Source organism: Pollicipes pollicipes, unplaced genomic scaffold (genome assembly GCF_011947565.3).
Source record: "Pollicipes pollicipes isolate AB1234 unplaced genomic scaffold, Ppol_2.1 Scaffold_4881;HRSCAF=5763_pilon_pilon_pilon, whole genome shotgun sequence".
NCBI lineage: Eukaryota > Metazoa > Arthropoda > Thecostraca > Pollicipedomorpha > Pollicipedidae > Pollicipes > Pollicipes pollicipes.
Window position 1 is genome coordinate 5,188,998 of NW_023596576.1, and position 71,860 is coordinate 5,260,857.

Genomic DNA, 71,860 nt, shown 5'->3' on the forward strand with positions numbered 1-71,860 from the left:
CACGGTTTTCTTCAAACCTACTGGCATGATGAGTGCCGCTCCATGAATCAGCAGATTATAAAGCAGCCAGCGTACGATTTTAATGACAGAACTATCCAGGGACAAAGCCCACATTGCTTCGCACGTCATTCATGCAAAGCATCACATAGATAACAATTAATTCAGCAATGAGTCTATTTTTGTCATCATGATACAGAATTCTGTGGCCTAGTTATAATGGGCGGCTTTATTACCCCTCATTTACCCATTCAGAATTGATGTCGGAGGTGGAACTATTGGTGGTTACAATTGCTCAAGAACGTTCCCACGTTGCGGCACGACTGTCGACGCACCGTTTGTTTTACTGGGCGATATATTATCCGCACCTCTTGGCTCGCTTGAGGTAACCATCGAGGCGGTCTGACACTGCGTGCTTCAACGACGTGCTGGTGTACCCAAAAGCCAGACTGCGATACTTTAATGTTTTAGTAGCAGTCTGGACTGTTCGTGCATGCATATATAGCACAAGCGCAAACGCAAGGGGTGGGTGATAGCAACGCATTGCGGTGATTTGTATGTAATAGACATGCGACCAGTGAATTAACTATCGTAACCAATGTCCTTAAGTGATGAGCTTCAATCATTTGTCAGGGTTGAGAAAGCATACAGTGAAATTTCTTTGTATTACTGGCATTGCCTGAAATTCCCTTCAGTAGTTAATAAGCATCAGCTATGGCGATACCGGTGCATGCATTTAACGAGTACTGAAATGAAGGACTATATTTTCTAATGCTTGAGTTTTACTTTAAATGATTCGTCCATGCCGTCACCATTCTGATGCTACATGGGAAAGTCCATTTACTCAGCAACGTGAGCTCCACAACATTTGCTTCCTGAGCCATCTCGCCGTGCACTGCTTTCTCTGTGCCGCGCGCTCCAAAGCCAACACGGCAGCACCTGAGCGCATCACTCGAGCCACCTGAGCGCACCACTCGGACCACCTATGCGCATCACTCGGACCACCTGAGCGCACCACTCGGACCACCTGAGCGCACCACTCGGACCAGCTGAGCGCACCGTTCGGACCAGCTGAGCGCACCACTCGGACCAGATGAGCGCACCACTCGAACCAGCTGGGTGCACCACTCGCACCACCTGAGCGCACCACTCGGACCACCTATGCGCATCACTCGGACCACCTGAGCGCACCACTCGGACCAGCTGAGCGCACCACTCGGACCACCTGAGCGCACCACTCGGACCAGCTGAGCGCACCATTCGGACCAGCTGAGCGCACCACTCGGACCAGATGAGCGCACCACTCGGACCAGCTGGGTGCACCACTCGGACCAGCTGAGCGCACCACTCGGACCAGCTGAGCGCACCACTCGGACCAGCTGAGCGCACCACTCGGACCAGCTGAGTGCACCACTCGGACCCGCACGCGGCGACTCGGTAATCACACCCTCAGTGCCAGGCCCGCTCCCAGCCGGGCCGTCTGCGGCGCCGGCGGCTCTTCTCACAGCGCTCCATCCCAAGCGGCGGCAGTCGGCCGCGCTCGGCGCGGCCCGGTGGCGCCGCCGTCAGCGGCACGGGCGCCGGGACGAGGCCATCCCGGCGCGGCGCCGCGTCGGCGGTCGGGCGCGACGCAGCCAGCGGCGCGGCCGCCTGGTCCCACCATTGTCCCGCTCCCAGACGTGATTAACGCCGTCCACCGGCCGCAAACGGTCGACCGAACGGCCGCCGCGCCCACGGCGGAGCGTGCCGCGCGGCAGATGGCCGTGACGTCATGACGGGCCGCGTGTGACGTCACACCGCCTGACGTCAGACACACGGACGTATCAGACTGGTCGGGCGTCAGCTCAGTGTCACATCACGAGGCGTGATAGAGAGATCACGGTTGGGGTCACGGCCAGGGTGGTGATTTAAAACCCTACCAATATGGTTTGTCCATCAGACCATCTGCCGCCGAAGAGGAAACTGACCATCACAAATGCTATTTGTGATAGTCGCAAATCAAATACCACCAAGAGGCGAGCGGAAGTGACCGGCTTTTCCACGGAAACGCGGAATGTGTCGGATATCGTTGTGTATTATGAACAAATATGGGCGAGAAAATGAAAAGCGCAATAAACATATTGTCTTTCAATGCGAATAAATACAACACTGGAACTTCAGTGTACCATTCAATTGTGAAGCTAACACGACTACAACCAACGGGTCAGTCTTTGGACCATCTTGATCAACAACCATGAACGGTCACCACCAAGCTTAACCAATAGCGGTTCAGATCCTAGCCGTTGCATCTGTAAGTCGGTCTCGTCAAACCATAGACAGCGTACTGCCTCCTTGCCTCACGAAATCCCGAATCCGACGCGCGATACGACCAAAAAAAGTGTCGTCGTCGTCGTTTGGACACCCGAAACACGTGCGCGCGCACCCACGCACACGCGTACAAACACACATCGCCTTACGTCAACCACGACATATCAAAAGAGACAGCTGAAGAGCACACTCAGTGGCTGAAGCAGCGTTACATCCAGTGACGTTCACTCAGCCTTCAGGGCGGAGCCGACCGCACCAAAAACACACGCGGCCCCCGCTGATGCTGTTCGACCCAGCACACTCCCATGCACTGGACCACATGGTTCACTGGCAGCACTCGGGCTCATCTTCATAAATCTAACCACCACGTTCTTGTGTGAACAACCAACTGTTCAGTCGGCCCTCAGTCGCAGCACCATAAGGCTGCGGGGTGCGGAGCGCGGCACCGACCCGCGCGCTCAGGCGAAAGCGACGTGGCGACCCGACACCAGGTCAGGCCACGGCGGTCGGTGAGACTGACGGTCAGCAGGGCCGCCAGATTGACGCGTCTCCGGCGCCAGGCCTGCTCTGGAAGCGCTCCTCCATCTCCTGCTGCTGCTGCTGCTGCTGCTGCTGCTGTTCCTGCTGCTGCTGCTGCTGGTGATGGTGCGGGGTCAACCAGTCGGACAGACCGCTGAACTGCTCGCTCTGGCGCTCCTCCGCCGGCCCCTGGCTCGGGAACAGCGACGGGTACAGCGCCAGCGGCGTGCTGAGGTACGTCGCCGCCGGCCCCGCCGCCGCCGACGCCACGAACGCCGCCGGCTGGTACCCGGCTTCCGAGCGCGCCAGCGGCGGGTAGCCGTCGGCGCGAGGCGGCGACGAGTCGCAGCCGGGCTGCGGGCGCCCCAGCGGCAGGTAGCCGTCCGACCGCGGCGGGGAGGGCGCCGCCACGCCGTCGGCGGCGCGCCCCAGCAGCGCCGAGTAGGCGTCCGCGTGCGGCGGCGTGGGCGCGCCGCAGCCGGCGGCGCCGCGCCCCAGCAGCGCGTAGCCGCCGGAGCGGGGCGGCGAGCCGGCGCCGCAGACGGCCGGCTCCGGCGCTTCCGGGTCCGAGCGGTACCCCGGCGGCGGCGTGTACTCCGTGTCGGAGCGGTACCCGGGCGGGGTGTACTCGGACGGGCCGGAGGCAAGGCTGGTCAGCGGCGGCGGCTGGAGACTCGGCTCCGGCAGCACTGCAACCGAGCACACAGCCGCCATTAGTGACAAGGTCTCCTCAGCCAACAACAGTCACCAGCAGCTAGGGTCTATCTCAGCCATCAGAGGAAACAAATGCGTAAAAGTGTGAAGTCCATCTCGGCCAACATCAGTCGCGGGCGGGGTCACCGGGCCAGAGTTCCCTTGGCCAACGGCAGCCACGCCCCTGGAAAGGCCGGGGGCGTTCCGCCCGGCGCCGCGCCACTGGGTGGTGCACTGGTGATCTGATCTGGTCGACGCAGCGAGCACGGAGTCTCGTGAGGGCATGCAGAGATAATGCTAACCGCGGGCAATCGCAGCCCAAGGTGTCGCAAGCCTACTTGAGGGACCCACGTGTATGAGTTCGAAAGCTGCTCAGCACGTCGTGAAGACAAACGAGAATGCTGCAATTAACAAGTGGGCACCGGGGGTGGTTGAATACTCGTATCTACGTTTTATAAGTTTTAACGATTTAAGAGAGCTCTCAAAATAATTTGCCATATAAGCGTCATGATTCTGTGATATTACAAGGTGATCCGCGACTAGGCAGCGGCCTCTTTGTTTTCGGTAGCCGTAAAGTGCCCATCAGTCAATGTTTTTTAATCTTGATTGTGGCAAAACTCATCGCAAAAACGCTTCTCCCGTAATCATTGCTCGTTACCTCCCCCGCGTTCCCCAACGCTCCGACAATGCGCAACGCAATACATAACTCGTCAATAAATAATTGACCCCAGACATGCATAAATAATTCATCATCTCCTTCAATTTTGTTTATGAGGAGGCATCTCGCCGAGTACAAGACTCGTGTCACTTTGAACTCAGATGACATTGCAAAACACGACTTCTGAGGCTTGCCAAATCTGCATACGGCGATTAAGCTGCACCACCTGAATCCTCAGTGAAAAAGTATTCAGCACCTCACGGCATGTGATCATGATGGTGCATGTTGGGAGAGACCTTATATACATGCATACACTTTGCATGCACCACATAATTAGCACTAGCCCTACAATGGCCTAGCATGAACATTACTTGACTGTTTTTCATATGCCTGACCCGAGTTCACCTGATCCGTTATGATTAAACCGAGCATGATTTCGTTTCGAAGACTTCGAGCAAGCTCCATGACGCGAAACCGTAACTCACGCATTTCTATTTGTGCGGTATGAATGTTCGGTGATATACGACCGTACATCGGTACCGCACAAACACGGTAGATATGTGTTTCCCGTTAGGCCTTATACTGTACATGATGTATGCTTCCTTCGACTCTTCCCATCCACCAGTGTCACGCATCAGCATCTCAAGGAAAGCCAGCGTGTTTCCGGCCCACAAGGCCGCACGGCGCGATCTGAAAATGGCGTAAAAGCTTACACCATTTCCAGATCGCACCGCCAACCATAGCCGCATTGTTTTGCGTCGTAAATTTTACTTTAAGTGTACCGATTCGAGCCGCAAGCGACCGTATTTGGTTGATCTTGTCGCGTCAAGTGAACTGAGCACCCACGGCAGCCGCGTCAGCCGACGTGAGGTGTTGTGAACTGAGCACCCACGGCAGCCGCGTCAGCCGACGTGAGGTGTTGTGAACTGAGCACCCACGGCAGCCGCGTCAGCCGACGTGAGGTGTTGTGAACTGAGCACCCGTGGCAGCCGCGTCAGCCGAGTGAGGTGTTGTGAACTGAGCACCCGTGGCAGCCGCGTCAGCCGACGTGAGGTGTTGTGAACTGGGCACCCGTGGCAGCCGCGTCAGCCGACGTGAGGTGTTGTGAACTGAGCACCCACGGCAGCCGCGTCAGCCGACGTGAGGTGTTGTGAACTGAACACCCACGGCAGCCGCGTCAGCCGACGTGAGGTGTTGTGAACTGAGCACCCATGGCTGCCGCACTTGTCGATAGATATTCTAACAAAGAACTAGGAGCCGAGCGCCGCTGGCTGCTCAGACGACGGCAGTGCCCCAGTAACCTGTCACGCCATTTCCTGGCCTATCTGCAGCCGGCGGGGGGGGGGGGGGGAGGGAGACGTCTCCCCGGCGTTCTTGGAGGCGGCGCGGATGCTGAGCACTGAAGTATCGGCACCAGAGACGGACATTCCACAGCCGCAACTTCCCGCGAATCGAAGCGACGCCGGTACTGACTCAGCGAAATTTCCGCGCGTTTTGTCGCATCGACTTGTAATTACTGCAATCATCTTTACAAAAGCCCGCCGTGCACAGGGCGCCCCTTGCGATCCATGGCCGGAGACGGCGCGGGGCGGCCGGACTACCGGCGGCCCGCCGTGCGGCACCCTCTGGCTCACCTGCCGGAAGGCGGCCGGGCTGCCGGCGGCCCGCCGTGCGGCACCCTCTGGCTCACCTGCTGGAAGGTGCGGACTGCTGTCGGTCTGCAGCAGAGCCTGCTGGCCGGGGCTGTGGTAGGAGAAGCCGCCGCCCTGCAGTGACGCCATGTTGCCCGGCACGCTGCCTGTGGAAGCCAAGATAGCGTCAGCGACGTGGCAGTCGCGCCCAATGGCCTGCTTCTTCGTCAAGGACTTGGCCGGTAAATACTCGCCCCCCCCGACGAGAAAGCCAATCAGGAAGTGTAAAGGTGTCAAAAGCTAAAAAGCATTCTTAAAGACACAAAGTGCAAACGGCGTTTTAAACACATTTTGAACACGCTGAGAAAAATTTTACTGCTTACGTAAGAGAACATTTTGCTTCATGCCACAAAAAATAAAAGCACTGATCAACCCAAAATAATTTAAGATGCTAATGCGAGCAACGCTTAGACTTACTAGGCAGGTAAGCGTACGGAGAAGGTGTGTAACCACCCCAATGGCTTGATTCCTGCAACAGCTGTCCGGCATCTGCGACAAAAGAGGCGTGGTTAAAGAAAAGTCACTAATACACAGCTCTTAGCTTCAGTCACGGAACAGCGCAAGGAATCGTTGGGGGCATTTATGGCACAAAAACACCTGCTCTCCTGTTCAGCGTGTTTAACGCATTCAAGCTGAGGCAGCCCGTATATTCAGCTCCTCGCACTCTGCCTCAGTGCCCTTGGGTGTCGTGTTCTTCAGCTCGCCTGCCCGCCTTCCAGTTCTCCGGCCAAGTCGTGTTTCTCAGCCTTGCCTGCCCGCCTTCCCAGTTCCCGGCGTTGTGTTCTCAGCTATTGGCCTGCACGTTGCACCCAGCCGCCCGGCGTCGTGTTCTCAGTTGCCCTGCACGCCTTCCCAAGTTCCCGGCGTCGTGTTCTCAGCTTGCCTGCCCGCCCTCCCCAGTTCCCGGCGTCGTGTTCCTCAGCTTGCCTGCAACGTTGCCCCAAGCGCCCGGCGTTCGTGTTCTCAGTTTGCCTGCACGCCTTCCCAGTTCCCGGGCGTCGTTGTTAAGCTCAGCTTGCCTGCCACGCCTCCCAGTTCCCGGCGTCGTGTTTCTCAGCTTGCCTGACGTTGCCCCAGGCGCCGGCGTCGTGTTCTCACAGTTTGCCTGCACGCCGCCCCCGTGCCGGCGTCGTGTTCCAGTCTGCCTGCACGCTGCCCCCGTGCCCGGCGTCGTGTTCTCAGTTAGCCTGCCACGCTGCCCCCGTGCCCGGGCGTCGTCGTGTTCTCAGTTAGCCTGCACGCTGCCCCCACATGTGCCCCAGTGCCCGAGCCTCGTTCCGGCCGACGATGTCCGGTATTTCCGGTGTCTGCCGAGCCAGGCCCGTTGGGCGCCGGCTGCCCGAGCCCACCGAGCCCGCGCCTCACGCTGCAGGTGGGAACTCAGGGCGGTGCGCGCCGGGCGCGGCGGTGTATCTCGCCATATCGCGGCATTTCCTGCAGAAGCCAGCCGGCTGCGGGAAACACCCGTGCATCACAAGAGCCAGGCTCGCCGCGCTGCCGCCGCCGCCGCCCGCGCCGGAACCGGTCGGCCCTGAGCCGAGCCGGCCAGAGCTCGACGGCGAGGCGGGGGTGCGCCGCGAGAGCGCGCTCCGCGTCCAACGCCACAGCCCGCGCCGCGCCCGACGGCCGACTCCGCCTTGGACGTGCGTGTCGCTCGAGGGAAGGCCTCCGCTGCAGCCGGAAGCGAGCCCACTGGGACGCCCTGCGGATGCTGCAGGAGCGCCGCTGCGACGTCGCGCCGCGTGTCGGCGGCTGCCACTGCCGGCGAGATTCCGCGCCGTCCGCTCGCAGCACGTGGTCCGGAAACGCCGGACCCGCGGAGGCCCGAGCCATGCAGCCGAGACCGGTCGGACTGCGGCGTCACCCCTGACGAGATGACCGACTGATGACTCACGGCCTTGACTGACCGATGGCGATTGGTCGGCACGTAACCGATGAACCGGTGCGGCTACTCCCGCTGACACTCCCAGCGCGTCACGACGAAGATGAGCCGGGGTATCACGGCTATTGGCGGACGATGCTTACCAGCCTTGGGCGCGAGCAAATCAAGACCTGTCGTCGTTGATCACTTCCGTTTGGAAGATTTGAGGTAGTAGACAGCCATGGAAAATTCCAGATTGTCTCTACGTTGTCAAACCCCTCCCCGTTTCGTAATGCTCCATGACATAAACAACAAGCTTTTGAAACCCACCGTGACAACTTCAAAGCGAGCAGGCAAGCGATCCCCAGTTTAAGCATCTTACTCGACTCGCATCTCTCAGGCGTAAGCGAACGATTGTGACATCGTGTTTCCGGAACGTCCCGCCAACGCGCGTGACGCGGGTGGCCCGGAGGACGTCCGGGTGGGCCGACATCCGCCCCCTCCTAGCGCCCTTCAACAGAAGTCCGCGCTGCGTGGACAGCACCGAACCGGTCCAGACGGCAGCGCATCTGACCCGCTACCGGCGCCGAGGGCCGCGCCACGTGGACGACTAGGCAGGGGCATCCGCTGTCTGCCACCTTCAGCGACAGACAGCGTATTCAGTAGTTGAGGTTCGGTGGTTCAGGGGTTAAAAGACATGGAGCGCATAGGCCCAATCCTAACAACCGCTGGGTGGCCAGACCATCGATGTAGCAGATGAGCTGGGACGGCGCAGCCATGACGCTCCTTCCCGCGCAAAAGCTCCAAGAAGTACGTTTGTTACTGATGAATTTCTCAAGTCGCATCCCAGAGCCATCTGACATTGACTGCTCGACGTAAACACGACCAGAGCGCTCCGACAAAACACTAGCGAGTGCCCAACCTCGAACACACATTTTCATGCTATCTTGTCACGAAAATCGCTGTCAATGTCTGCATGACATTTACCTGACGGCGTGACCTATAATGGACGGCCGTGTCAACATTGTTGCTACGGGCGTAACCTTTTAAGGTCACCTTGGTGCCAGAGGAAAACACCAAATACTACTCTAGGATAGATAAGGGGCGGGAGCTGGCAGTTCTTTGTGTGTTGCAACCAGAGGCGTCATTTCGGCCGCCAAAATTATGGCCACAATTTTTACACATGCTTCTAATGAAATGCAACCCTTACCAAGCTGCGGCCATATGGAGGAACATAAAAACTCCCACATACGTCGTGTAAATATGCGAGCTAGTAAATACGCTGGCGAACAGGAATCACATCCTGCTATTGTATAACACGTTGTGCGAGGTGTTTCCCTGGGTGTGTGCAGCCTTTCAGCCCGGGACCGATCCGCTGACCCGACGCAGCGAGGTGGAAAAAGCCGACGTCCGTCCGGGGAAGCCAGCTATCTGTCCGTGCCGAGGACGCTCGGCGCCTGGGTTCCGGACTGCCGACGCGGCCCACGCCGGGCCGTGACGGCAGAAAAAAACCCACACCGGACGAGCAGCGCCGCCGAGCGCGGGCTTCCGGCGGCCGGCCCGGCTCCGGACCTGGCGGCTGGCCTGGGTCCGGCTCCCCGGCCCGGCTGCGGACCTGGCGGCTGGTCTAGGTCCGGCTCCGGACCTGGCGGCTGGTCTGGGTCCGGCTCCGGACCTGGCGGCTGGCCTGGGTCCGTCTCACCGGCCCGGCTCCGGACCTGGCGGCTGACCTGGGTCCGGCTCACCGGCCCGGCTTCAGACCTGGCGGCTGGCCTGGGTCCGGTTCCGCGATGTGGCCAGATATCAGTGTCGTCGGATGTCGGGAGCTGAAGGCAGCAGTTGGTGGATGTTGGTGCCCCGTAAGTGGCTGTCTGAGGCTGTTGGGAGGCTGGCAATGAATGCGGGCAGCCAATGGGGTTCGTGCCATATATGTCTCCAACTCGAAGTTCTATAGAGGACAAGTATTTACACCCAACCCGGCGCATCTCGAGGGCATACGAAAGACGTCACAGTCGCTGTGATCAATCTTACACGGTTCTCTTTTCGTTTTGGATATGACATTTGTCTTTTCTGCAGCTTCATGTTCGATCGGCTCTCCGAGTCTCATCCTGTGCACAAACAGCCGAAGCCCTCGCCTGATGAGTATAACTTGCTTCGGGCGCCGGCCCCATGAACGGCCCCGATGCATACAAACTCGAAAACTACCTGTCATCTGCCGTCTGCTACCGGAATCTTGAGACGATTACATTAGCATTACCACACAAAGCGGCCTACACCGGGCACATTCCACCGCTACCGTGGCCAGCGCGTGGCTGGTTTGTAACCGTTACAGGCTTCCGTTCATACACCACGCGTTGTTCACACACCATTGGCGACGCTGTGCAGCACGCCTGCGCACGCTGCGTTTGTCGCGTGGGCATCAGGAAGCCGTGGCAATGATGCCAAGGCGATGACGTCTTGACATGATATTAGAGCTGTCTCACACAATTCCCAATTTTGAAACACCATGCACTTTTTTATCAGGTAAACCAAACGCTCGGCCTTCCATATTCCGACTCATTCCTCGTAAGCGTCCGACACGAAGGATCGAACAGATCCTGTCCATGTATGGTCCCAGACGCCACGGATTCGGCGTGCTCGTACCAGCGGAGCAGCGCACGACTCAGATCTGCCGGTGTCGACCTGGATGGCTGAGGTTGCCGGCCGGCGGCACTCACGTCGAGCTGCAGACCTTGACGCAACGCGCCACCGGGACGCTGCACCGCTCGCGCGGAGCCCAGCAGCTGGTCGGCGCAGCGGCTCGTACGCCGAGCCATGACAACGGCCCGGCGCGCTGCACCGCGTCCAGCGCTGAACTCTCGTCGGCACGGACCGCAGACGAATTCCGCGCAGTCTCCGATCCCCGTCGTGGAGCGTCAGAGTGCTCTGTAACGGGGCGCTGCGCGCGCCACCGAGAGCGGCGCCCGGCACCAGCGGCCAACGAGAGCGGAGCCCGGCACCAGCGGCGGCCACCCGAACACAATCTCTGGCCAGTGTGGAACAATTATAAGAATTCAGGTCTAAAATGACTTACGCCGTGATCCAGTGTACATATGCGTAGTTGGACACGTGGGCAAATCGTAAAGAGCTACATCGCTGCGGAAGTTATGCACACACATATCGGGGCAATAAAGTGAGGAGCGGAAGCCGTATGAGATATGAGCTAGTGGTGGCGGGTGGCTGTCAAGCCCCGGCCGGATTGCACCGGTGCCGCCGCCCACCCCTCCCCCCGTGGAGGATATCACCGTCACCCACCGGCACTTCATGCCTTCCGTTCCACCGGCACGGCCCAACCGGGCGCATTCCAAGCGCGCAAAAGCGCGGGACGCAGCGCACGCCGACATGTCAGTTACACTGGACATGTCTTATTAGTACCGCCTGTTAGGCGACGGGCGTCGATAAAACAGCCGCGTTTTTCCGTAATGAGAGTCTTTAATCCGTCGCAGAGCTGCAATAGTTCCGTAATTAGTGCGTGCTCAGGAAGTGCGGGGTCGTTATTGGGGATTGACCCCACGGGTAGACGGGCGCACCAATCCGTGTGTGATGTCTTTGTACTGGACGACCGTTAGATGTGCCCGGAGTGTCTTATTTTCTTTGGTGAGCCCGTGTGGGACAGAAAAGTAGGGAAGATCAGGAGCGGGCAGTTGCTCTCATATTTGGCCAAACTGAGCCTCAACCAATTCGGAATGCCTGGAAAGACAAAAACTGGGTTTTCTCGAAACCCTGAGGGCTTTTGTCACCTCTAAGCGACGGGACTGGACAGAAGGGGTAGCTAGTGCGGCAACCAATTGACGAAAAAGACAGCAACCAGCAACAACTGTAACCAGAGACAAAAGGTATTGACGCAGATGACGGCTATTAACAACAGGCACGAATATCAGCGTGAGCCAGAGAACTCAACGGAAAGATCCGGCCGGTTTGGAGAGCGACAACAATGACTCCGCCGTATCGCCCCAGACCGAATGTGATCGGCAGCTGTCCATCTGTCAGCAAGCCATAGCGGAACAGAAAGAGTCATCCAGTTACGGAAGTCAACAAGTCACGCAGAGTAGAAGCACTGACATGGTAGCTTTAACCATGCAATACCACACTATGTTCTTCTGCAGTACAACTCCGACGAGGTCTGGCTATGAGGCACGCCGGGTTGTGTGACCACACCTGCCTGTGTCAACATGCCAGGCCTAGACTGCACTATCGCAACTGAGAACAACAGTCCTGCTGTGCAACCATCGGTACCATTTTTCAAAACGAAACTATTTCATATCCGTGGAATAGGTTCAAAACGAAATGTTTCGGGAGGATTCAAAGCGGGTTGGTGCAAACTGAAATACATTTTTGCTGCGCGGCTGCCTTGCAAGCAAAGCCCCTCTAGAATCTGTCTGAGATGTCTCACGGAACACGTACACATTACAACGAGCCATATCCTTTTTATACTGCCGACATTCCGTAAAGCCGATCTCCTGGCAGGAAAATCCTGTCTCATCCCGGGCTTCGTGCAACGAAAGTTCAGAGATGACCATGCGGATTTTTTTGCGGGTTCAGCTCACCCCAGCATAGCAACTATGCATAGTTAAGTTCGAATTTAAGCATTCCTGAAGACGGGTGTCCACCCCTACCCGGCCACGAGCGGCCCGAAAGCTGGACGAAGTCACGGTCCGTCACCCTCGCAAGGGCCGGTTGCAGCCGTCGGCGGGCCAATGATGGGAATTGGGACGCGCCGCCACTCGGCTGAGGAACCGCAGGGGCAACAGCGGCGGCTCAGAGCTGTCAGCTGTAGCCGCTCGGAGCTGTCAACTGTGGCGACCCAGGTATGTCAACATGGACCGCTCGGGACATCAAGAGTAACAGATCGGGCCATCAAGAGTAACAGATCGGGCCATCAGGAGTAACAGATCGGGCCATCAAGAGCCACGACTGAGATCGTCAATAACACCGCGTCAGAGCAAGCCACGGCAGCGAATCAGCCGCATGGACAAGACCGCATGCCATCAATCGCAGTGGCAGGCGCGGGCCTCCAGCGACGTGTCTCAGGACTGCCGGCTCTACTGAGGGAGAACTTCGAGTGCCGATCGCTTAGAACAGTGAGCACAGCGCACGGTTAATCTGAAAGCCACATATGGAATTGCGGCGAAAGCATCAGTAATAGGCATCGCGTTCTGTTGCCAGAAATGGATAAGCTTCGCAACCAAAACTAGTCACAAAAATTGATGTGTAAATATTGTAAACTGCATATGTGTGTAGATACCAAATAACTCGCAACAAATATGTGCTTTGTCAAGCCACTACGCACCTGGGGAATCCCCAGATACAGATCCCATGGCGGGCGTCTGCAGCCTGCAAGATAAGCAGCACAGGCAGCGCGGAAACTTTCAAGGACGTGGTTATTACATAATGTGCAGCTTATCCACGTATGAAACGCTGCCACATGGCACATTATATAATTTGTACAAGATTCCCAACTGGTACGACTCTAAATTTTCAATGTGTTAGTAAGTTGCTCAGTGCATTTGCAAGGAACATTATTCACATAAATGAGGCAGTAGTAATAGCCTTATTCCCCGGAGAAAAACGAGGAGACTGGAGGTATAAGTGGGTTGATATTTCGGCAACATGCTTTTATCGAAACAATATCAACCAACCTATATCTCCTTTCTCCCGTTTTTTGTTCTCCGAGGAATAAGGCTATTACTACTGGCTTTCAATATGTTTTTGATTGGTTCCCTTTCTACAGGGGTTTGAGGGCGCGACGACATGCAATGTCGTTTTGTTGCTTTTCGAGAGGCCACCAAACTACGGAGGGTCCAGCATATAACCATACTCCTCTGAGCACTGCTACTGAAAAATTACAACCTACAACTTTACTGGTAAATTGGATAATCTGTTAACTATTAACTACTCCTGGCAACAACATCCCACCGGTCCGAAATCCCGTGGGCGTTTGCAACTAACTTAAAAAACAAGGCACGGTAGAGGCTCATTGGAGTCAGTCAAAATGTAAGGAAATCAACTGATGCGTACGAATCATTTCATTGTTTAGTGTAACCACTACCGCCTAACACGCTACTCACAAAATCCAAAATGAACGGGTGGAGATGGCTGGGTTGCCAAAAAAAAAACATGACAAAGGTGGCACAAAGTCCTGTCCCAGCCTCAAGCTACCAGAACGTGGCAACCAGTAACGACCTTCGGATGGTTTATGCATAGTTAACAGTCAACTATCTCTGGGGAGTGACGAGTACATCCCTATTACGAACAGAGCCGTAAGCCGAGTATTCATGCACCATGGAACATTTTCAGCTCGAAAGGCCCGGTCCTGCAGTCACGCTTTCTATAAGCTAATAGATTCGCAGCCATCAGTCGCAAATTTCCCGCAGCTTTGGACGGCGTGTAGGCAGCGGACTGAAAATTTGGGTGCTTTGCCGTTTTAAGGCGTGTGAATGCATGAATTCAGGCGTGTTTACATACAAGTCTCCCGTTTCGACCAATGTGGGAAACGTTGAATTTTCCGTTTGATAAAATCAATAGAACAGCGTCAAAATCAAGGTCATGACTAAACAATGCAAGGAGTGCAGCGAAAAGGAATTACCATGGCTTAACTGAGCAGAGATAAAGCAATGGCATGGACGCAAGTGTGCACCACTTTATGCAGCTGATCACATTTACTCAGCGCAGTTCTTGAACCCGCTGGTTTTAAGCAATCTTTCGAGGGGACTGACCTGCAAAAACATCATTTTAGAATAAAAAACAAACAATTACGACATTATCATCATAACACATCTTTTGCTCGCTTTGGGAGGAAGCTTTCTTTAGTTACGCTGCGATCATTCTAAAAGTCTTAGCCTCGACACGGGCCCAGTGGGAAACGGGAAGGTACCACATAGTGTTGTTTTCATCTGGAGGAGTTTAGATTTTAAGAAGGGCAGGGCTATGAACTGCACCGAATGACCTTCCAAGGTGGGGATTTCAGCTCAAAACCCCACGCAAATGTTGAACACTTCCTTGACGACGTGTTGTATCCATAGCGCCACATCGCGCCACAACGCCACGGACAAAGCAGTACAGAAGAGGTGGCTTTCCGGTGCTCACGATTGGTTAGAGTTGGAAAGTTACTTTGTAGAATTAAAATATTTTGCTTGTTCGAGAGAAATACAAAATTAAAATAGAAGAAACCTGACTTGAAAAGAGCGCCAACTCAAGTTTTCCAGGCCCAAACACCACCAGGTACTGGAATCTAAAGCAATGCATTCAGGGTAATTTTGCTAAGGGTTAATAAACAATGATTGGCGAAAGCAGCACCCAAATAGCTTCCTTGGTTGATTCCCTCAATGACACAAATATAAATCGCTGCACAAGAGCCACACTCGCAGTGAACTGAACACCCAGAACGTTAAGGCTGAACGAGAGTCGCGGGTCGAAACGTGAAGTCTTCTGCATCATGGAGAAATTGAGCCGAATCTCTTCTTGTGAAAGACGACTGTCGTAAGTCTGCTCTGCTCGGATCTCATATTTCCTAATTACCCTCAAAGTGAACCATAACCTTTTATTTTCATGACATACGAATGCCAACAATCCCTTGGTATGATCAATTTGTGGCCTCCAAAATCTCCAGTTCCAAAGTCACCCTGCCCCATAGTTTGAATTTTGCCATAGACTGCGCGACAGTCATCCTTATCTTTGTCACCAGCTGGTTGGGCCGTTGCCAAATGGCGCGTCTCATTCGATCTGGCTACACAGTTCTGCCCCTTTCTGGGACTCAGCTTCGACTCCGCCGCCCGCCGCCGCTCTCGAGTGCTCAGTGATAATCCGCCGGCCACGGAACGGCAGATTACCTGTGTTCGTCCAGACGTTGATGCCAAAACACAACAAAGACGCCAGACCGCTGTCACAATGCGATAACTAGACTTTCCCTTCACCTCACCCTGCCAGGCGCTTCCTCAAGGCTCGTCTCCGGCAGCACAGCGCACACCAAGCGGGGCCCGTTCGGCGGCGGCGACCGGCGTCGCCCGCGGGCACGCCCCGGCCGGCCGGTCCACTGACCTGACAGCGGGCTGACCCCGGCGGCGCCCTTCAGCGCCAGGCCATCCGCCTTGCGGCGCAGGTGGTCCAGGTCGCGCAGCGGGTCCGTGAACCTGCCGTCCGCGTAGGGCCGCTGCCCGAAGCCGTACGCGCGGTACTGGTGCTGACCTGCCGGGCGGAGGCGACCCGTTCAGTGTCGCAGCCCGACGCGGGTCCCTCCAAAAGCTGCATCACGCTCACACAGGTGCCCCTTCAAAAGCTGCATCACGCCCATACATGTGCCCCTCCAAAAGCTGCATCACGACCATACAGATGCCCCTCCAAAAGCGATGCATAGGAAAATGCCGGCAAAGGTGACTTGACATGCCAGGAACCACGACGCTTTCACAGAACTCTTCGGCCGGAAGACTAAGTAAGTTATCAGAACTCACGGCACTTTCCAGAAAATGTGATTTGTACGAGCTGGCCGGCCGACGACCATTGCTAGGTTCACTGCACGATTTCAATTATCATTTTCTGCTAGTTGTTAAAATTCCACGCGCGGGTATAGTCTGCACTTACTGGTGCTGGATGACCTTGCATGAACCGTCACCGCCTGAATTTTCTCAGTCGTGGCGTCAGCGTGCGGTTGGAATTCTGGCACTCAGATTACCAAATGTAACACTGACCGAAAATCTCCGTAAAAGCATGACATTGCAGGTTTCTGCTTCCTAATCATGGGTCAGATAAGTAGCCATTCCTGTCAATAACAAATTCAAAAGAACGTTCGCTGGATGGTCGCATCAGTGCACTGACAGACGGCGTTGATACCCCGTAAGCGCTGTACAGCTAAACCCAACATACAAGTCAAAAGCATTTCCCGTCTGCTAAGTCCTCTCGTCCCATCCCCAGACCCAACCACCGGGGAACAGGATTTTCCGACCACCGGGGCTAAGATTATGATGACTCATTTGCGCATATACCTGTGGGAAAGTGAGCGTGCCGGAGTACGCTTACCCCTCCCCCTTCTAACCTCGTACACGGGATTTTCCGACCGCCAAAGTAACTGGTTAGTGCTGCTTACTGGCTCAGCAGGCCGTCCAGCGTCCCTCGATCTTTCTGAAAGGGCGCACGCTTTTGGACAAAGCGGTTGTCCTTTCGAAATCACTACTTGCGTGGCAGTCACCACACTCGCCACTGCACCGCTTGTATCGCAGACATTATGCATGTTTCAAATCCGGGTAGACTCAAGACGCCGTACACTTTGCATTCTCAGATAAACACAAAGATGCCTAATTGCTACCGTTCACACGAGCTCCAAAGCGTGCACGTACTTCGGAGAACAGTTTGCTAGTTCCGTTTCTCGCGCTAAAAAGCGATTGCGACAGCTTTCTTCGACGACACGTAGGTTGTCTCATGAAGAGCCGTATCAGAAATCGATATCAGAATCAGGTTAGGACACGCCACTGGTGACTACTCCGGCGGTATGCTCGTGCGCCGGCCAGATCCAATGAAGTCATCGTGCATGCGGTAGCGGATACCAGCGAGTCACAGATCGTGCGCTGGCCGGATCTTACGAGTCATAGATCGTGCGTTGGCCGGATCTTGCGAGCCACAGATCGTGCGTTGGCGGGGTCCAGACAAGTCATCTTTCATCAGCGGGCTTTACGCGGCCGCAGCCTGACTCAGGGGCGTCGACGGCACAGGAGGACGGCACTGGCGGCACCCGCCGAGCCCCATCCGTAGGAGATGCCGCACATGAGGAGCCGCCGCGGTGGGACTGAGGGACTTTACCGGGCAGGGGAGCACCAACCCAGCCCCTCCCAACGGCTGCACCACATGAGAAGACAGCACCAGCGGTCAGAGTAGCAGCAACGGCTGCAACGGTGTGAAGGTGCTCCTCGGGCCGACATCACCGCCTACCGAGGTACACAGTCTGACAATAATCTGTCACTTCCACAGCGTCGGAGAAGTCAGCGGGGTCTACCGGCCGGCAAGCCGAAGCACCGAAAAACCATTGTCAAAAAGTCATTGTCATGCAGTACTCGCCGGCTTGATTTGAAACGAACTGCCTGAAGCCAGCCTCCATTATAGACAGCTACCATACATGGGTATGGAGCACAGTTAGCTAAGATATTCACCTGGAATGAAAGCCGAGAATCAAAGAGGGCATGCAGTGAAGCCAGATGACAGAAACTGAGTGGATGTGAGTAAACACTGGTGGCATAGTGCCCCTTATCCGACGTTAGGTAAATCATTTAGTCAGCTGGAAGCGACGGCATTGTGCGGCTTATTCCCCCCAACCGTACTCCCTCAGGTTGGCTTCGATCTCATCTGGAGGCCCCGGGGGCATCTGCAGCTCATCTGAGGGCCCTGGCCGCACAAATGTGATGACAGCGAGAGTACGTCCATGCCGTGGTTGATCGGGACAGAACAACTGCTTCTCTGCTGCGCTCTCAGTGTGGATTCGAAGTAGTTTCTTTGTTATGCGATTGCAGCTGAGAGCGAGGGCGTTTAACACGCGCATAGCTATGGCTCGCCATGGCCAAAGGAGAAGCTTCCGCAGGTATGCAGTGTCCGCGCATATAGAACCGCTCATGAGCCCTCAACGGAGCGCGAAATTAAAATCCTAACGTGTAAAGAAACCTGCCTTAGATCCTGAAGACGAAGTTTCATCCCTTTAAGGATGCCAGGATTTGTGTCGGTGAAAGGCGGAGCGAAAGAGGGCCTCTAATCTGGACCCTGCACATTGCACCCCTCCCTACCCGCCGAGCCCGGCTTGCAGGAGCCGTCCAACCGATGCACGAGATACTGGTTTTCAGGAGGCAATTGCTAAAAGATCTTAACTTTCCCGTCAAGGTCCAAAAGCAACAGCTACAAGCCAGTGCACTGACCTTCGCTATTGCCTGTCTGAAGCTGAACAGTTCTTTGTCCCTCCACAGCCAAGCCTTACACGCCTCTTTCGGCCGACAACATAGTTGTGTCACGATTGAGCGCTGTCATCCATCTTAATGCGAAAAACGACGATAAATTTGCAGAGTTACGTGACACCGGTGCGGACGCTGCGTTCCAGGTGCGCAGTAAGCCGGCGCACACTCGCAGGTGAAATTCTCATCCGCGTCCCGATAAGGAAGGCTTATGCAGCGCCGAGGTTCACTGGACACGGGGCCTGCGAACTGTCAGGGCCCCCGGGTTCATGGGCCGGCAAAGCTCGGCCCGGGTGCCCCCCAGTCGGCAAACAAAGAAAGGTGACCGGGCGCACTCCGCAGAAATGACGACACCGAAAGCCGCCGATTTTTCAGCGCCGCAGGAGAAGACAAAAAGTTCAGGTAAGCCTCGGCCTGCTTGATGGTAACATCATGTGAAAGATCCATCCGCTGTCAGATGACAGTTGACAGCGGAGAATGGCGGTCCGTGCAGCGTGCTGATGGACATTCAATGCAGCCATATACCCGATGGATGTACGATGCAAAGCCTTCTAGGCACACATGCCCGTCCCGACAGTGGGAGGGAGGCATCCAGTTGCAGGCTAACAGAAAGGAGCGGCGTGAACTATACACGGAAGTTTCTCCTGTAGCATTTCAGTACAATGCCAGTACTTCAGAAGTCACAGCTTCGCTGCGCCCTATTTAAGTCTCGAAACAGACTCTACGTTTATTGTTTAAGACCGCACGGACACAAATACCTTATATAAAAGTATGCTCATATATTCCCGGCACAGCTAAAACTTGGCGGCAGACACCACCTGTCATGAGTGAATGATTGTCATAACCTATAGGGTGATGGAACAATGGAGGCACTTCGCACTATTGTGTGCAGGTGAATTAGTGCTGAAGTCGGCATTATGTTGTCTGCACAACGCGGCGCGTGACTGCCTCTTACAATGCGTATGTGCACTGCAATGCATATGCATGTGTCTTAGGTATACAGGTGAAAGAGTGCCGCAGTCATCAGCTTCGTGTCTACTTAACGCTACTGATGTCAATTTACCGTCACAGTGACATCCTCTTAGAGGTTGACATTGGAGACAATAGTGAAACCTGGGTTAGCGTTCACATCCCGCATACCGAAGGCATCGACCCCCGCGCCGACAAACCTCCGCCGTTACCGCCCAGGCATAAAGTCAAACGCGTGAGCACGCCGGCACGTTAATGGCGTCATTTTCGGCGAAGTGCTGGCGGCTCGCCATCCGGTCTGCAGCAGCAGCAGCAGCGGCGGCAGCGCCGGGCAGCGGCCCGTAGGTCACTGTCGGCGCCGCGCCGGCCCGCCGCGTGGGCGGGACGCGCCCGTCACCGACAGGGCGTCCTTGCCGGACCGGCGCCAGTCTCGTCGGCTCGATGGAGGCGAGCTCCTCGAAACAGGCAGGACGGCAGGAAAATACCGGTGACTCGCCGGCATCGGGAGCGCGGCGCGCCTCATCGCCCGAGGCCGCGTCTGCAGCGATTGCGGCGATGCGATGCGACGCCGCCGCATGACCGTGACGCATCCTACACCAACACCGGTCGCTCGCGGGGTCGATGACGTCATTGGGGTCGGTGGAGTCATCTGGCGCCGGTGACGCGCGGACCGGTTCGAGCCGCGCCGGACGCGGCGTCGCCGCCGGCGGACAGCCGGGATATCCGTCCGGCGTCCGGTCGTCGGCGCTGATAAAACAGACGGCCGCACGGCGGCGGGCTCTCCCGCACTCGTTCGCTCGAAGAAAGGGGCGTCGCAGCGATCAGACTTCTGTCGTCAGACCTATCGGTGACGTCGTCACCGAACAAATCTAAGATTATGTTCCAAGGCGTGAGAGAAGCGTTCAGTCATGTGTACAGACAAACCACATGTAGGATTACCTCAGTGACCATCCGTAAATCTGCCTAAAGCTCGCCGGACCATCATCCTTCAAAGGTTTGTGAACCTGCGAAGATGCACATGCCTTGGTAGTTTCCAGGCCACTCAGTTCCCCGCGTTCACGTGCCAGTCATAAATCTCCGCAAACATCATGCACATGTGAAGTGCCTTGCATGCGCTATGGTCCGCATGTTTATTTGTCATGTTCAGGACAAGCAGACATGTCGCGCTGCGTATCCGGACGACGTCCTGACCAGCCCGACTGACGTTGCTGGGCACAGGGGTTGAATCATTCTTGACATGTTCTTGACCGCATGCTTTCGATGAACATATCAGCACGAGGGCATTGGAAAGGCAAAGTGGTTTGGAGAGGTATTCCCCTGAGATGGCTTGAAACGCAACGCACATACTTACCCTTGTAATACGGTGATCAAAGCCATTTCAGGCATTTCAGACAGCCGGTGCCAGTACTACAACCGGTACCTCCATACCAACATTTCTGCAACCAGTATCCCAGCTGTACAGCCGAAACCCCAGCTGTACATCCAGTACCCCAGCTGTACAGCCAGTACCCCAGCTGTACACCCGGTACTCCAGCCGTACGGCCGGTACCCCAGCTGTACAGCTGGTACTCCAGCTGTACAGCCGGTATCCCAGCTGTACAGCCGGTACTCCAGATGTACAGCCGGTACTCAAGCTGTACAGCCGGTACCCCAGCTGTACAGCCGGTACCCCAGTTGTCTGGCCCGACGAGAGTTGCGCCGCCAGGCACGTGCCGCCGTCCGCCCTTGGCGTGGCGCTGCGTCGCTGGGACGCGCCCCCAGCCCGCCACGCCCGGCGCTCGGTAACAGTCGGAAGCGACGGAGCGTGGCCGGCGGCCGACACGACCAACCGGTGGGAGGGGGAGGGGGAGGCGGTGACGGTCCGGGCCGAGCCAGCGCGGCGGGGTGACGGGCTCGGTACTGGCTGGTCAAGTCAGCAAGACGGCTGTTGCAGTCTGCAGCAAGGTGGGGCTTCTGCGTTGTCTTGTTATGTTTATGTCTGGTTCAGCTACCGACGGGCATTTGAAAGCAACAAATACCACACATCCCGGCCACACAGGATATTACATGACAGCTGACAGACCAGATTTTTTGCGCAGTTCTGACAGCACCACATTTAGCGTTGCCTAGTGATGACGGTTGCCGTTACCACGTTTCGGCGACATTATGCCTTTGCCGTAAACTGATGATGCTTAAATAAGATGGTTGCCTACATATCTGCCCCAAAGAAAATATTGATATGTGATACGAGCCAGCTATCTGGGCCTGTTAGTTGTAACCGCTTTCCATGTTTGATTCGGTAGGGAAAGTATGGTTGATTCGTGCTCCCACACATGACGCTGTTGGAAAGGCGGGACTGGGAAAACCCCGCATAGCATCACTTACATGCTCGCGTCCCACAGAATTCGAAGACTGTTCACTTGGGAACGGGGCATACCTTCATGCAAGCGCACGTAGATGCATCTTAACGTGTGGCTGCCGCAGGGAACCAACCGCTTATTGCTGACAGCAACGCCAGATGTGAGCGTCGGTGAGAGGCAGTTTCGCATGCATGCAGTCTCATACAGGTAGTTTTAGTGGGCGGAACGGACCAATACGCAGCACGACTGTATGCACGCCATTTTTCGCACAGTCTTTTGGTTCTAGTGAAGTGACGTCCGAGCTTCCAATTTGACCCGAGTGAAACTAAACTTTTTAGAACTATTGCATCACAAACAACGAACTTCTGAGAAAAGGGACATAACACCTTATTTCTTAACTGGGTGTTGGCGCGTCAACTTCCTGCGTGTACATCTGGAAGATATTTTTGACCAGCCCTATCTCTTCAAAGAGCGAGCCGGCTCACGCGGTTCTACCGCAAACGCCGGCACCGATTACGCTTCGGTCCGTCGCGACTTTCGGTGCGACTCGCCATACTTTTATCGTGCGCCATCTGGTGTGTATAACAGTTCCTGTCGTGTGTAATTTGGTGGAGGCGATGAGGCTTTTTGTGAACGCTCGTTTATTTTCCCACACTGCCGCCACAAACGCATATGAAAGGGACGTCAGGAGCGCTGGTGCGAGACAAGATGTAGCCCGACGCAGCAATGTGGTCGCCACTCAATGCACGGTACCCAGCGTGAAGTAAATTCAAAGTCGACGGAGTGTCGCGGATAGTCTGTCGGCACGCTTCAGGGCCCGCTACAGCTTCTCTCGCGCTGTCATCACCGGAAGCAAAACAAATTTTCGAAGCGGGCACGGGTGACAGATGCCACCACTCAACCACAAAGCAGACAGGGGTCGTGAATTCAATGCATCTCGGACATAAAGTGTACATGATCTCCTTCCGGGACCCGCACCGGGCGCTCCAAACTCACGGAGGTGCCGCAGTCGCGAGTGCCTGCTGTGAACTGGAGTGATTTCGGGCTCCTCGTCGCTGAGACAGCGCGCCATTTCGGCGCTATGAGCGTCCGCAGACGGCGCCACTACCGCCAATTTAATTTAGTTGGACCGCTTCAAAACAGGGCAGGCTATTATGCTCTGAATTCACACTACAGTTATACGCTTTGCTGTGACGTAGTGCGACTCCAACACCAGAACCACTCATTCAAGTTGGGTGAAAATTGTTCGGCCCCAGAACCACTCCCCGTCCGGCCGGCAATTCTCATGCCGTTTCGTACCGCTGCAACGATTTCAAGAGAACGAAATGCATGTGGTCATGCGACGGCGGCCATAAATCACACCTTTATAGAGCAAAATTTTCGTAATTCGCCTGGCATGTGGGCAACACACGCGTTGTTTCATACATTGTCTTTTGCCGCTAAATAATGGTCATAGACACACTGAGGTATCCTGACCAAGCAATAACAAGCTCAAATTTACAAATAAGTGCCCGGCAGCAATGATAGGGCTAGGCTGCTTGTAATGTACAATTCTTGGAATCCATTCTTACTACGAAATAAATCATCCTCAGCCCAAGAAAGGAATGGGATGATCTGCTCCAGCCAACGCAGGAGTTTGGCAAAGTTGCAGCGATTGCCGTCCGCCCATGAACTAAATCAGGGCGCATTGCAGATTCATTGAGAGCGGACCTCCACCCTTTAGCACGCGATGTGCTCTCCTTAAACTCCACCAAAGCGTGCTTCATTGCGCCGATAGCTGGTAATCAGTAAGAGAAGGCAATTGTAGCTCACGTTCACATGGACGAGTGTGTAAATACAGCACATGAAACCTAACTGCAGCACTTAAATACACATTTCGTACAAGTATACAACTTTCCCTTCAACCGGTAAAGCAGTATCCACGATCTTCTAAATTCACACTGGACTTCTGACGCTTTCTTATGTTGCGCGTAGCCTTCGAGACCTAAGGATGCTGTTTAATTTACGAGCAAAACAAATACTGACAGATACTATGGCTGCCGGAAGTCTTTTGGTACAGCACGGCACGTTCACTCTGGTTGAAACATGCGCTTTCATACTTATTCTATTGCTGGATGCCTGCGTGACGTAATACCGTGACGTGCAACACAAACATGCTCGCCTACTTCCTTCACAACTATTCTTTCATCATCCTGCGACGAGAATGCCTCGACGAGGAGGGTACGTCACGCTTCAGCGTGCACCCCGCACCCCCGGGCTGACGTAACAGACGGAAGGCGATGACACACGCGGGATCTGCCGTGCCAGTGTTTCCAGAGTCGGGAGCCCACCGGAGGCCGATGGGTGCGCTTCAGATGGACTCCAGATGCGTCAGCCTCCGACAGCGTCAGCAGTGACGCCCACCGAGCGGGCTCGGGGAGCCGGCAGCGGCGCCGGCGACTGCACCGGGGCCAGCCCGACCCCGGCGACTGCGCCGGCGCCGGGTGCTAGCACCCGTCCGGTTCGGCGGCCCCGACAGGAACGACTCGCCAGCCGTCGGCCGTCAGCAGGGGGGCGACTCACTGGCCGTCGGCCGTCAGCAGGGGAACGACTCACTGGCGCCCGGTGCCATACCATGCCGACCAATGGAAACGCGCTGCTAGCGCAGCGAATGGGAAGACGAAATACGGAAAGGTTGCAGCGGAGCCAGCTGTGCTGACATCTAGCGCTGGCAAAGAGCATAATTGCAGGGAAGGATGACATGTCTACATAGCTCCAAAATGTGTCGGGTACCACTTTATCAGCGACACATTTAAAGATATTGGGCTTACAGAAAGGCTTTTTCAAGTGAATGGAATTGACAGTCGCGTTACACACCCCTGAACATTTGATACTCTTCTTTGAGCCAGCTGTTTGTTCTCTTACTGTGCCAGTTCTGGAGGGGTCAACTTAAGCGTATAAGAGCCTTATGGGAGGCGAGTGATGACGCAGTAGTGGTGGTACTTCCATAATGACGGAAAGTCGGTGCATACAGTTGCTGCCGAAGGAACCACGCAATATTCCCAGTGTTTCAGTTGTCCAGAACTGGCTAGAGTTGGAAACTGCGCTTGAAATTAACGCTCCGTTGTTTCTACGGCATTCGAATTAATGGGAAGAGTTTGGTAGACGCGATCACTCCACCGTCGTGAGGAGCCCGACAGGCGGTACTCACGAGTTTTGCTTCTTGGCTCCCGTGGTCCGTCGACCGTCACCTTCATGCACTTGTTGTAGGACACAATCTGTGGCGGCGTGGTCGATATCTGAATTGTTAGGTTAAAGCTCTTCCCTGAAAACAAAAGGTCTTATTAGCACATCCGGGACCTTTCACCATCCGGGAAAGAGGCGTGGTGCGAAGAAGCCTCGCCGCGTTTTCTGACTCGTGAACACCCTGGATCCGGCTCAGGCCGCTGCCACTGACCGAGATACGACACCACGTCGTGCGGCCAGCCGGATCTGCACCAGCGCTAGATGCTATGGAGCCGAACACGGCCTCCGCAGCATGCAGGGCGAGCTGTGTCGCTCATAGGATCGATCGCGCTGCAGACACGCTAAGAAACACACGTACGCACAAGAGGAAATGCTACACACTGAAAAGCATGTGATGCTACACAAACGAATCCACAGGTCAGGTCAAAAGCGTCATCCGAGATGACGCTTTTGTGGTCAGTGCTCTGAAGGGGTGTGCAGTAAGACCGTGACGTCATCTCGTCATGTCCAGATGCTCTCGTTTTAACGAACACGGTCGAGCAATCGCTCACAGCTTTAAGGATTGCACATGGCACAAGTGTGGAGGAACCTCAGGAAAACCATGGAAATTGACAGATCGGACAATGGAGAGCGATTTATTGCACTGGTCTGGCTCTTTCGGGAGCCAAGCCTAATATGCTGACAATGTGCACGAATCTATTTGTTAAAGATGGTGCACATGGGTTAAGCTACACGGATTTACAGGTCTTCGAGCACGACTCTGTCGTTAGATATTGAGCGAATGGGGCTGCGACAAGCCGAGCTGGCCATACTTGAACGATGATCGAAATTTTCAATTTAAACCACCCAGCCTGGCCTGGCAATACCTTTTCCCTTTCCAGACGCATATACGTATACATTTGTAGCCACTGATTGCAGATTCATGCAGCTTTTAGCAACATGAAGCACAAGTCTGTAAAATCTGCGTCCTGCAAACTGCTAGGCATTGGAAAGTTAGCTGTACGATCGGGTAGCCTTGTCCCGCAACATTGAAACATCCCACGATTCCCCCTACCCCACTCCATTAACATGGAAAAGCCGAAGATTACAAATTGGACAAGTCCTTGTGGACACGGATCGAAACCAGGTGCAGATCTCGCCGACCCAACCTTAAAGCGATTCGAGATTGACTGGTTCTGATAGAGGAGAAAACAGTCCATCATATTTCCGAAGCGTTAGGCAATGTGTAGACGGTCCTGAGCTCCTGCGCGCAAGCCATGAATCTGCCCGTTTCGGGGACTTTTTAAGGATAAGTCTCAGATCTCGGAAACGTAGGCAGATAACAACGTGAAATCCGTTACACGGTGTACACGGATGCACCGACTGCAACATGCCAAGGATCTCATAACCATCCGACGCTCAGATGTTTCAAAAATCGGCCGGCAAGAGAATAATGCCACGTTTTTGGAGACGGATTTCAAACACCAGACACTGCGGCATGCGTCGAAATGTTTGAACATTGAAATATACACGGGTGTTGCCCTGTTTATTGTGACCAACTTATATCCAAAGTATTTGTTTCATCCGTAATACTTCAGTCAACCTTGCGAAAACCGCAAATTATTGCAAATTCATACATATCGTAGACTAATATTGCCAGAGCCGATCGGAATCATGGCCGACCGACTTGATGTAATGTTGTTCGTGAATTGGAGCGCAAATTTGTGACAATGGGCCTTCGCCAGCTAAGCTTTCATGAACGGTACTCTTTCCAACGTATTGAACGAATCTAGAGATGTCGGTTGTCGAAGATGTCTTACTCTATTACCTTACGTCTTCCCGTCATCTGTATCAACAACTCAACTTTGTAAAAGCGTTTACCTACGCCGGATTTTGGCTTACGAGCCCTGCCAGCGCCCATGGCTAAACGAACCGCGGAGTTCGGGTTGGGGCCAAGACGTCGAAGTTCGACGCTACTTAACGCTAGACCCATGCCACGCTAGATGCATGGGAACCAAAAAGACCCTGAGCTCCGCCGCCCCACAGTGGAAGGAATCTTCGACGCCTGCTGCATCAATCTCCCGACACGAGGTACTCGAGCTGCCCCACAGAGTGCTGAGCTCAGAGCATCATCACGTCGGACGATTTACGTCTCATGCCGATATGAAAGGTCACTGGATTACAAGTTAAATACACCTGCACCAATGCCTAGCTTGGCCACGGAGTAGAAAGGGCGCCGTGGTACTCCCACTACAAATGCATGCACACTTGCTATAATCCGATAGGGGTTCACCGCTTTGGCGGTGAAAGATAGGGCATGGGAATCTAGCATATGGTAACCACCAGACATACACAACACGCAACAGTGCCTTGCTTCCAAGCCGTCGACTACCTGGCACTGGTGGTCGCTGTGCAGTTCGCCGCCGGCTGCCTCTCATCGCTGGCGACGGCTGCACGGGGCCCACTCGTCCACTCACCTCTGCCACTGCGCCCGATGAACCTGAGATCGTTGAACTTGGCCACCTGGTTCTTGATGAGCGCCATATTGTTGCGCAGCTCGCCGCACGGGTTCTCGTCGTTGCCGACGCGCAGGGTAACGGCCGTGCCGTCGGCCACCTCGCCCAGCGCCACCACCTTGAACGCCACCGGCAGCGCCTTGTTGGAGCGCCAGTGGGCGGGCAGGCCGGTGCAGACGAAGCACGGCGAGCCGGTGGCGACCAGCTCCGGGCCGTGCTCGCCGGCGGCCTGCCGCTGCGAGCGCTCGGCCAGCAGCTGCTCGGCGGCCGCCCAGGCGGGCCGGCCGCTGAAGCCGGCCGTCAGCGCGTCCGCCGGCAGGTGCATCGGCGCTCGCCGGGCGTCCGCCTCCTGAGGGGACGTGGCGGCTGCCGGCGGTGGCCGCGGTCCGACGGCGCCTGGCCGCACGGCGGCGCGCTGCAGCAGCGTGTCTGCCGGCGCGCAGAGCGGCTCGGCCGACAGGCGCGGCTCCTGCGGCACCGCTGCTCGCTGCTGACCGCCTCAGGTGCCGCTCCGAGCGACCCCCGCCCCGCGAAGAGGGCGGCCTGCCGCTGACCCCTGAGGCGCCTCCTGGTCCCTGGCGCGCCGAGAGAGACGGTCGCCGCGGCCAGACGCGTGACCCTGAGCTCTGTCGTCCGGTGTCGCGGCTGCTGCGGTTCCCACCACGCCGGTCAGTCCCCGCTTACACCGTTCCGCACGGGCCGAGCGAGGCTCCTCCGCACGCGCCCCACCGCAAGCCTGCAACTGACCGCGGGATGCCCTGCACCCACCGCCACCGCCCGACGAGTAATCCCAGCGCAGAGCGACCGGCCGCCCGTCGGCTGCACCGCGCATGCGCCGTGGCTGGGTTCGACTGCGGGAGCCCCGCGCAGTGGGCGAGCGGGGGTTTCCGAACTACGAATGTGGTTTACGCACTGTCCGAGTAACTCGGTAATTGGCAACGGCAGATATGAATGGCGCCACCGCGGCCGCTGAGGTGTCGGTCATTACGCGGTTGAGGATGACAGAAGTTCAGCCATGCATGCTCCAATAGCTGAACGTCGATCGCGTCCAGCGCCCTGAATTTCCACGGGACTGAGCAAACGTGGCGACAAATCAGAGCGAACGAATGGAACGGTTACATGGCAGACGTGATGTAACGCCAGGCTGTTAGTTTTGTCAAATTATCTACGACTAAATAAGTTGTGGATAGTCAGGTTCCTACCGCCGCCAACTTTTGCACCACGGCGTTTACAGGTAATTATTTCCCTCGATCCTATGTTGCAACGGTGCGATGCCCTTAATTCCAGCAATCTGGAATTTGGCTACCATTCTGGAAACTGTCAAATAAAGCCGAGCCCGAAAACTCTGAATTCTCCTAGAGCCTGCTGAAAAAGCGAGCAAGAGGGTTCATACTGGTTAGTTTTCCGACGGCTTTTCTAAAAACTGGATGTTCAAAAGAACACTCCGTTATTTGCATGCCGCATGCAGTATCTAATCCGTCGCTGGCCCCTGTTTACATCGGTTAGAGCAGCTAAAGTGCCTTACGCTGACTCGCAGCAATCAGAAGTCAGGATTTACGGTGACTTTGATAGACATTTGATTGCCGGCAGTTGCAACAGCCCCTTCCCCGCCGGAACCACTCGCTGCGGGTCATTGTTCGATTACCGACTCATTAAACCCGACCAGCCGGGCGCCAAAGCTGCAGCCCATGATCCAGTCTGGAGGCACGTCACTGGGCTGTGTAACGTTGGCCGGCGGGCCCGGCCGGACTCCGCGCACCACGCCACCGAAAAGCCGGGCCAGCACGGACAGAGTCGGTCGTAAGCCGCCAGCAGCCACCGGCGCGTTCGACGCGTGCCTTCAGCGCCCATCGTCAGTACATTTCCGACCCTCCCCCGGCGCGACCAGCTTCTGGTGAGCGCATGTTGTCCATTTTCCTGCATCCGCAACGGAAATCGGTGGCGTCCTGGCGCCCTGAGTCACCGGCCCGTCCTGCTATCGCCACTGACATCAGTGTGTGCGCCGGCCTGGCAGGGCCAGTCCACCCGCACGCGGTACTCCAGGAGCGCCGACCCCCCCCCCCCCGCCGGGCGTCAGGGCACAACGGCACGACCGCGCCTTCCGCCCCGGCACGGCAGATAACGCCGACATCCTTCCTCTGTTGTTACACGCACTGCCGCATCTGTGTCAAAACGATGGCATCGGTCTGGTCAGCCGCGTCACGAGGCTGGAAGACTTGAGTCATGAAACGGAGAAGGCTCTTTGTTCTGGAGTTTGATATCCCACTGCCCTTCAAGTTAGTATCATGACGCACCGTGTCGGCTCACTTAGAGAGTGCCAGTTTATCTGACAAGTCTCGGGTTTACCAGTCAACTATAAATAGCTGGTCGCCGGCGTCTAAAAAATCGCCAGGGCAGTAGCCAATAAGGACATTTCCGAGGATCTTCTGTACTCTGCATCCTCAGACTTGGCATTGGCACCCTTCCCTAACTATCGAGGAGGCTGACCCAGCCGACATGCTGGAAGTTACTGACATCGTCCTTCGAACGAAGAGAAGTTTCATGACACATGCAGCCACACTGGGGTAATGTATGAACTAGGTTTGGTGGCGGGGTTGAGAGACAATACGTTATGTGCCGGTTCCTTGAGCTTTAAGCTTCCTATCGATGGTGGTTACATCGTTCCACGCTGGCTGCTGATATCCTTCCAACCACACGCATTTCGTCATACCAAATGCATATGTTTCGCACCAGATGATTGCCTTTCCATGCGTCTGCAATTTGCCCGCCAATGGGCGATCCGCTTTTACCCTACACAACCTTCCATCAATACCAGAAATGTTACGCACGCAGCACTTGTTTCGAGTTTAAACGGAGTTTGTGCAACATCTTTGGCTCCTAAAGACGCTTCTAATGTTGTAACATTCACATCTACTCCCCAAACCTTCTCTCAGAGTTCAGAGCTGCATGTGTTTGTTTCTTGACTTTGGCTTCCTGGAGTCATCGGGAACCTCCTTTCCAGTGACCCCTTTCGGTGACCCATTTCCCAACTCTGGTTGCGGCATCCGCGCTAATGTTTTTCGCGCGATGTTGTTCCATGCTGTTGTCTCTAAGAATAAGCTTTTTCCGATAATGTGACGTCATTTTCTTGCTCTTTATTTACCACCACTAAAGTCCCATCTAATAATGCACTGGTTGACGGACTAACAACGTCGAACCTGATCATCTACGATTCGGGAGGCCATGGAGAATCCTTGATCAGCAGTACGAAGTTCCCCAGGTCCTTCACACATAACAACATGGCGAATTTCCACCGGCGATCGCCGATCTTGACCAGGAAATGGCTGAACGGATGGTCGTTAAGCCACAGAGGCTGACGGCTGCTCTCAGTGGTGTGGCAGCCTCAGGAGCTGTCGGTACGCCGCACGTATGGAGAGCTGCCCTGATGTTAGTTCAGCTGCATGCGTTGGGTGCCCGTCCAATATCTTTTATCCTACCCTTGTTTCAGTGGAGAAGGCTTCAAAGGAAGACGCGTCCTGTAACTTGCCTTCAGGTGGGGGACTCTTCCCCAGAACACTGCGATAACTAACAAAAATCGTACCTACACGCCAATACACTAATGGACTAGAAAGTGAAGTCGCTCTTCTCAACGAAAGCCTGGCACTGCCTGACCTATTGTAACATGCTAACTACGGAGAAGGGGGGGGGGGGGGGGTTCCCCACCAGTGACCATCAAGTCCCTTTTCCTCAGCAAACATCACAATCCGTCCCCTAGCGAAAGCGTTACTTTGCCGGCAGCTCACGTCCGACCAGGCCTGTGGCTTTATAACACGCCTCGCGCGGAAACTATGAGAAGAATACAGCTATTTTGACGGAACAGCTTTTCCTAGTTGAAAGAACGGTATGTGTGTAATTGCAAATCTGCTACGCAACACAGCTATCAAGTCCCTTTGGCTGACTTTCATTGACGGAAAATGAGTGCAAAGATTACGGCCAGGATGTGGGCAATAAGTACTATTCCAGCTCATCATAATTCTGCTGGATTCTACCATGCATGATTCAGTTGCATGGAATGCTGCGATCGCAAGCGAGATAAAGTAGATTATACAGAGTACCGGAAATCTGGCGAATCCGATTGGCGGGACCATCTAAAAGGTGTGTGCCACAATGCTCAAACTCAAAATGCCACTGAACTTCAAGCTCAAGACAAAGTGCTGACACGCTCAAAAACCACCTGTCCGTCCTATAATCGCTAAGAACTGTTATGGTGTGTGAGTCCTTATGTTGAAAAAGTAAGCTTGCAACAATGCCAGAAGGTGCAGGTTAAATGATTTCGTCAAGCGAGCTTGGGTAACAATGAGGAAACTCCACGCCTCGAAACCGTGTTCAAAGTCACGAGAGAGCAAAGTTCAATCGAACCCACCAAAAACAGCATTTCAAAACTAAGCGCGTAAAGCAAAGCAGCTACTCCAAATCTGCACAGACGCTGTTATCAAACATATTCCAAGATGAGCTCTCACATCCTAACACAGGATAGACGGTTCTACGCCACAAACTACACTACGACTACGATTGAAAGAAACATGGGTGTCTAAGCCGGAAGTTTACATCGACCCATACCGAGCATACGGCTAGGAAATTACTTACCACAAACTGAACATGGCACGAACAACACGAACATCTCACCCAAGCGGGCCCTCACGCCCTCATACCTATTTCGCATGGCTGTGCTTAGAGCTGCCGGAAACACAGGTGGCTAAGCCGAAGGTTTTCGATGACCGAGAATAAAAAATTGAAAGAAGCTCACCAACGAGCGCCAGTGTTCATCATAGCGAAAGCATTACGAGTTGTGTGGAAATAAACGTCAACAAATCACATTTGCCTCCACCCTTGACCCGTAGCGGAGTCCCTCGCTGTACTTGTTCAGGGCTTTGGTCGGCTGCTGTTGGGTTGCCCCGTGGAGTCTTAAGCTCGGCGTGGATCCCACTCCTCAGCCACAAAGTGAGGTTACGATTGCCGTCCACTCAGTACACGACAACTGCGGAGGTCCACCGACTGCTGGTACATCATGCGACGATCTTCACGACGACGCGCCAGCTGTTGCTTCCATCCAAAACTGTGGAGAGGTTTTGGAGAGCCCATGGATGCTATGTCACACACACTTCTGTGAGCTCTCATTAAAATGAGGTGGCCGACGACTGAAGGCAATGCGAAATCTCCGCATACACTTCAATGTGAAGATAATCTATAGATGCTGAGCAGGCAGTTAAGATATTATGAGAATGGAATTGGGTCTAAACATGATTGGATTGCTATGGCTTTCTCTAACACCTTTAGAGATAACTTTAGCAGGCTACTGTACGGTACTCCCTGCAGATTCCTACCGCCAGATCGCGCCTGCAGTTTTGGTTACCGCAGCGGCGCAGCTCCAGGTCCGAAAAAGCAAAGGCTGGCGACCAAGTAAGAGCCCAGTTCTGTAAGCACACTGAACACCTCATGTAAGCTGGAGGGAAAGGCGGCGTGGAATTTGCCGTTGATTTATTGATCACTTGATCAACCGGCATCAAGACTGCTCCATAAAGGCCATGTACAAAGGAGGATGCCCCTCAGCACATACTTCACTACAGCTAGCAGCTCTGCTACAACGTAACAGCTATGCTTTGCAAATCACTATTCCCGGCTTACTGGCAGACATGTGATTGGTTACAGCTAAATCAAACCCGATTCCGGAGTCAATTCCTTTCTGGACTAAAACCGATTCGGAAGTTTAAAGATACCCAATTTGCAGACGGATTCGTTGACGCTCCCTGGGGTGTTTCGGTGGTTGGCTTGCTAGAGTGCAAGGTGAGGTAGTTAACTGACACATGCCAACGTGAAGTGCAAAATGGATATTTTTGAGCTATTTGCTCAGCTAGTGAGGTACCGTAGGTTGATATGAGAGGATAAAGCTCTCAAGTTCCAAAAACGTAGTGTCATTCTATGACTTTAGAAGGCTGGAAAACTTCACACTACGCTCTGCGTTTTCGGGTTATTGTAGTCCTCTCAGCCGTATTATCAGGCACGCACCGGGATAATCATCCTTAGATAGTGTTCTTGAATTCAGTCATTAATCAAGCAATTGTTCATTGGCCGTTAAACCATAGATCATATCACAATTTATATACGTACATGATAGTAGCTGTGCGCAGTTCCATCCATTACCAATAAATTACTTTTGTTTTGCTATCACTATTATCAGCACCATCAGTTGCATGCCATCCACTGCCTAGGCGGTAGGCAGCTGCGTTGACGAAGCTTCACAAAGTCAAAATGTTTAAAGGTGACGATTTGAGTTGCTTCCGGCTCAAGCCTGGCTCAAATCCTGCCAAGCGGGCGCTGCGTGATGTTATGCCCGTCATTCATACCCCCAGTGCGTGACGTCAGCTACTTACTCGGCCGGGTCCATGCTCGATGCGTTCATGACAAATTGTCGCGATGCTGTTTAGTGCTGCCGTATTGAGCTATCACCTCAGGTGACATAATTTTGTTCGCGTCTGTGAACATGTCACGATTTATGTCACGCAACGCTCGTGCCTGCTCACGATGTTTTCTCCGTGTCGACACCAACGCGTTAAACCGTGCTCATTTGCGGCTGAGTGAAGCGCTGCCCTGGCTTTCCCTCCGTCACGCTCAAGTGGGGCAGTTTAGCGAGTATCTTTGTACCCATCACCGGTGCCCATGCTCCCATCAGGACTGCTGTGATCCGGACCCCTAGCGCCCCTGCGGCACCTGGCATAAGTAAAGCCTTGTTGGCTCGCCGCCGTGGGACGCTAGCTGCGTTTAGACACGGGTCAACCGAGCACCGTGACGCCAACCGAACGGCGCATTTCGCCTTCAGGCGGGACGGTCCTGATGAGGTGGAGCGGCGCACCGGTGAGGAGGGGCGGGATTTGGTGCGGCGACTTGACTTATTAGGCTAATCGTCGGCAGTGCACACGCCACCGTAAGTTGTTTGACGTTGCAGTCGATAAACTCAACAGATGTTTATCGGCGTGTGTTCCCGTGGAGCTGACAAGGTGAAAAACATGGGAGCAGCGCCGAACAAGGCCTGCTGTCTGCCACATGTCTCATTATCACTGCGCGATATCTCATGGTCATGTGCAGGTCATATCTCATTATCACTGACGCCATTATCACTGCCCGAGCTGCGAGACATCATCTCCACTCAGCGCACACTCGATTACCAGAACCCAATAAGAACGCTGATCGGTGAGGTCACGCTCTCTCGGAGGCAGCGAGAATCAGCACCTGCTTAGAAATAGTTTTGATAATGATTCGTGCACGTTGAAGTAATCATGCGATTACCAAACCGGCGCTCACTCCCTGAACGAAACACTGTTTCCTCGAAACCCGCTGCAAAGTCTCAACGAACTCGACCAACGGGATCTGTCCGTATTGGTACAAGGACGCAAATTCCAATGCGGAAACGTCAGGTCTTGCACAGAGGGCAAGCTTAGTTAGCTTCCAGTTCCAGCGGTCCAGTTCCAGCCTGCAGGCTACCAAAATGTCAATAAATCATATCCATAACCTTCTTCTAGTTTGTTTCCTGATATTCCCTGTGGTCCGTGCCAAAGAACACAATGGCCCCATGTGGTCCGCGTCTGTGATCGGCGCATGCCCATGCAGTCGCGTCTGTGATCAGCGCATGCCCATGCAGTCCGCGTCTGTGATCAGCGCAGGTACCTGCGGTCCGTGTCCGTGATCAGTGCAGGTCCATGTGATCTGTGTCCGCGATCACTGCAGGTCCATGTGATCCGTGTCTGTAATCAGCGCATGCCCACGTGGTCCGTGTCTGTGATCAGCGCATGCCCATGTGGAACATGTCTGTGATCGGTGCAGGTCCATGCGATCCGTGTCTGGGATCAGTGCGGTACATGTGGTCCGTGTCCGTCATCACTGCAGGTCCATGTGATCCGTGTCTGTGATCAGTGTAGTACATGTGGTCCGTGTCTGATCAGCGCATACCCATGTGGTCCGTGTCCGCGATCACTGCAGGTCCATGTGATCCGCGTCTGTGATCAGTGCAGGTACATGTGGTGCGTGTCTGTGATCAGTGCAGGTCCATGTGACACGTGCCTGTGCTCAGTATAGATCCATGTGGTGCATAGTGCGTATAATCAGTGCAGGTCCATGTGGCACGTGCCTGTGATTAGGGCATATTTACGTGGCGTCTGTGTCTGTGCTCAGTGCAGGCCCGTGTAATCCATGTTTGTTACTATTTCCTGTGGTCGGTATTAGTGGTCATTGCATGGCCATGGGGTCGGTAACTGTGGCCAGGCCTGGTTTCTCCGATCGGCTCGTATGACCGCTGGAGACGGGTGCGGTCCGCGCCTATGGTCAGAACAGGGTACTTCAGTCCCCCCTGGGCTGACTATGAGATGGGTACGGTCCGCGCCTATGGTCAGAACAGGGAACATCAGTCGCCCCTGGGCTGACTATGGTGGATTGGCCCGCGGATGAGCTGGATGAGATGCCACGGTCATCTGATAAGCTGGATGAGATGCCACAGTCCTCTGATAAGCTGGGTGAGATGCCACGGTCATCTGATAAGCTGGATGAGATGCCACAGTCCTCTGATAAGCTGGATGAGATGCCACGGTCCTCTGATAAGCTGGATAAGATGCCACGGTCCTCTGTCAACGCGTGGACGACGTACACACCTCTGCCTGATCCACCTGCTGATGTCCCCCGCGGTTCAGACACAGGCTCAATGTACATTGCTGCAAATCACTGCAGTCCGGTCATCAGCGCCGGAGTGAAACTAATGCGGGGCAAGCCACAGTTGACGGGGGGGGGGGGCGCAGTCACTGCAGCACACTGTCGCCCGGCGCCCAGCGGCCCCCAGCGCCTGGGCGGCACAGTCCCTCCGGCTCCCACCCGGCTCCCAGCGCCGGGGCGGCACAGTCCCTGTCGCCCGGCGCCCAGTGGCCCCCAGCGCCGGGGCGGTACAGTCCCTGGCGCCCGGCGCCCAGCGGCCCCCAGCGCCGGGGCGGTACAGTCCCTGTCGCCCGGCTCCCAGCGGCCCCCAGCGCCGGGGCGGCACAGTCTCTGTCGCCCGGCTCCCAGCGCCGAGGCGGCACAGTCCCTGTCGCCCGGCTCCCAGCGCCGGGGTGGCACAGTCCCCGTCACCCGGCTCCCAGCGCCGGGAGGTACGGTCCCTGCCGCTCGGCTGGTACCGTTGGAGAGGCACAGTCACTGTCGCTCGACTGGTACCGCCGGGGCGGTACAGTCACTGTCGCCCGGCTGGTACCACCGGGGCAGTACAGTCACTATCGCTCGGCTGGTACCACCGGGGCGGCACAGTCACTGCGGCCGGTTGGTACCACCGGGGCAGTACGTCACTGTCGTACAGGCTGGGTACCAGCCACTACTGCGGCGGCTGATACCACCGGCGGGGGCTGGTACCACCGGGGCGGCACAGTCACTGCGGCGGTACAGTCACTATCGCTGGTACCGCCGGGGCGGTACAGTCACTGTCGCCCGGCTGGTACCACCGGGGCAGTACAGTCACTGTCGTCCGGCTGGTACAGCCACTATCGCCCGGTTGGTACCACCGGGGTGGCACAGTCACTGCGGCCGGCTGATACCACCGGGGCAGTACAGTCACTATCGCTCGGCTGGTACCACCGGGGCAGTACAGTCACTGCGGCCGGCTGGTACCACCGGGGCAGTACAGTCACTGCGGCCGGCTGGTACCACCGGGGCAGTACAGTCACTGCGGCCGGCTGGTACCACCGGGGCGGCACAGTCACTGCGGCCGGCTGGTACCACCGGGGCAGTACAGTCACTGCGGCCGGCTGGTACCACCGGGGCAGTACAGTCACTGCGGCCGGCTGGTACCACCGGGGCAGTACAGTCACTGCGGCCGGCTGGTACCACCGGGGCAGTACAGTCACTAGCGGCCGGCTGGTACCACCGGGGCGGCACAGTCACTGCCGCTCGGCTGGTACCACCGGGGCAGTACAGTCACTGCGGCCGGCTGGTACCACCGGGGCGGCACAGTCACTGCCGCTCGGCTGGTACCACCGGGGCGGCACAGTCACTGCAGCCGGCTGGTACCACCGGTGGCGGCACAGTCACTGCCGCTCCGGCTGGTACCACCGGGGCAGTACAGTCACTGCGGCCGGCTGGTACCACCGGGGCGGCACAGTCACTGCCGCTCGGCTGGTACCACCGGGGCGGCACAGTCACTGCGGCCGGCTGGTACCACCGGGGCGGCACAGTCCACTGCGGCCGGCTGAGTACCACCGGGCGGCACAGTCACTGCGGCCGGCTGGTACCACCGGGGCGGCACAGTCACTGCGGCCGGCTGGTACCACCGGGGCGGCCCAGTCACTGCGGCCGGCTGGTACCACCGGGGCGGCACAGTCACTGCCGCTCGGCTGGTACCCACCGGGGCGGCACAGTCACTGCCGCCGGCTGGTACCACCGGGGCGGCACAGTCACTGCGGCCGGCTGGTACCACCGGGGCGGCACAGTCACTGCGGCCGGCTGGTACCACCGGGGCGGCACAGTCACTGCCGCTCGGCTGGTACCACCGGGGCGGCACAGTCACTGCGGCCGGCTGGTACCACCGGGGCGGCACAGTCACTGCGGCCGTGACCTGACGGTCCGATTCGTGGCACCGCGTGCATGACCAGTAATCCCCCGTCCGTAATCCCAGCCGCAGAGCGGCCAATCTCGCCGCAGTCCAGGGCCGTGACCTGCCCCCCCCCCCCCTCCCCTCCATGGAGGGACACCCGACTGGAGACGGCGCCCCCCTCACGGCGACCACGGCCAGAGTGGCGGGACCGGACCTCCGCCCGTCGGCACTGTGTCACTGCGACATACCAGCAGATTTTTGTGTTGCTGACGGGGTGTCTTTTGCAGAAAGGCTTTCTCTAGAGAGTCATTGATGTGTTTAATCGCGGTAAGGGTCAAAGAAGATTATGCCAAGGAATGTCAATGTACGTTTACAAAGAATGTGCTGTAATGTGCGGTCTCATCGGTGTGCCACCCAGAAATAGCAGGTGCGGAAAATCCATCTCATACTCTGCAGTCTCCAACTCGCGGTCCTGAAACGCCTTTGTTCGAATTCAGCTTCCGGATGCTTTTAACATTTCGGCATAGGATGGCATTCGATGTTAGCTTCCTGACACAGCAAACACGCAGTGTAAGTTGCCCATGAAGGAAATTTTCAGCTATGTTATTTTGGTGTCATCTTCCCTCGTATTCAGTTATTTTTTTCATTCTGGGGGAAGAAAGAAAAAGCATGATGGAATTAACAGAGAGCTATTCGTTATGAAGCCATGAATGACCCCACGTCGTTTTTATGAAGAATGGTGAGAACGAACATGCATAAAGGTCCAACATTTGTTCGGTAATATAATATAGTCAACATTATTCCTTTGTCGAAAACGTGCATCTTTAAAGATATACAGTTGACCTTTTCGGCAGGAATTATCCGACTTTCCAAATACTCTGACTTCGTCGGAAGAAGTCGTCTGCTAGTCTGTCTGCTACGACTTTTTGTGTTTTAAAAAAGCTTTGAAACTACTTAAATCATGGCGCTAGCATTTTGCACTACTGAGATCGTACCGGGTAAAACATTTGAAATCTAAAGACACTGGCCCATATGTCACGAGTAATTATCTCCTTGTCAAGGTCATGTTGATCGCCTCTCGCGTTCAGGTGTTCAGTAGCGTACGTTCGTTGAAAAAAGTATCGCAAGCGATATCTTGTAGCTGTTTGATGCAAGCCATAATATCTCATGATTCGACTCTGTTGATGTAATCAGGTCAGGTAAACCAAGAATAAGCTAGATCAAAACAGAAGAAGCACTTGTGGGTATCATTTTTCACCTTTCATGGCCTTACTAGACGCACATTGGAGCACATTTATTGTAACACGATGCATACTTGAGGAAACCAACTCTGTAGGCACTTCACAAGATGCCTCTAGTGACGCATGTGCAATGTGAAGTCGTCACATTTTGTATCAACTCAGTCTTATATGGGATGATCAGAAGATTTCATCGACACCTCCAAGCCTGTGACTCACAGCTCAACTTGTCGGCCAAGGTGAGATCGCCATTTTAAAGATCGCAGTTCACAGTGATCACAGTTCACAGCGAGCTCACAGTCGCGCCTTTTCTAAGACTTCAAATCTTGTTGCCTCGGAGCTTGACGCACGGGAACGTGTGCGACTTACCTCGCGCCGCCGTTTCGAAAGTCGTCCAAACATGTATGAGGTAATACAAACGTCGCGTGAATGCCACCACGTCATTCGCCGTATAGTTCTCATAGTCGAGAAAAGTATAACCACCAAAACGCTAGCACCTGGGTAAAGTCAGCACGAAGTGTCGCAACGATGGCAGGCACCTGGCTAAGAGCCAGTTCAAGCTCCCGATGGCCTGCATAGATCACGAAGCACGTTCTGTGATGGATAACACAAACACTTCGAACAGGTCTGCTAGTTATGACGGACATGAGACTGAGAATGGAATATCTTAAAGAAAATGTTTTACATTTGAAGATATCGAATAGCATCAGATGTGATGGAACAAACTCACTTATGACTGTTGATATACTTTTGAGCATAAAGGACTTCTCTAGACAACACAATGTTTCTTTTCAGTAAATATGCTCCTCGATGCGTCATTGTTTGGTTACGTCATCATGGCTTGCACAACATTGATTGAGAGCCAATTATAGGCCAATGTATCTGGAAATCGTGTCTACGAACACCAGATATGAATGACTCGGCCATCACATTTTTCTTCGCCTTGATCGCTGTATGGCTTGTAGAATGGCAGGATTTAAATGACATTATGACGCCATGAATACCCGGTGACCTTGAAACACTCTCCATCCCCCAAATAGTCCACAATAGTTTGCCATCTTTGCGCATGTCGCTCAGAAATTAGGAGAGTTTAGATCTTAAGAAGGGCAGAACTGTGAACGGCACCGAATGACCTTAAAAATGGCTATTTCAGTTCGGAACCTCATAGAAATGTTAAGCACTCTCTTACATAGTATGATCGTGGCTAAGAATGCAAATGTAGGTAAAGCACACGCTATAAAAACATGCATGAGAACAACATGAAACAGGGCTGAAACACACGCACATGCCGCCATTAACAAACAATTAAAGAACTAGGCCACTAGTGCCATCTTGCGGCGCGTAGAGATACCGTAAATGAACCATGCCGTGGGGACATCTTGTATGGCGATAACATTCTGCTGTCACTAAGCTGACATAAAGCTTAAAGGAAATTTTTCACATTTGAAGATAGGGAAGCAAGCATCATATACAACAAAACAAGCTCATTTATAAGTATTGGAATACACTTAAGTGGAACATGCTGCTCTAAACAATATATTCCTCTTCTAAGTAAATATGATCCTCAATGCGTCTTTGCTTGATTACGTTATCGTACCTTGCACAACATTGCTTGGGAGCCAAATGATCCGTTATATATGTAAATCGTGCTTACAAACGTCACATGTGAACGACTCGACACTTGCCTTTATCACTGCATGGCCAGCGGAATGGCGGGATTAGTTGACGTTTCAATGGCGTCATGGATGCCTAGATGACCTTGAAGTAGACTGCACGAAAAAGTTTGCATATCTTCGCGGGCGTGTAGCTCAGGAATTAAAAGAGTATAGATCTTAAGAAGGGCAGAGCTGTAAACTGCACCGAATGATCTCCAAGGTAACTATTTCCGTTCAAAACCCCATACAAATGTGGAACACTCTCTTCAAGTTGACCCCCTGTAAGCTTGCCGTGCAAAATCGATTACATTAGCATGATAAAGTCTGCAAATGCAACCCCCACAGACAAAAAATAAGGTTAAAACCAGCTTCACTACAAAACGCAACAAGCTACGTTTTCGTGACGTGACTTGGCTTAATATTGAAACTATAGCCTGCGTTAACCCCACGGCACACCCTAGAACTCATGGACGGTACCTGTACAAAGCATGGCTGGCTATGGAATGGACACGAACGTCAAAATCAACAGATAGTCATTGAACGTTGTGAGACAGCTGTAAGATGACCGAGGAAAACCCGAACTCACCTTTTCTGACGCAAGGTGTGAGAACTATTGGTTGACAGTCGTGGAAAGTATTCGCCTTACCAGGTCTGTTCGGTCCTGTCTTATGACAAAACACAACAATCATGTAAATGTATTTTACCCTCCCCTACCCAGGTCAACGACCAGTTAACATCATTCCCTACATGGAAAATTAGGTTCACAAATTCCCTCCCATGGTCCCGAATGGGGAACATTGTCCTTTCCCGTGGTTTTTGCTCGCTGCTCCCAAACCGTTTTCCGCGACGTCACAAGGCTTTGTTACCTTTAAAAGCCTTTTTTAAACGTGATAGGTTGGCAATTGTGTTATTAGGCGACGTTCTGTGTGTGAACCGCGACTTGTGGAAGGTTTTATGTCACACTTCGTTGCATCCTTTGATAAGCGTACACCCTTAATTAATTATTATTGTCAAGTGTATCTTGCAAATGCACGAATGCCGGAGTAATTTGTAAGAATATTCTGCAAAGCGGGTTTTCCGGTCGCCTAATTGGGGTCTCGACAAAAGCTACGGAAACGGCGGAAACCCATATTATCTACCCCACCCATATTATATATATATATATATATATATATATATATATATATCGTTATATCTCGTTAGCTAGCTAGTTCTTGAGCTTTAAACGCGCGTCATCTGAATTGACTATTTGCGCCCAAGTTTATATCTCAAGTACACATGGACAAAAATAAATAAAACAAAGAGCATGCAAGTGTTGTTGTTGCTTTCTTCCCTTTTGGTGTTCCCTGGAATGACCGAAGATCAATCATTTCGGTTCTCAGCATCGTGTATTGTGGTATCCAAAAGTCCCACACATTCTTGACATAAATATATTTGCTCCATCAATGGTAATTGCTTAACTTAGGCTCAAAAGGCATTAAAATGCTGCAAGTCCATAACTAAACATCTCCTCGAGGCAACTTGAATGCAATTTTTGTTATAAGAAGCGGACGAGCAGTTCTCCAGGTCTCCGCAGTGGGGCGGCGTTCACATAACTCCTTTCCACAGGTTAGCATAAATTCCACATTTACATCGGCTTTAAACTGAGATGACCATCCTGAAGACCTTGCGGTGCAATTCGCAGCCCTGCCTTTCTTAAGACATAAGCCGCTCTAGTTTCTAAGCTACGTGCCGGCGGAAATGGGGGGAGTACTTCAGGGAGAGTATTTCAAAGTCACCTCGGGTTTCATGACGTCGTAATAACGTCATTCAAATCCTGTCAATCTATAAACCATGCAGCGATCAAGGCGAAGAAAGATGTGATGGCCGAGTCGCTCATATCTGGTGTTCGTGAGGGCGATTTCCAAACATAATGGCTGTCAATTGGCTTTCAACCATTTTTGTGCAAGATAAGATATGCACAATCAGGCAATGGCGTATGGAGGATCATATTTATAAAACAGAGCAATTGCGGTGTCTAGAGCAGTCTTTTCTACTTCAAAGTATATGAATAATTATAAGTAAGCTTGTTTCATCATATCTGGTGACTTCTTCGATATCTTCAACTGTAAAACATTCTCTTTACGGTTTTGAACGTTTGAACCATGCGTGTACATGTTTGAACCGTGTATTACACCCGCTTGAGTTCATCGATGTGCCCGCTTTCATGCTGTGGCCACAGTGGGAAATACGATTAACCGCCACGCTAAATGAAAAGGTTAGCGACAAATACACAATTATAATGCAATTACATAAGCACGGTGACACCAGTTGTGAAAGGTGCTGTGTGATAATCTTCTGTCAGGGAGGTGTCAGGATTAAAGGAAAGCTTATTAACTATGTCCGGAGAGATTAAGACACATGCAAGGCCGAATAGGACCAAGTTGAAAACTTCGACGATATTTCAGCTTGGGGTGCCTTAAATGCAGCGGTCATATTGCACCCGAAGTTGAATTTTTTTCTTCTATTGTATGGGTAAGCGCTACAGATGTTGGATCATACTAGTCTTATCGGGAAAGACAAGACAAAGGTAAACATTTAACGTGGCAAAGTCACCTAACTATACTTCGTTTATCAATGATCATCACTGATTTTCCGGTGAGTTCGTAAGTTTCCCAAGACCACTTACCTTGCCTTAGAAAAAATCCATTTGATCCCAGGATTGAGGAACGCTTGCTAAGCGCATGTTTGACCAGCACCTCTTGTCGTATTGGTTTGGTGCTGCTATACACCAGCTGCAGCTCAACAAAAGCCCTCTTTCCCTGACAATACCGGCGGAGGGATCTTCTTCGTGCTGTATAATGCAACAACCCAGCGTCCGGCCGTCACACTGACGCACCGCGGCTCAGTACCTGCTGCCCTTCGCATGTCGCTTGCACGCGCTCTTGCACCGGACACGCGCTCTGGGGATCTAGCCGACGCCACCACTGAATCACAGCATCTGCTGGAGAGGCCGCCTTGGCTCCGCCTACAGCCAAACAGCCATAAGAAGGGCAGAATGGCTGAAAAATGACTAGCGAGCCGCCCAAACTCAAGAAAATCACGCACAGGTTGTCTATAGGGTGTCTGTTTATAGGGCGTCTATATCATAGCGTGTCTTTCTCCTCAAAGGGTGCGTAGTAGATGGCAAAAGTGTATCACAGAGAAGTCACTGCCTTTACACATGAACGCAGTTGGCTTGCCCTTTGAGTGGATACTGGCGTCCGTGCTTGAATGCACGCACGCACGCCAGATAGTTTTCCCCAACAGCTCAACACATTTGTTGGAGGTTTTCCAACCAGTGTCGGAGCCGTAAGCGTCCTACCGCGGCGCATCCTGTTCTGACAACTGACGCGCGTCCGGCCTCGTCATGCTCATCAGTAATGCCTATGCGATCGACACTCCGCGGTCTTCTGCGAATGTATGCATGACAGCGTGATCGACGTACATTTGGATAGCGTTCGGAGTATCACTCGCAGTCTGAATATTTCCTGACAGCATGCCAGTACATCATGGAGGGGTCAAACAGAAAGGGGCCACGAGGAGATGGTCAGGCGATAGCGCCGCACAGTGCCGACGTCTGGAAAACCCAGCCCGTCCTGGTGATCTGTCTACAGTTCTCAGAAAAAGGGATTCTGTGGCTCCTTCGTTTCTGCTTCTGGGAGATTCTGCACGGCAGCTACTGTTGGCTCGAAACAGCGCAAGTCCATGCCATGATGAGGCATGTATTGAAAAAAGAACAAAGCGCGAGACATCGCACCTTATGCAGGCATGCATCTGGTGGTGTGTGACACAGCGGGGCGGCATATCATGGAGGGTTTTACGGATCGCGAGTTAAAATTCGCTGATCTTTTAGCGGCCACCCGGTGCAGGTGGCCCATGATGACGTCAACAGCTGACGGCACGAGTTAGTCAGCTTTTTATACCCCCCATGGGAAACAGGAGGCATTAACCCACCAGCAGCGTGTGCAGGGTATTCGGCATCGTTCAGTGAATTTGCGGTTAAGTATTCACTACGCATTGCTGCATCTTACACATTCGCTACAAACCTTACGCATTGTTAGGGCCGGTGTCAGTCCCAAATATATCGTTGTAGTCTTGGTGAGGTTATAGCAAACATTCAAAATGTTGTTAAATATCCAAAAGGAAGCGGGGAACCTTTCAGCTTCAGATTAGTCTTCACGTGTTTCCGCCCAGGGTCATTAAAGCTGTGTGAATATTACAAACCAATATACGAGCCGACTTCCTGACATCATTGCCACAAACTTTGGAGATACTTTTCAGATGTGCGGAAGAGCTATGTTACCCAAATGTTGAAAAACAACCCAGGACTACAGTGTATAATTCGGACAATTCTGGATTAAAGGTACCGTTAATCATTTGAATATCAGATACCAAGCGGTACTGATACTTCAAATAATACACTGAGGATAATTTTGAATCCATGCATTGTTTGATCTACCGACCAAACACAGAAAAATAGTCCAACGAGCAATAACTGATAGAACTCCGGCAGCTAGGTGAGGCCACAAAAGGCATTACCTCATATCGTCTTGTTATGTGGAGGCCGTAGTGGACACCCAGTCATTCTCACCTGACCCCACTCCCCCCCCCCCCAAACCCGGTCAATGTGATGTCCGCCGACTCAGGCCGTGGTCCTGGCCGCCCGGTCCAGGCCTGACCCAGTTCGGGCGCCTTGGGACCGTGGGAGCGCGCGCGCCTCGGCCGCGCGCCTTTCTCCGCAGACGGGCGGCGGCTGCAGACACGGATTAGCCGAAAAGCTGTGCAAAAACAAGCTTCTTCCACGCGAGCGTCGAGGGGCTCACCTCGGGTCAGCTCCGAGGTCAGGCCACGGAGGGGTGCGTCGCCGGTCAACGGGAACAGTGTGAACGGCCCCTTTACACTAGCCGGTCGGACTGAAGACAATGGCTGGAAGAGGGGGGGGGGGGGCACCCGACTCAGCCCGGTCCAGCCCACTCCGGCCGATGCAGGGGGGGGGGGGAGGCTGTTTATCTGGCCGACGCCAGACCGGATCATCGTGGAGCGGGAAGTCAGTGGACCTGTGTCGCAAATAGACATAGCGGTTGCGATTCTGCGGCTGAGCATTGCTTATGAAATGGAATCGGGTGGATTAGTTCTCTCTCTCTCTGTCTCTCTCCACCTCGCTGATAATTAGAGGTCGGTGAGGAGATTCCAGAACCGGGGATTTCGGCTGTCCGCGCCATTCGCACCTCATAACTCGGTGAACAACCGCAGAATACTAAACCAGATATTCCAGTAACTGTGAACCGATCGTTGTAAAACTCGACAGGTACTCCAGTAGCTGTGACCGATCGTTGTAAAACTCGACAGATATTCCAGTAGCTGTGACCAATTGTTGTAAAACTCGACAGATACTCCAGTAGCTGTGACCGATCGTTGCAAAACTCGACAGATATTCCAGTAGCTGTGAACCGACCGTTGTAAAACTCGACAGAGTCGTAAGTCGCAATTATGCACATTGGTTTTAGTTCTCTGAACGAACTGACTTGGCATTGCTCAAAGAGCTATATTTACAATGAGTTTATAATAGGATTATAAAGACATAACCCCACTTTTTTCCTCTCCCCATCTGCGCATCCCTGTGAAGCTTGTTGGCGCCCCGTATCACATGAACATGAGAATGCTCCCAAAGTGTGTGGGTATGTGGGGGAGGCCGATAGCCATTTGCGTTATTTCTTTCCAGGTAACGTCCGTGGGATTGATATTAAGTTCTCAGATAGTTAGGAGAGGAGCCAGCCCCGTCTGTTCCCGGAGTTCCCGCGTCTCTGTCTGCATATGGCCGATTCCAGAACAAGCCGTCAAGGGCATAACACTCTCATGTGTGGGATTCTGAAGAAATTTTGTCTGCATGGTTTTCTGGAACCCTGATTATGCAAAGACCTACACAAATGGAAAAGTTGGAAGGCTTTCAGTGTGTCACGGTTTATTCCGGTCGAATTATTCGGTAGGAAGCGTTGGTTCCGCATACTTCTCTCTCCAGCAAAAAATTGACGCAAAGCCCTCTCTTGCAACGAAAGCTCTCTTATCAGATCGGAAGCATGTTGTTTTCATCATCTTCCGACAGTCCCGCACACCATGCCCTGAGGTAAGTGGCGAAGTAAAGCAGGGGATGATGAAAGTGGCGATGAGCGTATATGAGCTTTCATAAGTTCCGGTTCACCGGCATTGACAGAGCCCAGCGCTTTCTAGGCAAGCATGGAGTGCGAACGAACTTCTCTCAGTAGCATCTGACTGATGTGGAGAAGAGAGGGACACATGGGCACCCTGACCAGTTCGTTAACACGCCCAAGTGACTGAAAATGCTATACATTCTAACCTTTTCAGAGTCACAGTATATTCGGAGAGCTCGCAAACGCCGCTTTCAAACATAGAAAAATCATCCAAAAACACTGGTGTTGGATATGCCGATGAAGTTTGGGGGACTCAGCCAAAGTAAGTGCACACTGTCATAGATAGCACGGTTTAGTGGTCTTATGTGGCACTGTTTTTTTCCGTGCAAACAAAGGATTATCCTCACCAGATATGTAAAACAGGGTATCAAACTATTCCGTGAAATGCAGCTTTATTTCTGCCCTCGGAGTGGTGCCCGCAGGAACAGAGGTCTTGCTGTCCTACCCCTGGATGGCGCACCGTAGCAAGGGTTAGCGCGTCCCTTGAAGAGATGAACATGCCTTCCAAAAATTGTGCGACGCATTTTGGACCATTTTTCTACCCCTGTTCCCTGTGATTATTCACTGTTGCGCTGAGCCTATATCCCCTTTCCCCTGGTACCTATATAAATACCTGTGCTAAGACTAACGTTTGAAAAGGTAAGGTCTGTTTAGCTCCTAATGAAGCCAAAAAAAAACGAAAAAAAGACGTGCATACTGCATACTTTACGTTTTGGTTACGCTCCATCGGAATTCCTCTATCTCTCTCAATGACGTGCGTAATACATGGACAGCCCCGACTAAGAACAAAGCAACATCATTCCTGGACTCTTGAAACGACTCATGAGCAATGCGCGTGCTTCCCCGCAGCTCCGAAGCAAGGCAGAGGCAGAGCTCGCGGGGCCACCGGTTCTTCGGAAGGGAGTAAGCTGCATCACCTCCTGGACCCTGGAAGGGGCGGAGGGACAGAGGACATTGTTTCCAGGCCCCGGAGCGATGCAGAGGCAGCATGTGCGCTCCCGGGACCTCTCTCGGCATGACGGCCGCGGCCGCGAGCGGAAGAGCCCGGCCCCGCTCGGCGCTGGCGCATATCCGGCTCCCATTTCTGCCCCAGCCCGGTAATTGCTACCTGGCAGGCATTTGGCCGCAAACGCGGCAGGAATTAGCAGCACTCGATGATTTACGCGTGGTGTCGGCCGTTTGTAATTGAGCGCCGCACGACGAACATAGCCGCGGGCGGCAGGCCGGGCTGGCAGCGCGCGGCGCCCGGCGCCCGGCGTGCGGCAGCCGGGATTGGCCCGGCGCCGGCGTGTGGCAGCCAGGACTGGCCCGGCGCCAGCGTGTGGCAGCCAGGACTGGCTCGGCGCCGGCGTGTGGCAGCCAGGACTGGCCCGGCGCCGGCGTGTGGCAGCCAGGACTGGCCCGGCGCCGGCGTGTGACGGTCAGGACTGGCCCGGCGCCCAGCGTGTGGCAGCCAGGACTGGCCCGGCGCCGGCGTGTGACAGTCAGGACTGGCCCGGCGCCGGCGTGTGACAGTCAGGACTGGCCCGGCGCCGGCGTGTGACGGTCAGGACTGGCCCGGCGCCGGCGTGTGACAGTCAGGACTGGCCCGGCGCCGGCGTGTGACAGTCAGGACTGGCCCGGCGCCGGTGCCACCACCACCAGCCCGGAGCAATATGACCGACTGCGACGACCCGAGCGGCCCGACCAGTCACGTCCACATGCAGGTGGAGAGGCCGATAGTGGAATACCTGCTGGCGAAGTGTCCCCGCACCTCACAGCTCGCGCGAAAAAAATGGAGTTCGATTACCACACCTCGTACGAGGCCTGGGGTGGGCCAGTCGAAAAAGTCATGTGGTTCATCCGCCGAGTGGAGCGGACAGAGCCCCGGAGTGGGGCGTACAGAGCCCCGGAGTGGGACGGACGGAGCCCCGGAGTGGGGCGGACGGAGCCTCGGAGTGGGGCGGACAGAGCCCCGGAATGGGATGGACAGAGCCGCGGAGTGGGACGAACAGGGACACGGAGGACGCCCAGAACCAGCTGGGGGTCCACCGGCAGCTCTCGTCCAGCTATCATCCGGAGGCCAGGAACCCAGGACGTGACGTGCAAAGAAGAAAAACAAGAAGCCGACGGCGCCAGCTGATAACAGAGCAGACAGTGACGGAAGACAAACAGCGTTCCACTGCCCTGTCAGCTCTCCTAGTCAGGGCGAAGGGACAACGCAAAAAATGCTCCCATATAAAACAGCAACGGTTATTCAATGAGCCACCTTCCACTGCAAATACGCACTGCAAAATTAGTAAATGGACAGCCAAGGCGGGCATGGTGCAAAGGTGGATCAATGAGACTAAAACTTTGGAGGCCACCTGGACGTCTTGCGTGCGAGTTTGGTCTCAATCTCTTCCCAGAGCACTTGACAGTGCACTTTAGGTGTGGGTGATAGAAGTGGGTAGCATTAACAAACTTTAGGCGCCATGAAGCCAGCTTTGGAACGATTAGAAAGAAGAAATACTTTATCTTTTCCCATCATTTGCCAACATTATTTTGACATGCTTTACATACCTGATTCAAAAGTGTCTTACAATTCCCATTTCGGTAAAGTGCTGCTACGAGGTTGAAATGAGGTATCATGACCCATCCATGACCTATTTCACGACCTGTTCGCCCATCGGGCTGGCTGTTCTTCACATTTCGCCATTGTCAACACTCCATCTTCTTTTGTCTGCTCGCGTCCCTCATCCTCTACATGGCAGAGCAAACAACGAACCAAGTACGTCTTTTTACACTTTCACAGATATCATCCTCAGTCATTTTTACGTTTGATCTGCATGGCCGTGTATGAAATTAAATGTTTGTTCATCCCCATGGGACTTTGTATAGAGTTCTGTATGTAAATTTGTATCGACTTTGTAAAGACTTCTAAATGGGAATTTGTGTGGGACTTTGTGTGGATCTTCTTTGTTACCTGTCACGTGAATTCGTGCATAAATCGTTGTATGCGACTGCGATATATGCGCACAAGCATTCTACAAAATCCACATGGGGCTGTACCCAAGACGATCTGGCAGAGACCCTGGCCTGGAGTAAGCGTTAGGTCACATTGCAAATAACAGTTGGGTACTAAAACCCGATGCAAACTTTAGATTGGTGCGTTTTTAGCGTTTCGAAAATATAAATAAACTGACTGCAGCTGCTGACCACCTCAGTGGGCATTGTAACCATGTCAGTAAATTCTCGCAAAGAGGCCATATCTGGTGGAACGGCACCCCTTCGTGCGCCCCTTCGTCATGCACCATGGTCTGTGCGGTTTCTCTGTTTTCATCAGCGATTTTTCACACCGCCCGTTGGATTGCGTCGCTTCAGCATTTGCCCGACCTGGCCTTTCCATTATTACCATAGACCTCTTGCCCCAGCATACCTAACAGGTCTTCATCGGGTCAGGTCTAGTCAGGTCAGGTCTTCAATGGGTCAGGTCTAGTCAGGTCAGGTCTTCAACGGGTCAGGTCTAGTCAGGTCAGGTCTTCAACGGGTCAGGTCTAGGGTGCGTTGTATGGGTTTCATCTTGCGACACGTAAGGAATCTGGAGATCGCCCAGCGCTTGCAAGATGTTCCGGGCGTGATAGGCAAATGCCAGATCAGACCAAAAGAAACAGTCACCAACCTGATGATGCTTCGTAACGAGTGACATCAGACCTTCCAACAATACTTTATCTGGTGAGCTCCCTTGCCCGCCGTCACCTAGCTGGGGATGCACACCGGTTCTGACAGACAATCTTATCTCAAAGCCTACCATGCCATTATTTCATGAGCACACTTTGATCCGGAGCGAAACTTGATGAGGTTTGGCGTCTTGACGTCTGTAATTTACCCCCTCACATTTCCAGGCAATGCGAAATGGTCTAAAATATAATTACTTCCGTCATCCGTTATGATTTTAACACTATTATATTTATTATATATATTAAAGAGCTCGATTCAGCTTATTCACGCAAGACTTGACATGATTTTTTTTCTCTCTGCTGTGTTGCGAGCGTTTTGTCTCCTCCGAAATTTTCCTCTACGCTCTTTGATGATTGTGTGATTCTAACGACAAATTTCTCACTTTTCCTGGCCACCTTGCTAGTGCTGCCACTCGCCAGGGTGTCATGCATTCATTCACCTCAGCAGGGCATGTCTGAGCCCCGCTTCATTTTAAGCACTAGCCAAGCAACGTTCTCGGGTGGGAGTGAGGGTTCAATTTGACTCACCGAAATATCAAGCCAAGAACCAGATGCACTAAATTCACGACGCAGGTAGGAAATATCGGAAGTGTCCTAAGACACCTTCAGGTAATTTAGTTATCCCCTAGTCTTATGCCAGACGACGTCAACCGGCCAACGTGGCCTTTTGGCGCCGACATCCATACCCAGATACACTTCCTTGCCTCCAGGAGCTTTCCGAAGATCGTTTGAAGTAAGAAAAGAAATAAAGCCTCCGAAGTGTGTAACAATTTAGGCATGAACCATTTTAATGCCAAATAAAACATCGCTGCAAGGTCTGTCACATCGCAGCCTAGGTAACTTAAAGATGCAATATCTTAATAGCAATACCAAGATGCCTTTTCTCCACATTCATGAACCATTGGAATGCTGTTCTATTTGCTCAGATTTTGTTTGTTGGAGCGCCAACACATTCACTTGAGGTGCATCCATTAGAAGAGAATGTCCACTTTATGGTTCACGGTTTAGCAGCAAAACACATAAGTTGCTAGATGTGATCCTCTCGGCATATCGCTGGGTGGCGTAAGTTAGACAGACGTGCGACCACGGCCACTTTCACTAATTACCTCTTATCGTGTTAGGATTATCTAGTGATCAGTGAGGGCGGCTACCTACAGATGACCTTTTTGTTTAGTTTGGATTAAAGTCTTTCGGGTCAGTAATGACCTTTTCCGGGCTATGGGATGAAGGGAGGGCCCCGCGAGGATGCCAGATAAAGTAAACATATCAAAAGAAGAGCGGTTGTGCCTCTGAGATGAGGATGAGCGAGGCAAATACATTGTTTTCCCTTTCCTGTCCCTGAAGCCTCGAATTTTCCCAGCGACGCCAGGTCCCTTCTGCCCCATTTTCTGCCGACACTGCAGAGACTCTTCGACCGTATTGGGACCAGCCATTGTGGAACGCGTTCTACGCCTTAGAAGTCTTGGAGTTGGAGCAAAACATTACTACAGTGGCCCGCATGGAACCGAGACCCACCGCCGGTGTTTTCTTGCGACGACTGCGGCGCCACCATAGCGTAGCGCCCGGTCAGTCAGAGCCAAGTTCCTCCGCTGGCCGCCAGGTGCCACTCATTCGTGCGCCGCGGTACTAGATCGCAGTGGCGCGCAGGGTATCTGTGCGTTAGAGGGACACACCGCGGCTGGGGTCTCCGGGAGTAAATCCCGTGCATGGTCAGAAGGGTGAATTAATCGGGGCTTGGACTGTAATGTGATTATACGCTGATTCTGTCAATACGTTTTTGGAGCGTTTGGTTATTTACACCTCAAGTGAAGCGCAAAGACGGGCAACGTGATATGGTATTAACACCATGAATGTACGCATTCTGGTATCGATTGGAACCGGCTTATACTAGTCGAGCAAATAGCAAACAATGTCAACTGAATGCATTATGACCTAAGACGTTTCAAGCAGCAGCCATGATCACGGGTCAGCAGATGTATATCCAAGGGGAGCGGGATCCCAGGGTCAGAAACCGACCCCACCCTTGTTCGGGAGCCTTACATAGAGCACAAACCGAACACATCATATAAAAAGAAGGGAAACTTCGTATTTACGAGTTGCCTGAAGACACAGTTTGCCAATACTGTGCAAAACCTGCCTTTTCAACCCCGCAGCCACGTCGGTTGCCGATATCGTTGAGATTTTGTCCCAAAAATGAGGAGCTTAAACAAATGGACACTGGAGGCCACCAAAAATGGAAAGCAATTTAATTGTCATGATTGCGCATGTTTCCATGTCGTTGCGTTTTAGCGATGCATGACGGTCTTATTTTCTGAGAACGATCACATCCCCGAGACCCTCAAATGAATTGATCATGCTACGCCCCTGAAAATGACCAAGGTTAAGAAAAACGCACTTCAGCAGCCTAGAGCAGTGGAGAACAGGACATGTCCTGAGTTGGGGCAGACTCTGCCAATCAGCATCGCAAAACAATCGATAATTTAAGCTCCCACATCCTAACACCTGCTAGTAAAACAGAACAGAGCAGGATAGGACAGGGCAGGGCAGGACAGGGCAGGACAGAACAGGATAGGACAGGACAGGATAGGGACAGGACAGGACAGGACAGGACAGGACAGGACAGGACAGGACAGGACAGGACAGGACGGACAGGACAGGGCAAGGCAGGACAGGACAGGACAGGGCAGTACATAACAAGACAGGACAGGGTAGAACAGGACGAGACGGGGCAGGACAGGACAGGACAGGTCGAGACAGGACAGGACGAGACAGGACAGGACAGGACAGGACAGGACAGGACAGGACGACAGACGGACGAGACAGGACAGGACAGGACAGGACAGACGGACAGGACAGGACAGGACAGGACAGGACAGGACAGGACAGGACAGGACGAGACAGGACAGGACAGGACGGAGAGGGGAAAGCAGAGTAGGGAGGGCGCGACGCAATAGGACGGGGCAGGGAAGAACAGCGAAAGCAATGTAGGAAATAGCGGGGTCCAGCAGGGCAGGACAGAGGTAACACGTGTGACCTCGGTGTAAGGTGGGGAGCCATGGGTGTGCATGCGATGCATGGGATTGGTCGGAATACCAGTCTGGTCCGTCGGCCAGTCTGTCGGTCTTTCGGTCTAGTCGGCCTGTAAATCTTGTCGGTGTGTGGATATATTTGGTCTGGCGGTCTGGCGGTCTGATCGGTCTGGCCAGTCGGATCGGTCGGGTCGATCCGACTGGAGGCCGGTCCGGCCGGTCTGGTCGATTTGGCGGTCTGGTCAGTCCGGTCGGTCTGGTCAGTCCGGTCGGTCTGGTCGGTCTGGTCAGCATGGTCGATCTGGTCAGTCTGTCGGTCTGGTTACGCCAGACCAAAACCTGGCCGAAAATGGTGGCCGTCAGTTTCCTGGTCAGAGGCAGAGAACCTGCGCAGGCAAATGCCGTCCACTTAATCTTGATATTGTCCTAGATCTACGGAGGTACCGATCCCAGCTACTTATACGCGTTGCCACGAAACTGGAAAAAGACTTCAGTAGGGAAACCCATTTTAAAAATTGTTCTATAGACATGCAAAATATAAAACTTCATTGCGTCTAAATTGGGAACGCGACTCCTTTTATATCCCCCACATATTAAGGCAACTCATGTAAAAGGGCACGAGGTCACATCGTTGAATACTACCGAATGGAAAATCGTGAATAGTGAAAAGCCTTCCCGCATCACAGGCGCAGCCGAGGGAGGAGGGGGCGGAGAGAACCCCTGTGGATAGGGAGCAGGAGGACTCCTTGGAGCCACCTTTATCATTTTTCGCCCTGGTGAGCATCCAACAGAAAGTTTTAAAAAACCGCATGACGCGCTCTCACCCCGTTTTGAAAAATCCCGGCTGCACATCTGCCCGCACCTTGGTGAATTCGCAGACATGTGTTTAATCGGATCTGATCATGTGGCCACCAGTCACAGACCGCCAAAGAAGGGCCGCAGCCAGGGGTGACGCCACGAGGGGACGTGGGAACGCGTCCTTCTTTTGTCGGATAGGAGGAGAGTCCCCCGTTCCCAACAATCGTCTGACAGGAACAAATATATTCTTGACGCAGGTTTTCACTGGGGGCCCCACATGATCAGCTTTTTACCACAATAAAGGTAACTTGCATCCGTAGGATTTCATTGCTACAAAGCTAGTACGATGCTACTTCGTCTCAAAAAGACCGCACGACGATATTCCCCTATACTGGTCGAGCGCATTCATTGCCCCTGCCGTGCCTGGATTTCAAAGCCGGATTAGGAGGTAACTGGATTGGCAAGTGCCTGCAGCGCACGTTTATAAGTCCTTTTAATGAGGGAAAATGAAAACTAATGCTAAATTGTAACGAACGTGCTACAATGAAGTATCCTTCGTTCCCCAGGCATGACTGCTATTTGGGTATGTTTTCCGTCAATGTGCATCACGTGTTTTCATGTCACCACTTTCACAGTCATGCTTTTCCAGAAGCTTTAGGATGCAAACAGATGAGCCCTGTAATTGTGTGCATCTTTTCTGTTCATTGCGCAGCTTGAATTATTCCGTACACAAGTACCCCTAATCACAGTGCCTGCATATATTACCTACTTTACCCCCCGCCGTGCTGCAGGAAATGCAGCTTTCGGCAACTTGATCGCTTTAGCTGCGGAGAGTACAGTTTTGTCCTGTCATAACATCTCTGAACTATGGTCTTTTCAGCAGCTTCAGTGCGATTAAGTTTCGATTTGAGACGAAGGCATGGTTTCAACCGAGCCCGGCCGATGGACGTCCCCGCGGTGCCCGCAGTTCCCGCCAAGGTGAGGGGCGGGCGACGTCACATAACCTCAGCAGCTGAGTGCGTAGTAAAACCCTAATGATTACGGTAGCGGGGAACAGAAGTCCTTCCTCTTAATATTTGCGGGTTAAGAAAAAAAGGAAAAGAAAGAAGCTAGCAAAAAGGCATAAAAAGCGAAATGAGGCAACGCGAGCTGTTAAGCACCATTTCTAGAGCCATACATTTTATCTCCCGGCAATTCAAAGTCTAAGACAAGTCACTGCGCTAACGGGAATAAGTCTTGGATCAAAATCTAGAGGTTTGAACCCTCATGACTTGGTCAGGTATGGACAGATTTGATGAATATTGCAAAAGTGTTTCGCTGTGTGCTTCATGTGCATATACTGTACGTAAGCCTTATTTGCCCCATAACCTGTAGCGGAATTGTTTTCAGAGAGCGCTCCGGCAGTGACTAGCTAGGCTGCCAGGAACCAATTCCAAAGTGTTGCCTCTGAGTGAACGGGGCTCGTATCTCTCGCATCAATATCAATCAGACATCGTCGTAATTGGCGGTATACCCTTCGATGTGTTTTATTTATTGACGTCTAGCACCTGTGAGGAAGATTTTACTCACGGCCTGTGGAAGCAGCACTAAAGATTTCGTGGACATTGCGTTTCATTTTCACGGCGCGTTGGAATTTTTTTTTAACCGGTTACGAATGACTCCCACAAGTCCAGCACGGGTCTTTTACCCGCACTACACATACAAATGCACCCATAAAGTACTTTTCTCCAGGTCCGTCGTGCTACATTATGTCACTTAAGCTACCAGAAAAGGCCCGAGTTAATAAATTTCTTCACTCTGTTCGCCTCGTAGCACTGTTACTCCAGGTCGCACAGAAGCTGGGTGTGCTGACCCTACGGAGACGCCTTGGAACAGCGCTACCAGATGAGCCCAGAGGAGCAAGGCGAACCGCGCCATTTCATTTGCCCAGGGGGCAAACATAGCCCTGTGATGACTATGCTCACATCGCTCCCCCTGTCAGATCTCCGCAATGTGAAGCAAAACGCGCGGGAACCCATCCCTAAAGTCGTCAAAGCTGGTCGCCTTCTCATGACCATGCCCACCTGTTCAGTCGCAGCTGAATGCAGTGTCCGTGAGCGAAAGGGGCTGAAAACCTGCTCTGCGTAATGGTGCCGCAGAAAAGGATGGACCCGGCAGCAGTGTGTTACGTGCTCGCCGTCGCCTGGATCGAATTGATCCAGTTCATACGGCGGTCGATTTTGCCAGTATAAACGCATAAAATCAAGGCACGTTTGGCGGCAGTTAGGACTGCACCATGAGCGGCGGTGGTGCAGACCTGGAAGGGGTGTGTTAACGCTGTGATCCTCAAGCCGAGTATCGTTGGGCTATTTTAATGACACCTCAATCAATGGCCAGATTTACTCTGTTATTATTCTATACAAGCAAACAAGAAGCTTTTGGAGTCGGGAGTGTGCCCAACTCAGATTGTAACTGCAGAATAAAAATACATGAAATGTCACGTTGCGTAACTTTGGCCGCTGTAAAAACACGTATACATACTCTTATACGTGATGTGACCATCTGGTCTAGACGGTAATATGCACTGTACTGAGAAGTTGCAACACTGCGATAATATATAACACACTGCGAATATTATATTGCGACGCAGCGAATACAATATTTTCCTCCGGCACTGGAACAACGGAGTTCGCCCATTTTGGGAAGGCAAGGAAATTAGTATCCAGCTGAGTTATTTCTGTTAAATCAGCGCCCAAATTGCATAGCGATAATGAATACAATTGCTAAACGCATGATTGCTCGTCCATTGCTTTTATTCATTTGCTGGGATGGTTTTACGACATCGTCCACTCCATAAGAAAATGGTAGCTCCACCCTGCCTGAAGCACGGGAGGACGCGATGGTCCCAAGGGCGACGATCCTCAGCATGGCGAAATTTGGACAAACTTTTACCAAGTGAAGCAGGGAGTCATAGTTTTGCAAAATGAGCTGGGGGCGGGGGGGGGGGGGGGTGGAGCTGCACGGTTAAATAGGACAAAAACCTATGTGAACATGCGTCCAAAATGGGCTTACCGCTGGATTTCGCTTATTTTCATCTGCAGCCCGGGCGTTGGAACCCAAGGACGGGGAATGGGGAGAGCTGGAGCCCGCACCCAGCAAAAAGGGAAGCTACACCCCAGCAATGAACGTCATCTAAGAACATTCCCTCAGACACGGGGAATCGAAATCCGACGAATTTGTGAGAAATAAATCAACTCTTTGGAATCAACCACACCGGCATTAGCTTCCCCTCAGGACAGTGCACCGGATCATTCCTTGACACAGTGTGACCTGTTGCAAATTCCCGACGTTTGTTTCAGTGACCGTTGTTCAGAGATGTTTCAGATCCACACAGGCCTCTTTACGAACTAAGACTACCCCACGACAGCGACCCCAGAGCGTTATTCGACAGCGATGATGTCATCTGGCTCTGACGACGTTACATAGAAATAACAAATGACGCATCCCTTTCGTGGTATACTGATTCTTTTCCCACTTATACATTTGTTTCTATCAAACTCAGAATACACTATGTCAAAAAAATGTTTTTTTATTTAGAAAATGACTGTATAAAATGATCATACTTCAGTAAGGACTGTTCATAATACCGCACAGAATAGTTTTTTTATATTTTGGCCACTAGGATTAGCAGCAAGTATTGTAAATGTGCGTCCCAATTTGTTCCACTATTCTAAGCCCAGGTATGTAATGTCGCAAGCGCGCCGCAATTATTGCCAGTATGTTTGCTAGGCAGTGTGGCTTTCGCAGCTGTCCGATCGATCCGCTGTTTTAGATCATCTCCGCTATCCGCAGGGTTTGTGTATCTTGGGGATTGAAGACTTGTGGGAAGTATTGAAAAGCCCTACTGAGTAGTATCCAGCGATTTGTGTTAAGTGAAGTCGAAGGACACAGGCGCCAATCGTTTGCCCAAGTTTCGTAAGCATGCCGAAGAACAAAGGTAGGGTGCACGTCGTCCTCGCTGAATGTGAAATGTATTGGCTTTGTTTAAAATGCTGAGGGTTTTAACAATGTCATGCTTAAGATGTTTGCTTAGAAATTTGCACGCAGCGTGCGTAACCCTGGACATTACTGCATAGTCATATTATTTTCACTCAATACTGCCAGCCGATTCTTTATCAAAATATTTTTTGAGCTGGCAGAACAATCATGCATGGTAGAATGAGTGCTTTAGTATATTCACTTGTTTCTGTTGTTATCTGTTAATATTTTCATAGATAGAGGTCAAACATGCATGCAAACATGCAAACATGCTGACTGGTATCCTGATCAAGGTGGTGTTGGCCACAGTTTTGGAAAGCTGAGTCTTGGTCTCTTTCCAGTCTGTTTTATTGGTAGTGAGACACCTGGTCTAAGCAGCTTATTTTATGACTGAGTGACAGAGAGCCGCAAGTGGCAGAAGTGGACATGTGTTGCCTGCCTTAAATTATTAGGCTTAAATTAATACAGGGCAGCTATACCAAGCCATGGTTAAAACCAGTTTAAACCAGTATTGGCTGAAATATGCCAGGCCTGCAGAATGTGTCAAAATGTGTTGGTTGGTAGTGTATTTGTGTTGAAGCTTTGTGTGCTGTATGTGTAAGTGTGCCTTGGTTGTATGTATTGCATACTTAATGCATTGAGTGTGCCACATCATAACAATGAACCATACCTACCATTTGTTCTTCAAAAAGTTGTTATTATCAAAATGCCTCAACTGATGGTGACTGCCCTGGCATCCAAACTCCCATCTATATGTCAATCTCTAATACACTTTGTTTCAGTGCCTATGATGCATGTTTGGGTATTGATATATGGTCTTATGCTCACATGTAGTCTGTATATGTCTGAATGAAATAGGAATGTTTCTTTCCTTCTGTGCTAAGTGTCCCTGTTTCCATGTGGAATCCATTTATTTTTTCAGGAAAGGGAGGCAAAAACAGGAGGAGGGGAAAGAATGAAAATGAAGCTGACAAAAGAGAGCTTATCTTCAAGGAAGATGGACAAGGTGGGTTCTTCAGATGTTGCCAGTCCTTTGGCACATGACCTAACTTATCTGACAGGCTGGGTTATGTCACTTTTTTGCATCTTCCTGTTTCTTCTCATGGCTGGATATGTTACATATTAGTATAAATTGAGCTGAATATTTATTTTCGCCATCCTGTTACTGTGAATAGCTGGTTAATGCGCTCTGCTTCAACTCAAAGCATGTGATGATTTTCCTGGTCCTGTCTGGTCTAGTGATGCAAACATGTCACCAAAAATTACATGCATATAATTTTAAGGTGTGGATTATCCAAGGATGGTTTTCAGAATGCCTCTGCAAGTAATTGGTGCACCATGCAGACTTGTGTGATCTGCATGATGTTGTCACTGTGTCTTGCTCTCCTTGGCCAAATCTATGAAAATAACTTCAGTTAAGGGAAAGGTTTCACATCTGAAGATGCTGAGGAAAGCATCAAACATGATAGAACAAGCTCACTTGGTTACTTTTGATATACTTTTTAAGTGGAAAGAATTGCTCTAGACAGCATAATTCTCTGTTCAGTTAATTTGCTTCTCAGTGTGTCATGGTATGATTTGCTCATCATGTCTTGTGCAGGAGATTGAGAGTCACTTGCACATTTTTGGGAGCCAATCAATGGCCGTTATATCTAGAAATTGGCCCACAAATGTCAGATATGAGCAACTTGCCATTTATTTTTTCTTGGCCTTGATTGCCACATGGCTTGTGGAATGGCAGGATTGGAATGGCATTGTTTTCATGTCCTGAATGAATGCTGAGATGACTTGAAATTACTCTCCCCAGTATACCTTTCCTCATTTTCACAGGTGTGTAGCTCAGAAACTAATGGGGCATAGGTCTTAAGAAGGGCAGGATTGTGAACAGCACCAAAAGGTCTTCAAGATGAGTGTTTTGGCTTAAAACCCCATTTAAATGGTGTTTTAATGTGACAGAACTTTCTTTTCAGTGCTCATTTTAGTTTTGATATAGACATTGTAATTAATAGGTCTAAATCATGATTTACATTTTGTTCTCACTAGCCATTTTAGCGATTGTGCTGCACCAATTACAAGGTGTTGTGTTGTGAGCTGCTGGCTAACCAAATGTTCAGCTCAAACTGGCGTCCTGAGGCACGTTGTCCATAAGTTGGATGCTGTTTATCGATTGGTGTTGGATCAGTGATACTCCAGGTTATCCGTCCACAGGGGTCCACTGCTTTCCAGGGTAAGGTTTTGACCTCGCCATGCCATTCGGGATCATCTGAACTCTACACACCGCTCTCCCTACCCTCAACGCCTCTGTAGGTGCCCAACGCTGGTGGGTGTGCTGACGGAGCCTGTGGTCCTTTCCGCAGAGTATGCCCAGGTAGCCAAAATGCTGGGCAACGGCCGTCTGGAGGCCATGTGCTTCGACGGCGTGAAGCGACTGTGCCACATCCGCGGCAAGCTGCGGAAGAAGGTGTGGATCAACCAGGGCGACATCGTGCTGGTGGGGCTGCGCGAGTTCCAGGACCAGAAGGCCGACGTCATCCTCAAGTACAACGATGACGAGGCGCGCAATCTGAAGACGTACGGCGAGATCCCCGACTCGGTGCAGATCACCGAGGCCGGCACCTTCGTCGGCGACGGCATGGATGACGACATCCAGTTCAACGACGTCGGTGGCGACGACTCCGACTCGGACGACGACATCGACAACGTGAGTTCGCCGCCGCCGTCCGCGGCATCAGGGGGACGAGCCAGGGAGGGGCTCGCTTGAGTTAGTTAACATGGGCACAAGCATGACGTTCTTCGGGACTGTGGGTGTTCAAATGTCTTTAAAAAATCGCTGGCTTGGCGGTGGCTTGCAAGCCTAAAACCTTAGTCAAACCTACCCCTTCCCTCGCGGCTGCTTCGTACACAATTAGTGTATCTCGGGTTTACTCCGTCGAGATATATCCCTCATCAGTTCAATGGATGAATAGAAGCTAGATTTGGTTCGTTCGTGGTACGACCCTGAAGCAGATGGGCCTTCAAACACCCACGCCAGTTATGCCGGTCTCGGTTTGTGTCCTATGTTCGGGATGCTGCTCGCTATACCATCATGGGGTCGTCTGGGCATTGCTGCACTTTTTTCTCACGGGAACACTGCAGCTAAGGAAGGATCCGCGGCTGTCGTATGAGACGTGGCGTCACACTTAGGTTAAGTGGTGTTGGACTGACCGTCGACGGAACGAGGAACCCGAAACCGAGGAACCCGTCTGGGTTTATTTCATACTGCCCCACAGCTGCTAGTTTATTGGTGCAGCCATCAGCCCGCAACGTGGATGCTTTTGACTACTGAGTGCTGGCTAGAATGTCGGTCGTGACTTGCAAGGGTCACAAAATAAGCCAAGCTTGGCTAATGGTCATCACATTGCCATAACATGGGTAGTGTCTCTTTGTCTTTGTGGAACGAAGAGCACGGGAAAAAGCGGAAGATCCGGACGCCTTCGGGTAAAACAACATGTGATACCGTGTCAGGCGGCGCCCGCTCGTGTCGTCCCATTAAGACACCATGTATCCATAAACGACTCACAAGCCATTGGGTTTTACATACCATGCATATGTGATAGATCCGATCAAGGTGCCGAATGCGTTCGAATCTAGGTCAGGTACTGCTATAAAGGAACATGGTAGGAGCAGCGTGGCAAGTCATGTCATATTTACTACAACTATGCCCAAAAATCATTGATTAAAAATTTGGGGCTAGTTTTTGGCACAATAAGCTGTGAGGTACCTATGTCATATGTCAGCCAATTCCTTAATTGTATTCCTTTGTTATTCCGTATTCGCAGAAGCCGTCAGCAAAGAGCAGTGCTTATGCCGGACATACGTGTCAGGGCACGCACAAAAGTTACCGTTGAGGGGCATGTGTTATATCGATTGATAAATTTATTTCGATTCATTTGTCTAGGCAAGGTGCCCCATTTGCCTGACACGCTGTCGAACGCTCCTGTCACGCTTTGGTAGGACAGGAAGAGTATGGCAATTGGTGTAGTTGGAACTGTGCACCCCACAGTCTAGTCTCGTATCCCATTCCATCATGGTATTTTATGTTTGTTATGGTTTTCTCTGTCCGTTGCCTGTCTGTCTGTCTGTCCGTCTGTTTTCTCTGTCCATTGCGATGCCTGGTTATTCATGCCTTAATAAAATAACTGCGTGAAGTGTGGGCTGCACGTTCTTAGGAAGTGTCAAACCTGTTTGGTGTTGCAGTAAGTGACACATCGGCGCGGTTTGTACACACCGCACGTATTAATATGTGGTCGTCTTTCTTGCAGATCTAGCGCACGTTTCTGCCAGCTTCTCTTCTTGTGCTACATCATTATCAAGTTCTGCGGGCTGCCAGGCAAAGCAAGAATGCTGCGTCGGCGTGACTCTGTGGATGATATGCACCGCTTTACCGGCGGAGTCAAAGGACAAAGCTTGACAGTCGATTGAAGCTGGTGCCCAAGCGTTTCAAACGATGCAGTTGCGTACCACACGGGTGGCGGCGAAAAGGGAAACATAGCTTATAAAAATGCCGCTAGATGTCAGCAACTGGCAGCGTTGGATTGTTGCTTCCCGTATTGGTGATGGGTCGTCACCATGTGTTGTTGCGCGTGAGAACCAACTGTGACGTATGGCGTTCGGCTGAATTTAGTGAACTGCTTTGGCCTATCCTAAAATGTTCTAACAGAGCTGCCGTCGTGTATTCGGGCTTGAATCTTCGGAACGCCTTTTAATAAAAAAGATGGTGCGGTCACCAGTGTTTGTTACTGATTTTTATCATCGGGCTCCTATTGCATATCTTAATCATTCCGAGGCCTGTGCTGGAACAACTACGATTTCGGCCCAAGATCTTGGTTGCCATCGTCCGAACGTATCCGAGATTTAAACTAAAGGGCCTGAACGACGTGAATGGAGGTGCTGCCGGTTACCACACTGCAAATAATGTGCCGCAATATCTAATTATGAACGTCCCGGACAAATGTGTGGCACAGGAGGCAACATTTAAAAAAAATCTGCTGTCATTGGTTTGTTTCACTAGCTTACTATGAGAGCGGGACTGCAAATTTGATCAGTGGGACGCTCGTTCTCCATCTGAGAGCCTGCACCCTATCACTAGATCGTCGGGAGAGCCAGGCAGCAAGCTTGATCAGTGGGACGTTCTCCATCGAGGTGCTGCCGGTTACCACACTGCAAATAATGTGCCGCAATCTCTAATTATGAACGTCCCGGACAAATGTGTGGCACGGGAGGCAACATTTTAACAAAATCTGCTGTCATTGGTTTGTTTCACTAGCTTACTATGAGAGCGGGACTGCAAATTTGATCAGTGGGACGCTCGTTCTCCATCTGAGAGCCTGCACCCTATCACTAGATCGTCGGGAGAGCCAGGCAGCAAGCTTGATCAGTGGGACGTTCTCCATCTGAAAGCCTGCACCCTTGCTATGAGAGCACCCTTGTCACTAGCTTGCTATGAGAGCGAGGCTGCAAGCTTGATCAGTGGGACGTTCTCCATCTGAAAGCCTGCACCCTGTCACTAGCTTGCTATGAGAGCGAGGCTGCAAGCTTGATCAGTGGGACGTTCTCCATCTGAAAGCCTGCACCCTGTCACTAGCTTGCTATGAGAGCGAGGCTGCAAGCTTGATCAATGGGAAGTCCTCCACCTGAGAGGCTGCGCCCTTCTAGTATGCTGTCTAGAAGCTGTGGAGGTCTGTTAAACTATTAATCGCAGCTTCCTGTGACCGTCAGCAACCAGATGCTCGGTTTTCAAAAACACGAGCAGCACAGATCTTAAACATCTGTATGCAAGGCAATTAACCAAGCGTGACTTTCATCGTGCAGCAGTAGCAAGAACATTCCTCGTTTGATAAGCACATGTCACAAATTTCGCTAGTGGTGAAAAGCTGGCACAACACATGTCGAAACTTTGTCCAGATCTCACTGATCTGGTGTCGCACCGCTAGGCGACCTCGCCGTTTGACAGGGGAGAGACTGGTAAATCGTGTGATCAGAAGTGTTAGTCAGTGCGTGAGAACGGCCGCTTGCACTCGCGTGCCAGCATTGGATGCACCCACCTTACGACGTTTTTAACAAGCGATATCAAATGTCGCCAAGGCACATTTTTAACGAGTGATGCCAGATGCCGGAAACCGGAGCGCATACCTGTGATACCTGATGAAGTGCACGGTGAATGCGGATGGACCGTCCACAAGGTGCCGGGGAATACTGGGAGTGAGAGCCGGTAGCTCACTCCTCCTTCGCCGTGGCGTCGGCCCTCTGGTACCGGCAGGGCTGATGTGTCCAGGCACCCAACTGAACACAAAAGGTCGGAAACATGTCTCTGGTCAGCGCCGGGGCACATCGGCCCTGCCGGGAGAGTGGCGGCGCTGAGCGAAAAGAGAAACAGCCGACCTCCACCACCGCTCTTTCCGAGGGCCGTTTTCTGACGCGAGACGTCCCTGCCAGCTCTCAAGAACGGAGTAGCAGACGACACCGGATCACACGAGTGCTGGCGACCAGTGAAATGCACAAAACAAGCTGAAGCTACGAAGACAGGCATAGGTGAATGGTGACCTTCGCGCCGGGGCAGCAGAAGATGGAAGGTCGTTTTCCACTGCGTCCAAAGGTCACGTAAACGGGACGCATGGTTTTCTCCTCTCCGGAGGTCGAGCACCGCCGTGCCTCGTGGTCACGCGCTGTTCGTTGGCTATGTTCTCGTGTAGTGCCCGTACTCTGGAGTGAAGGGCTTTCGTCACTTTGGTCGTTGTATGCTGCGCAGATTATCTCTGGGTTCTCTCAACTTCGAGGACCCCATTATTGACGTGAATATTGTTCTTGCATTTTGTGACACTGACTTCAAGGTCATGTTCTCAACAGTGGTGCCACTTTCATAAAGTTCTTATCCAAGGCCCAGTCCAGAGTTCAAGGGTGGACCAGCTGTTCGTCCAAAAAGTATTCAATAATCATGCTGTCCATAAATTAATGGACATAAAAAATAAACCTTTGTGTTTTGAGTATCAACGAGCTACCACATGCAATGCAACCAATACCGGCAGTCGCTACTAGCGTATCTGCATTCCCTCACCCGAATCAAATGAACTAAAAGAAAATTGTCGTGGCAGGCAGCGCGTGCCACAGGCTTCCTGAAGGCACTTTTAGTGTGCATTTCAGGTAAACATGGCACAATAAGCTCAATATGACAAAGGCGGCGGCCGTAAAGCAAGAAACTGATGCACAGTACTGTGAGCGTTGGGGGTACCGGTGCCCAGCCCCATAGCCTACAGAGTATGTGTCAGCGTGAGCGATGAGTCTGTATCTCATGCTCCAAAAGTAACAATTTCTAGCGAGCTCTACCAGCAACTTGTTTATGTTCGAGAGTCAAATTATTCTTAACATGAGTAATATTAAATAAAGTTAGACGCGTACCTATTTGCAACTCGACGAAATGTTATCGGTTTTCCGACACAAATCCGAAAAATTCCCCTCTCCGTCCAATTTCAAAATCAAACTTAAGAAAGTGTTGGAATTCCAAAAGTTTGGAATCGAATCGGCACCTCTAATTCTCACCTCTACGGCGCACTCCGACGCCAAGCCACCCTAGTTGAAAATATTTCGTAAGTTGTTCAGTTCAGTTCAGACAATGGAGATATAGATGGGTTAATATTTTGGCAATATGCCTTTACCGAAACAGTAACAGGAATTAATAATTGATAAGCAGTAGGGCCAAGGCGCAGCTAGAGCCTTGGCAAGGGAAGGGCACAGGGTTGACAAAAAAACCGGACAGTAAAAGACACCCCAAAAAATCTCGACATTATCGCCATTTGTTATTCTTTAATCTGATCAATAGCATATATTGATCAATCAACATTTGATCATTTGATCAATTTAGTGGTTCAGTGTAAGCGATGAGAGCCCGTATCTCATGTTCGAAAAGTAATAGTTTCTGGTAAGCTCTATCGACTTGTTAATGTAACCACCTTGGCTCATTCAGAAGTAAATAACAATTTACTTCTACTATTGTTTCGATAAAAACGTGTTGCGGAAATATCAACCGATCTATATCTCCATTCTCCGGGTTTTTATCCGAGGAATAAGGCTATTACCATTGTTATATCTTTTTGAAAATATCCTGGCGTACAGGGCATACGTGACCAGCGCATTACAAAACGCGATTGATCAGATGATTAACTATTGACTGATCAATATGATATGCTGTTGCTCGGATTGACTAGTAACAAATGTCGATAATTTAGGTCGATTTTTTAGGTGCATTTTGCCATCAGGGGGCCCTTTGTTAACCCTGTGTTCCCTCCCTTGACAAGGGTCTAGCTGCGCCCTCGGTACTGATACTTATTGGTGTGTAAAGCAAGTAGGACGTCCGCTACAGTCTTGTTTCCGAGTTATCTTCCCTTAAACCACACATCAGCGGAACACAAACTTTCAGGAAACTGCTCGCGTCAGGCATAAACTGGTTTACCGCGCCTTCATCTGTCTCTCCTCCAACGTAACCGCCTTGATCCACTTTTGTATGTAGCACGAAGGTACTTAGTTTTCTTAAACAAGGCACCTACCGCTGTTTGTCGCAGATGTTTGCCGTAATCCGGTATTTCAGGAAATACAGTTGGCGCTTCATCTATCATAAATTCCGCCTTTTCATCCAGCTAAAAACTCATCATTATCTTACTTAAAACTGAAATTTATTTTGAAGCTTATCATTATTCGTCATTAGTTCCCCGGACGGTTGTACCCAAAATTTGCTGTTGAACTGGGCGAGTGTGGTCTCAAACAGGTATCTCTTCTGATTGTTTGGGCTAAACTAAAAAAGAAAAGACTAAGATATATTTTATAAAAAACTGGCATTGATGATGTGGCTCACACAAACAGCACCCGGAAAGGCGACAACCTTTCTCTTACAAAAAGTTGCTAGTGTAGGACTAACAAGCTTCGCCATTTGTATCAGTCTACTTGTTGACGCAGGACACTGAATCATGGCTACAGACAAATTCATTGCAAGCGCTCTGCAGCATTGCGGTGCATGGTCATGCTGCAAGGCTTTGTCCCTGCCCGACAATCGCACGTGGTTAATCCCCGAAACCAGAGCCGCTCAGGAATACCTGCCACGTGGTTAATCCCTGAAACCAGAGCCGCTCAGAAATACCTGCCATCGCTGTTGTTGGCGGCGGCGGTTGACGGCACGTACGCGAACGTGCCGGCACCCTGCTGAAGACTTTCCACTAATCAGTAGTTTATTTCAAACGGCCGAGTACCGCACAGCCGACTCATCAGGAGTTAGTGAAGCTAATCTTACCCTATAAGGCGAAGCAAGAGTGGAGAGCACTGAAGGTTCAATAAAAACATCCGCAAAACGGCTGAACGTAATCTAATCTCATCTTGTAGAATGCAGATATCTCTGACATCTGCAAGCTTGAAAACGTTACAATAAGATCACATTTGATCAACTGCATGCCAATGGCATAAAACACAAGCCAAAATGCGCAACGACTTTTCGGCCCAAAACCATCTACAGGTGGTAAACAACAGTAGATGGCTGGCGGTCAAAAGCTCATTGAACATTTTGTTTTGACTTATAACTCAAGGTAACATTATCAGCGTACAATTAATCATGTGTGTTATTGGTACAATGCATACCCGGTTTAGTAAACAATTGTTCGTAGCGCCTTATGCTCTTCCGGCTCTCCGTGGAACTACCAAAAGTAATGCATCGGTCAGCAGATAGTCATCTGGTGCCGACAGAACGCCTCCAAACTCGTGACATTTGCAGTGTTGCATAAATTGCTCAACTAGATAGCGTTATGAGCGCATTGCTTTTCTAAGGTAACGTGACACACCGGCATTATACAAAAGTCTGGTGTTGCAGCCTGGCATGCTGAACTGCGCAAACGTCTCTTGAGATACCCATCTTGAACTTCACGAACCTATACTGAGGAGACGAAAAACAGGCAGGCAGAAGAACCAAAGCTTTATGAAAAGACAGAACGGAGCATTTGGTGCCAGAGTAGTCTGGAACTTGCCCCGAATAACTCTATTCGCTGTACATAGTAGAATAACATGCTGCTATTTACAACATGCAGCAGTAAAGTCCAACACGATTTGATCGCTGGTGAGCTGGGTAATTTGACAAAAAAGGGATGTGGTAGCACAAAAGTAAGCTACACACAAACTAAATAGGAGAAGGTGGTGAGCTAGTTAACATTGCTGCCCCGCCCTCCCCCCCCCCCCCCTACCGCGGAAAGTGTACGTTTGTGTGGAGGGGGTTCATGGAACCCTTTCCCCACCCCACTGTTCCTGCGCACATGTCTTTACGGGCCTGAAAGGACTTCTCTACTGGTGAGAATGGGCTAAGAACAAGCTACAATGGGCCGTCGAGGTTATTACTGAACCCTCCTTAGTTCATAACGGATCGTCTACAGGCCGAAGAGCCCCCGACGGTCAATAGCATGCTGTAAGTCAGAGGCAGGCAGGCCCCGGCACGCTCAGGATTGCCCACTTTTGCTCAGAACGGGCCCTAAATATGCCGGGATGAGTCTTCGACAGGTTAGCTGTCCCCAGTGCCTTCATACCCCTGGTTGGCGCGTTCTTGTACCCTGTTGGGGTAATTTATATGCAAGCTACACAAATGATGGATTTCTGATAAGCCGGAAAGGCCATGAGATCTTGCCGTTTCGGTGTCATGAGTGAGCCTAATATGAAACTGACCTCGACACTAGGAACAAAAACTGCACCCGTAAATGCCGTTCAGAATTGCAAGGTCCATCCGAATTTTTCTTACCTTTTTCTTCGCTGGTCTTTCTGGGTTCTGAGATCGCGAGGGCATAGGTGCTCACTGCGGAAAACCGGCTACCGTTCTACAATTCGAAGGTAAGCGCTTCAGTGAGCTCCATATCGGCGTGGAGCTCGATCGATGCCAATGCCAAGCGTTGCCGGCATGGTCAGTGGCTCCCGTGGCACGTACTTATCGCGACTGTCGGACCTGCGATTGATTTTTGCGATATCAAACACGGCGACCGCTGCATTCGCCAAGAACATTAAGGTTATGAAATGCCACGAGTGCGCTACCAGTCAGCGCGTCGTATCGGACCAGTCCTGCAGCCGTTGTTCCCCGCGATTAATCCCATTTAGCCTCCCGCGTTCATGGCTGTGCAAACACATCCACGAACTGGGCGATGCATGGCAAATACAGGCGCAATGCCGACGTGTGCAAGCCGTCCCCAGCAGCAGCGCGCAGCCTCATACGACGTGGACCGGGTCGGAGCGACGGACCACCGGCTCTGACTCCACACCGGCTCAGCTCGGTCAGGTCAGCAGCGAGCAGTCTCAGACGACGTGGGTCGGGTCGGAGCGACGGACCACCGGCTCTGACTCCACACCGGGTCAGCAGCGAGCAGTCTCAGACGACGCGGGCCGGGTCGGGGCGACGGACCACCGGCTCTGACTCCACAACGGCTCAGCTCGGTCAGGTCAGCAGCGACCACCTAGAGTTGTGGACACCGACTCGAGCCATCGTCGGCAGACAGCCGTTAAACTCGGCAACCGGTGAGCTGACTTGCACGGTCAGGAAGTCCTGCGCTGGGAAGGCTCGGGTCCGGCGGCGGTATGGAGCAGGCGCCAGCGCAGAGCACATGGCTGGGGAAGGCGGTGCCGGCCGCCGCCCAGGAGCCTTCCGCCGCGCGCGGGCTGGAGTCGGCCGCCAGCAGGATCTTCCTTTTCCTCCTAAAGGTGACGGCGCAGACCGGCTCTCAAGGCTGGGGTGCCCTGCTCTACGCACTCCTGATCCTCACCCTGGGGACGTCGTACTCGTTCTGGAGCATCGCTTTCCTGTTCAAGTCCGGCTCGGAGATGCTGGCTAAGAACGGCCTGTTCATGCAGGCGGCACTCGAAACAGAGTTCTTCGGCGTGTCCTTTTCGGTTCTGTGGGCGGCCACAGCGCTCAGCGTCGTGCCGGGACGTCGCCGGTACCGGGCGCTGGTCTCGAGTATTCGTCGCCTGTTGAGGAGCACAGCCCCGCTGCCGGGGTTCGCCGAGGCCGCCATTAGCTGGCGTCGACATGCCGCCGGTATGCTGATCGCCCAGCTGGCTGTGACGTTGAGCATATGCTGGTCTGTGCTGCATTCATTGTTGTGTGATGAGGAGTGTGGCACATTTTCCGCGGCGTGCATGACCTTGGCCTTCAGGTTCTTACTGTTCATCTGGATGTACACCTGCTTCTTTTGTATTACGTTCAAGTTGGTGTTCGCCGGACAGCAGTTGTCGACTGGATTCCAAATTGTCAGTGCAGGGCTCCGGGCGGTGGTGGACAAGCGACATCATCCCGACCGGGCTCTACTCCAGCAGCTGAACACACTTCAGGCGGAGCTGTCCAGCCACTTCTCCCGCCTGATCGCCGACATGTCCATGGAGCTGCTAGCCGTCACGTTATACGGCGTCATCTCAAACTCGTACGTCCTCCTGCTCTTGGTCAGATACATTCGCAACAGCGAACTCACTTCAACGTTTCCGATCCTCGCCATCTACACAAACGGCGCACTGCTTGCAGTGGTCATTCCGTGCGAGATGGGGCAGCGCGTGCTGGACAAGGTGGGCGAGATCCGCGACCTGCTCCTGAGCGCCGCGTGGCAGCAGCCCGACCTGCTGTCCGAGTTGGCGCTCTTCCGGGAGAGGGTGCGCCGCGACCTGGACACTCTCGGCGATCTGGGCCCATTCAGACTGCGCCGCTCCACCATCCTCTCCGCCGCTGTCACCATCCTGACCTATTTCATCGTGCTGCTGCAGTTCTACCTGCCTGAGTTAACCCACCAGGACAGCGGAGGACCGGGCAAGAATGGAACGGCATAGATGGGACGGCGGATCCCGC

The 71,860-nt window shown here is 52.5% G+C and overlaps 2 protein-coding genes across 2 annotated transcripts; one reads left to right on the forward strand and one right to left on the reverse strand.

Annotated features, from left to right (window-relative positions):
• Positions 1–1,788: 1,788 nt before the first annotated feature.
• On the reverse strand, positions 1,789–29,405 carry LOC119101840 (protein lozenge-like). Its single transcript, XM_037225264.1, has 8 exons — positions 29,361–29,405; positions 27,677–27,959; positions 25,186–25,299; positions 15,803–15,949; positions 6,283–6,354; positions 5,865–5,972; positions 3,367–3,512; positions 1,789–1,797 (listed from the first exon to the last, which is right to left on the reverse strand). Exons 1-8 carry the CDS (start codon positions 29,403–29,405, stop codon positions 1,789–1,791), a joined length of 924 nt encoding a protein of 307 aa, XP_037081159.1.
• A 29,323-nt stretch (positions 29,406–58,728) lies between these two features.
• On the forward strand, positions 58,729–63,745 carry LOC119101254 (eukaryotic translation initiation factor 1A, X-chromosomal). The gene is made up of 4 exons (XM_037224555.1): positions 58,729–58,939; positions 59,903–59,986; positions 61,338–61,681; positions 63,282–63,745. Exons 1-4 carry the CDS (start codon positions 58,924–58,926, stop codon positions 63,285–63,287), a joined length of 450 nt encoding a protein of 149 aa, XP_037080450.1. The 5' UTR covers positions 58,729–58,923; the 3' UTR covers positions 63,288–63,745.
• Positions 63,746–71,860: the final 8,115 nt, after the last annotated feature.

Excerpts from the sequence above, each read along its gene's own strand:
- LOC119101254 (XM_037224555.1), top strand. Across the intron at positions 59,987-61,337 it reads CTTCAAGGAAGATGGACAAG|AGTATGCCCAGGTAGCCAAA; the intron begins GTGGGTTCTTCA and ends TCCTTTCCGCAG.
- LOC119101840 (XM_037225264.1), bottom strand. The coding sequence starts at position 29,405 with ATGGGCTGCAGCTTTGGCGCCCGGCTGGTCGGGTTTAATGAGTCG. Across the intron at positions 25,300-27,676 it reads CATCGGGCGCAGTGGCAGAG|GGAAGAGCTTTAACCTAACA; the intron begins GTGAGTGGACGA and ends TTTTGTTTTCAG. Across the intron at positions 3,513-5,864 it reads CAGTCCGCACCTTCCAGCAG|TGCTGCCGGAGCCGAGTCTC; the intron begins GTGAGCCAGAGG and ends GCTCGGTTGCAG.